Raw genomic sequence first — 72089 nt, forward strand, 5'->3', positions numbered from 1 at the left:
AGTTTACCCAGTGGTCTTCAGTGTGTTCTAATGAACACTTTTGCAGTCACGTGGATGTACCACTATATATATCTGTCTGCTATTTTGAGGTATCATTAGACTTTTTTTTTTCTTCACTGTAGTGAAGTCAGATTGAAAACTTAAGAGGGAAAAAAAATGACTGTTGGCAGCACAGATAGGAGAGAGATGTATTTCTCACTATAAGGCAGGTTCTGCTGATTTTATGAATTAAGAAAAGAGTGTGCTTACTAGTCTTGAAAAAGTACTAGTTGGCTCGAGTCAGAACCTTGACCCAGGACTGAAATTTAGCTGAAGTAAAAATTTATAGTGGCTCAGCTCACAGTGGAAAGCATATCTAGAAAAAAAGAAAAAGAAGAAGAAAAGTGCTCTTTGAAGCACATTGAAGCCCCTTGTGTAAAAGGAATAGAGACTGTTTTCTTGAAGTATGTGCGTTATCTAAGAAGAAAAGTACTTTTATGTAGAACATTCTTCTTTTGTCAGATTATCTGTTGGCATAATTTAGGTAACAAAAAAATGCAAAAATATTTGTTTCTTAGGCTTTGTTCCTTTACATGAGTAGACTGAAGGTTTCTGCAGGTTTTTTAAAAATCTGCCTGCAGACTGGTATTTTAGCCTGTTTCTTTGTTCAAAGTAGTTTTAGGAAGAATCCATCCTATCTTCCTAACTTTTCTCTCTCAATGTTATCCAACATCTAGATATTTTCTGTAAGTGGGAAGGCAAATTGCCTGAGGTACTTTCTTTGTCCTGCAAACAACCTAGATATCTGTAAGCACTGTAATATTGACCATGCCTTCTTAGCATATCAGACATGTCTATAGTGAACAATTCTCAAAAGTCAGAGAAACAAACTCCCAGGAAACCCTCAGAAGAATCTTCCAGATGTTCCAGCTTTTCTTGTGTCCCCTATCCAGAGACTCCTCTAGTCAGTTTATCATCCTTATCTTCTTCAATTCTCCCAAGCAACCCTCCATTAAACCGTTAACCCTAAAGAAAATGCCTAATAAACGTGGTGTATCTAAATTCCTGGTTCTCTTTTTATTATAAGGCTTTAAACAGATAGATTGGGACCTAGAAAAGCATACTGATAACCCAGATGCATACAGACAGGCTTTCCAAAATGTTATTCAAGTGTTTGGTCCTATGTGGCAACATGTTATGTCATTCCTAAGCCAAATCTTAAGTACTGCTGAGCAACAGGAAGCCACACAGGCAACAGAGAGTTTCAGAGACAAATAGCATGTTTAATATAGGCAGGCAAAGAACAAAACCAGTGCAAAAAAAAAAAAAATATGGGAAAGGAGACAGAAGCCCCATTTCCAATAAGAAGGAAGATGGTGCCCATTAAAAACCATAACTAAATACCTACTGATTTTATGGATGAGTGGAAACAAAAAGACTTTCTAATGTGCATGTTGAAAAGCTTCCAAGGACCTGGAATCAAACCTCTTAATTGATCCATACTGGTTATATTGAAATAAAAATCACATATAAATATTTCAAACTTTATGAAAAGGCTGAGAGAGGATTCTGTGGATTTTGTGAAACAATCATCTCTATCTCCTGATTTAAATAAAATATAGGTAATCTTAATAGGCAAGTTTATTACTCAAACGTTAACTCAGAAGATAACTACAAAAGCAGACTATGGTAAAAGATACCACTGTAGAAAAATTGTGGGTGGCATTCTTGGACCTTTAAAGCAGGGCCCACAATGAGGCATGGGAAAGGAGGAAAAAGCAAGAGATAAACAAAGGCATTAGTGATTGAATTACAGGTCCGCAAAATCCAGGACTTTTGAGCTGTACCTTCTAACTGTTGAAAGTTTGGCAAGCCAGGACTCTTCAGGAAGAACTGCAGAGAAAACAAAACGATGCCACTTCAACCCAGTCCAGCCAGTGGTGGTGTCCACTGGAAGGTGGAAGACCTGCAGAGACATAGTTTTTATTCCAGGGCCAGATTTTGGATGACCAGGTAAGACTTATGCATCCCAGGGCTCAATTCAGGCTTTAATTGTGTCTCACCAATGCACCACAAGTAGCAAATTCTCACTGTGTGACATCACAAAGAGTTATTTATCTCGGGTCCAAAAACTTGATGAAGGTGCACATAAAGTGTCGTTAGAACCGAAGTTTAAGAAGGAAATTAAAATAGCTCTCCACAGTGGAAACCCAAATTGTTTGTCCAGTGTGACGCTGGTGTTTGGTGTCCTCATGTACTGGGAAATGGAAGAATGTGATGACTGATCTTGGAAAAAGCCTTATTCAGCTTGGCTTTGGAATTTTGCTTGGGACCAAACAAGTGTTGATGTGAAAGCTTGGCCGACGACCTCTACCCATGACTAATCAGAGGCTGACGTGATTATTTATACTAGTTCAGGTTATATTCCAAAGCGTGTCCAGAAAAGTGCCCACTGAAACTTGTTGTCGCCCACCGTGTACTTTCCTCACCTGAAGAAAAGCCGCTATTTTTGGAAGTCCACTGCTTATACAAAAGATGAGGATGTTTCCTTGTTGTTCTTGTTTTTCAATCCGTATGTTTGTGAGCATATTTTGTGCATAAAGAACAAAGATCTGTCTATGTTGGACTGTGTTTCTTCATGTGAGTGGGCTGAAGGTTTGTGCAAGTTTACTAATACGTGTCTGTAGCCTATTTTTTGGTAAGCTGGATCTTTGTTCCTAGAAGTTATACCAAGGGCCCCCTCAGCTACCTAACTATTCTCTGCTGTTAGCAAGAGTACAACCCTACTACCTAACTAACTTCCGTTAGACAGAATTGATCTTTCTAGCTACTTCCTGCTAGGGAAGGGGGGTTGCACAATGAGACATAACAGCTGGAGCTCCACCTGAGGTCAGGATAAGGTTTCACAGAAACATGGTGTTTTCATAAGTGGTTTCATTTGCAGTACCATTTGGAGTTTGGTTTCCTCTATGTGAGAAGAAAAATTTGGGTTATCCAAATATATGTTATAAAATCAGATAAGCTGAGGAAATAAACAGCTTAAAAATTCTGAGGCTGCTGACATGCCCTGTATGACATGCAGCTGTAGTTATGCCAGAGAAGTTGTGGATGCATAGGGCTTGGTTTTGCTTAGCTTTCTTAGTCTTATCCCCACAAAGACAAACACCACTTGAGACTAGAAGATAATGTCCAATGTAAGATTTGAAAGAAATTTTTCTATTTTTTTTGTTCATTTCTGTAGAAATCAAATATAATAGGCCTGAGTTGACAGCAAAATAGTCTAAAATTTAATAGTTAAGATAATTATTGGCATAAACTGTGGGCCAAATTATTGTTCTTAAATCAGCTTTCTACGTTGCCATTGATGAAACTCTTCTTCTTGAGGAACCTCTGATAAGACCTCTTAAAGCCAAGCACAACCATGAGTTTTACTTCCAAATACTCATGTGTTGCAGGAAGTTACAGACCCCAAACAGAAGGACCTGCTGAAGCTGTGGCAGAATAATGTAAATTGTGAAGATTTCATGGACCTTTATTAGTTCCCCAAATTAATAATCTTATAATTTCCTATGCCTGTCCTTATTTAATCTCTTAATCCCTTCATCTTCATAAGCTGAGGACGTATGTCACCTCAGGACACTGTGACGATTGTGTTAACAGCACAAATTGTTTGTAAAGCATGTGTGTTTAACAATATGAAATCTGGGCACCTTCAAAAAGGAACAGGATAACAGTGACGTTCAGGGAACATTGGAGATAACCATTAGGTCTGACTGATTGGGAGCTGGGCAGAATAGACACATATTTCTCTTATTGCCAAAAACAGGTAAGAGAAATATCATTGAGTTATTTCCCTTGTAGGGAATATTAATAATCAACAGCCCTGGGAAAAGAATGCATTCCCAGGAGGAGGCCTATAAAATGACTGCTCTAGGGGTGTCTGCCTTATGCAGTTACAGGTAAGGGATGAAACACACCCTCGCCTCCTGCAGCACCTCCAGGATGGCTTGGATTAGGCCATTCCAGCCTGGTGAATTCCAGTAAGACTGGTTCTCTGCTCTAGAACCCTGTTCAGATGTTTATCAATGACACTGCATGCACAGCAGGACATGGAACTTCATTAGTAATTCTAGGTTCACCCTGACATTGTGATTTCACCCTGACCTTGTGCCTTGTGATCTTTTATTGCCCCGTGGAGCGTGTGACCTCTGTCTCCCATATCCTATGCATACACTCCTTTCCCTTTGAAAATTGCTAATAAGTCTTGCTGGTTTTGAGCCTTAGGGGGCATCACAGAACCTGCTGACATGTGATGTCTCCCCCAGACACACAGCTTTAAAATTTCTCTCTTTTTTTGTAACCTATCCTTTTATTTCTCAGACTGCCTGACACTTAGGGGAAATATAAAAGAACCGAGGTTGAAATATAAGGGGTTGGTTCCCCCAATACCTATGACTTGGTTAAACTTTTTGCTTCTTGAGATCCAAGCAAATGGGATTTCTGGGCATGTTAATAAATGACATTCTTTGATATTTGGGGTTTCATAAAGACTGTTTCAGGGTCTAAAAGGCCTTTGTTTTACAGCTTTTTTATAATGACTTCTAGCCCTTTTCTACCTTCTGGTTTGGGAAATAACGCTTCTGGCCAGAAAAAATAGTGCAATCCTTAAGGTAAATACAGATGCATACAGTGATTGTAGCCCAGCAACATTTCTCTCGACATCCCATGCTTCTTAGTTAATATTAGTTTCCACTTAGTGGAGAAAAAGAGTTTGTCCTGCAGCCATTCATATGGAGGCTTCTATATGGACCACAATATCTCTACCTAGTAATAAAGTGAGATTTTCAGGAATTATTAAATCGGTATGACTAAATAGAAGGTTGTTTCAACTATAACTAAGGGGCTGAGAAAATATTCTATGAAGGTCTTTTGCTGACACATCCATCATTGTCACATCAGGGGAGGAGAGAAAGCCAAGATTGAAAAGCAGAACAAAGACATCCACTCCAATTTCCAGAAGAAAGTCTACTTTCCTCCCTTCGACCTTCAGAGTCACCCAAGGATTTTGAAGAGTTTGGAACTCAAAGAGTATGGCAGCTGTTAGAGCTGGGGAATTGATCTCCAGGAACTATCAGTCTTGCTGGACCATTTGTGAGATTGGTCCTGGACTTAGTGGTGTATGGCTCATTAATCAGCACACCCTTCTGTGGTCACCACCACTGGTTGGAGAGTGTCGAGGTGGCTCTCTATTGTTTTCTGAGCATTTCTTGGGAAAGTGTCCTGTCTTGCCACACTGATAGCAGTTAGCAGGTGCCACTCAGGGACTTGGATTTTTATAAAACTGTATTGTGTTAGCTAGAGTCCCTGTTCTTCTCTTGTCTTTACTCTTCTTCTTTAATGACTCGTCATGTTTCCTATTGTAAAATCTGAAGTGCCCACATTCAGGAAGTTCTTCACAGTGTTATTGAGATGAGAACGCTAGCTTGAGTTAGGGAGGCAGCAAGGAATTGGTCCCTGGAAATCCACCAGTCTGCCGGTTCATTTCTCATTTACACGTAATAGATAAGCAGCCTTAAAAATATCTGTCTGCAGACACCAATAAGATAACTAACACAGAGTGTTGTATCTCGAGGTCCATATTGTCACAGACAGAAGAAGCTTCAGTCCATTCAGATAAAAATCTTGTGCAAAACTCTGGCTCACTGTGAGAAGAGAACCAGCCAATGCACAAAAATACCTTTGTCTTTTGTGTAATCAGTTGGCTCCCAGGAAGTAGTTTATTGTCCATTTTTTGGCATAAACACAGTGAGTGCTGGTGGGTTCTGGTTGGCACATTTGTTTCTTTTGGAACTGTGAGTCCAGCCTTTATAAATTACTGTTTAATTCCTGATTAAGCCTGGGCCAAATTCTTGAGCCAAACTTTTACATCACCTCCTGATAGGTCATGAGATGAGCTGAGCAGCAGATATAAATTATGACTACACCTCCTGATTATTTGTAGGCAAGTTTCTTGGGTTAAGCTTTCTAATTATTCTCAGGCCAAGACCCTGAGCCAAGCTGAATCGCATGATCTTCAAAGCAGTACACTGACTGAAAACATTTCTTTCTCTTGCTAGTTTGTAATAACCCTGAACCCCAACCTCATATTGGGAAACACATTTGAGTCCTTATTTTGTTTGACAGAGAGCTTTCTTCTCATGCTTTTTTTTTTTTTTTTAATCTCAACTTTGTTTCTCAGCTTCTTACTTTTTTTTAATTAAGGCAAAGATCTTTGGGTATAATTACAGACAAAGGGATACTATTACAACTTGGTGCATTGTTGAGACTACACATATGTTGCTGCATGGGCTGGGAAGGAAATAATTCATCAGAATGGTAAAACTAGAGTTTAAACTTTCAAATTCATTTAAAAAATATCTTGTTTGTTTTAAGACTTTTTTTTTTCATAAAGAGACTGGCAATGACATGTGATATAGAGGAGATCCTAGGTATGCTAAAAGTTTCAGCTTGAGGCTACATCTCAGTGTTTTCTGATTACCATTAGACTAATTCTGGTCTGTGACAACTCATCAGGCCATTGACACAAGGACTTCCCATTTTTATCTATAGAATTTACAATTTTTCTTTTCACAGCTATAATGTCTTTCATATTTTTTCTATGCAGTGTTGTGGGCAATTTTACAGCCTAGGTATGCAGGTTTCCTTAACACAGTCACTCCTTGTCTTAGTAATTTGTAGTGAAATTTAAAAAGGTTTGTTTTTGGGATTTCTGTGAAACAAAAGGAATTCAAGATTTCACTATAAATTTTTACCTATAAAGGACAATTTTGTCCCTCAATAATAGATAATCATGGCACTGTATGGGAGGGATTTGACTGCAAATAAATACTCTTTCCTTTATTTGGAATTTTTTACAAAAATATTATTTTCTTTCACATAAAAGTTACACCATGAGACAAGTTAATTTTTGACTGTTGGGAGGCATTTAGTGGAGACAACATATCTAACCCAAAATCTCTCTCTCTAACTTTTGAATAAAAAGAATTTTGTGTCAGAATATTCAACCTAGGATTTCTAACCTTACATCACCCACTAGTGAAATGAGATTTCTTTCCTACCTGGAGCCTGGTCAATCCATTGTCCAAAACTTACAGTTTTGAAATTCTTTTCCCATTTACATTCTGCCATCAGTGACTAGCCCCTATGTCCTATCTTTAAACAGGCAGCCTCCACTATTAATTGCTGGTAGAAAAACAGTGTTAAAGAGCAGATTTTAACCTCTTTGCTTTCCCCATCTAATGAAGGGCCATTCAGACATTCAGTTTCTACCGTTTTGAGCCAGCTGTTCTGCATGGCAATAGTTTTGCATTTAAAATGTTTGAAAGTCAATCTTTCTCATTCTCAGCGATTCTGATATTTCACTGGGAACATGGTTAGGAAAGCCAAAGTTAGTATGAAGATGCTTCCTCTATTAAAATGTCTAGCACAAATTTTATTACTACATATCTTTTGCAAGACCTCTGGGGTAACTTTCAAGCCTTTGGGGTTCAGTGGGTCTAGGATAAAAGCAGGGCAGAAAGCTACAGCCTTTCACAGGTGAGTGTAGCTAGTGCTTCTGACTAGCCCCTCCAGATTTATGTGTAAAGGCTATGCTTGCATTTCTAAGCAGCACCTATTACAGTTTTGGGGGCACAGATGAGACAAAGGAAAAAGATGAAAAAGGATACCCTAACACTTTCTATGTATCCTGGGTAACACCAAAAGGAGGAAGTCATCTGAATGATACCTTGTTTAGCATCTGTTTCTAAACAGCAACAAAGCATCTGTAGACTGCACTCCCCTTGAGTGCACTTGGAAGTCCTGGAACACCATTGACCCTGAGTTTCTAAATTTATAAACAATAATAATAATATCCAACAGGCAACAAGGTAGCCATGTGGCCATGTTCCTGATAGGAGGACAGGTCCTCTCAAAGAGGCATAATTTCAATAACATCTAACAACTACGTCTTTTTGCTATTCAAAGAAACCTTTAGATTTTGTAAACATTGTAAAATTACCCCTGCACCTTTGGGAACCATACGAGGTAAGTCTACAGTACACAATTTTCCAAAGTCAAAGAGACAAATCTCTAGAGAACCATCAAATGCAATTTCTGAGTGCCCTATCTGACTCCTTTAACCGGGGCTCAGAATAGTTGTATGAAAACACCTCTTATTGTGCAATCCCAGTAAACCTCCAACTTTACTGCTGCCCCTATAACAAATGCACAATGAATATTGTGCTACTAAGGTTTAAATGTCCTTCTCATGACAGTAAACTTGTACACATAAAGTTGGACTTAAGACAGTTCCCTGATGAACCTGATAGACATACACAGGTTTTCCAACATTTCAACCAACAGTTTCATCTTATGTGCAGAAATGGAGTGCAACTTTTAAGCCACATTTTAACTTCTGCTGAAAAACAGGCAGCACTGCACACAGTGAAGGAATTTGAAGATGAACAACGGACATCCTATAGTCAGTCAAAAAATAAACAGAAGTGAAAGATGAAAAAATGGGTTAAAAAAAGACAGAATTACTATTTCCAACAGAAAGAAAAACAGTGCTGTTTGAAATGAAGCCTTAGTAAACCTACAGGTGAATAGAAAAGGAATCACTTTCTACTGTGCATATTAGCAGGCTTCAAAAGAACCAGAACAAAACTTGTTAATTACTCTGAACTGTCCTTGTTGAAGTCAGAAACTAGAAAAAATCTCACAGGTTATTTGGAAAGGCTGAGAGAAGCTTTAGCAAAACATTCATCTCCATCTCCTAATTCAATCAAGGGATACACAAATTTAAAATACTAGTTTGTTTCTCAGCCATCCTCTAATATCAGAACAAAGCTACAGAAGCAGGCCATGGAATCAGATAGCACTGTGGAAAACTTTCCGGGGTGGCTTTTTTTGATCTTTTAAAACAAGAACTGGAAAGAGGAGACCTAGAAAGTAGAAGGGAGTCACAAGAGAATGAGAAAGGCATTATTGGCCACTTCAGAGGCCTACAAGGTCCAGAATCTCCAAGATGCACCTGCTGATTTCTACTAGTGTGACAAGCTAGGGCACTTTCAAATGAATTGCTCAGACAGAAAAAGAATATATCTCAACTTTGTCCAGCCTATGAGGGAGACCAGTGAAAGTAGGAGTGTTCCCAGAGACTTAGGTCACCTGGTCCAGTGCATATTTCCCAGATTGTTCAGCAGGAATAATGGTTCCCCAGTTCCACCAGCCATTCTGATCTACAGGATTCAAGTAATTCTGGAGGTAAAATGGAAATTAAACAACAACAACAAGAACATTTTTCTAAATTCTAGAGCCTGTTTCTCTCTTCTTCTCTCCAATCCAGGGCTCTCCTCCTCCAGTAGTGAAGAGAGTTAGCTAGCTTGCCTTCTATAGACAGAAAGAGAAGTGTCCCCAGAAACTTCTCGGCCCACTGATCAGTGCCTCATTTCCACATAAGATAAAAAGCAGCCTGTAAAAAAACATTCAAGCAGCAGGCACCAATAAATGAATTAGAACAGAAAGTTGTTTCTGAAGATCTGACTGCAGCTACACAGAGAGAAGAACCTCCAGCTCACTCAGAAACTTGCAGAAACTTCAAGCTTACTCAAATGGGAAAACAAGGCCTGAAATAGAAATGCATTTGTCCATTTTATAATCAGTGGACTTCCAGATATATTTCTTTTCCTTTGGTGAACATAAAGAGAGTGGGAGAGTGGGAGCAAGTGCCTTCCAGGGAACAATTTTCTTTTCTTCCTGGATTGTGAACGCTACCTCTATGAATCGTTAGTTCAGCCTCAGATCAGTTCTGGACAAAATCCTAGGCCACAGGTTCACTTCAGCTTCTGAAAGGTTGTTGGCTAAGCTGAGTAGCCCCTGTGAATATTCACTTTAGCCACTAATAAGAACTGGGCCGAGGTCTCAGGCTAAGCTTTCTGATTGGGCTGGGATCTAAGGCCCCAGGTCGAACGACGTCACACATTTTTAAAGACAGCCCATAGACTAAGTGCATTTCTTACCATTCAAAATACACAAAAACGCTAAATCCAACTTTCATATTGGTTAACCCATTTTGACCACATGATTGCTGGCATCGAGCTTTTTTATTTCACTTCTTAAACTTTCTCTTCAACCTTAGTGCTCTTTAATCTTTGAAAAATATGTCTGGGATCTTTATTTTTCTGAAACATAGAAAATAAACCCCCAGTATTACCTTAGATAAGTAGAGACTGTTATGTGTTTGTGTACTGGTGAGACGACAATAATAGCAAGATTGTGATGGGCTTCCTGGGAACACACTAACACACTGCTAAACTATCTGGCAATAATTCAAAAAAAAAAAAAAACTATTGGGTCTCAAAATCTAAAGCTCAGCTTTCTCAGACTTCGGTACAGTACCTGGGTCTGGTCTTATCAGAAGTTACCAATGTACAGGGTCATGAAACAATTCAGCCCATTTTTCTTAACAGTTAAGAATATTCTTGGGCATTATTTGATTTTTCAGATGGCGGCAGGTACCTTAGTACAGAGAAGTAGCTCATCTTAAATACCACCTCATAGAAGAAACTAAAGCAGATAAAACTCACTGGTTAACTTAAGAACCTAGTACTCAAAAAAATTTAACCAGTTAAACAAATCTTACTTAAGGCAGAAGCCCTCGGTTTTATCATAGTAAAGGCGTTTAATCTCCATATATCAGAAATAGAGAAAACAGACGTTGAAATTATGGATGAGGCTTGAGGTCCAGCTCAACATCCAGTGGTGTACCTAAGAAAGAAACTCAGCTTGGTTTCTAAAAATAAATGGGTAACCCACCTCTGAGCAGCTGCGTCAGTGACATTGTTGGTGCCAGAAACCATCAGGTTAACCATAAAAATAACATATCTGTTTCCACACCACCCAGTATACCAGTACTGTGTTTCCTTAAAAAAGTCTCTTGCGAACTGACAGTCACCTCCTGAAATATCAAGCTTTGCTGCTGAAGGATCTGCAGCCCATTTGAAAGCCTGTACTTGCCTGGACCCAGAAGCATTCTATCAGGGGAAATTTGAGCTGCTGAACGTGACTGCATACATATAGTGGTGTAAACCAGTGAAATAAATAATAAACACTTCTGTTGATATTCTCTGTAAAGTTAAATTAATGAAAACACTCTTAGAAGGCAATCAGCTTAATTAAAAATGGAGATTTATGCAATATGTATATTGAAGACATTCATGTTTGTCTCCTCATAAATCTTGTTTCCTTGAAAAAGTTTTTCTTTCAATCTACTAAATTACCTTTCTCCACTCTATCTGGACACATTTGGTGCATGCATAAAAGGTTCTTGGATAAAAGCTGATGATGAGGGACATCTTGAGGCTAACAGAAAAGGCACCACCCATCATCTTTTATGAGATATCTGCATTTCTTATGTAGCTCTTGGAATTAGAAGTGAATAATACCTCTGAAAATGAAAGCCTGACTCTTCCTTACAGCTCTGAGTTTCTTTGGAGACGTGGTCTCACTCTGTCACCAGGCTGGAGTGCAGTGGTACACCATCAAATCATTGCAACCTCTGCCTCCTAGGTTCAAATGATTCTCCTGCCTCGGCCCCAAATTAGATGAGACTAAAAGTGCCCACCAACATGCCCAGCTAATTTCTGTATTTTTAGTAGAGATGGGTTTTCACCACGTTGGCCATGATCTCTTGACTTCTTGTTCCCCAATCATGGGCCTCCTAAAGTGCTGTGACTACAGGTGTGTGTCACCATGCCCAGCATCAGTGAGGCTTTTTTATTAGGCCCTGGAAACTATTCATATCCCAGTTCTTAAAGGGCCTCAGCAAGAGGTCAATAATCCAATTGCAAATTTGGTAAAATAAAATTTTATAACTTCTGGAACTTCTGTTTTCTGTGTGGTTACATATGTGTTATGTACATATTTTAAAAATCTAATTAATTAACTTAGTGAAGAATAGGTACTTGGACTAAATATTTTGCTTCCAAAGAAATGAAGGCTGTTGCACTTTTCAGTTCATATGACTTTAACTTATGAAAAACAACAACCACCTAAGGCCGGAAGATGTATAAAAATAATCGCTCCTTTAACAATGCTGTAATAAATCATACTTTACCTGCACCCAGACTGTAATTTTATAAACTCACAATGTTTTACATTCCAGTTATTAATTTTATTATTATTATTGTTATACTTTAAGACTTAGGGTACATGTGCACAATGTGCACTTTAGTTACATATGTATACATGCACCATGCTGGAGTGCTGCACCCATTTACTCATCATTTAGCATTAGGTGTATCTCCTAATGCTATCGCACCCCCTCCCCCCACCCCACAATAGTCCCCAGAGTGTGATGTTCCCCTTCCTGTGTCCATGTGTTCTCATTGTTCAATACCCACCTATGAATGAGAATATGTGGTGTTTGGTTTTTTTGTTCTTGCCATAGTTTACTAAGAATGATGATTTCCGATTTCATCCAAGTCCCTACAAAGGACATGAACTCATCCTTTTTTATGGCTGCATAGTATTCCATGGTGTAGATGTGCCACATTTTCTTAATCCAGTCTATCATTGTTGGACATTTGGGTTGGTTCCAAGTCTTTGCTATTGTGAATACTGCCACAATAAATATACGTGTGCATGTGTCTTCATAGCAGCGTGATTTATAGTCCTTTGGGTATATACCCAGTAATGGGATGGCTGGGTCAAATGGTATTTCTAGTTCTACATCCCTGATGAATCACCGCATTGACTTCCACAAGGGTTGAACTAGTTTACAGTCCCACCAACAGTGTAAAAGTGTTCCTATTTCTCCACATCCTCTCCAGCACCTGTTGTTTCCTGACTTTTTCATGATTGCCATTCTAACTGGTGTGAGATGGTATCTCATTGTGGTTTTGATTTGTATTTCTCTGATGGCCAGTGATGATGAGCATTTTTTCATGTGTCTTTTGGCTGCATAAATGTCTTCTTTTGAGAAGTCTCTGTTCATGTCCTTTGCCCACTTTTTGATGGGGTTGTTTGTTTTCTTCTTGTAAATTTGTTTGAGTTCATTGTAGATTCCGGATATTAGCCCTTTGTCAGATGAGTAGGTTGCGAAAATTTACTCCCACTTTGTAGGTTACCTGTTCACTCCGATGGTAGTTTCTTTTGCTGAGCAGAAGTTCTTTAGTTTAATTAGATCCCATTTGTCAATTTTGGCTTTTGTTACCATTGCTTTTGGTGTTTTAGACATGAAGCCCTTGCCCATGCCTGTGTCCTGAATGGTAATGTCTAGGTTCTCTTCTAAGGTTTTTATGGCTTTTGGTCTAACGTTTAAGTCTGTAATCCATCTTGAATTAATTTTTGTATAAGGTGTAAGGAAGGGATCCAGTTTCAGCTTTCTATATATGGCTAGCCAGTTTTCCCAGCACGTTTGATTAAATAGGGAATCGTTTCCGCATTGCTTGTTTTTCTCAGGTTTGTCAAAGATCAGATAATTGTAGATATGCAGCATTATTTCTGAGGGCTCTCTTTTTTTCCTTTGATCTATGTCTCTGTTTTGGTACTAGTACCATGCTGTTTTGGTTACTGTAGCCTTGTAGTATAGTTTGAAATCAAGTAGCGTGGTGCCTCCAGCTTAGTTCTTTTGGCTTAGGATTGACTTGCCAATGTGGGCTCTTTTTTGGTTCCATATGAACTTTAAAGTAGTTTTTTCCAACTCTGTGAAGAAAGTCATTTGAAGCTTGATGGGGATGGCATTGAATCTGTAAAATACCTTGGGCAGTATGGCCATTTTCTTGATATTTACTCTTCCCACCCATGAGCATGGAATGTTCTTCCATTTGTTTGTATCCTCTTTTATTTCATTGAGCGGTGGTTTGTAGTTCTCCTCGAAGAGGTCCTTCATGTCCCTTGTAAGTTGGATTCCTAGGTATTTTATTCTCTTTGAAGCAATTGTGAATGGGAGTTCACTCATCATTTGTCTCTCTGTGTGTCTGTTTTTGGTGTGTAAGAATGCTTGTGATTTTTTTACATTGAGTTTGTATCCTGAGACTTTGCTGAAGTCGCTTATCAGTGTAAGGAGATTTTGGGCTGAGACAATGGGGTTTTCTAGATATACAATCATGTCATCTGCAAACAGGGACAATTTGACTTCTTCTTTTCCTAATCGAATACCCTTTATTTCCTTCTCCTGACTAATTGCCCTGGCCAGAACTTCCAACACTATCTTGAGTAGGAGTGGTGAGAGAGGGCATCCCTCTTTACTTCCAACTACGTGGTCAATTTTGGAATAGGTGTGGTGCAGTGCTGAAAATAACTGACTTTGTGTCAGTTTTCAAAGGGAATGCTTCCAGTTTTTGCCCATTCAGTATGATATTGGCTTTGGGTTTGTCATAGATAGTTCTTATTATTTTGAGATACGTCCTATCAATACCTAATTTATTGAGCGTTTTTAAAATGAAGTGTTGTTGAATTTTGTCAAAGGCCTTTTCTGCATCTGTAGAGATCATCATGTGGTTTTTGTCTTTGGTTCTGTTTATATGCTGGATTACATTTACTGACTTGTGTATATTGAACAAGCCTTGCATCCCAGGGATGAAGCCCACTTGATCATGGTGGATAAGCTTTTTGATGTGCTGCTGGATTCCATTTCCCAGTATTTTATTGAGGATTTTTGCATCAATGTTCATCAAGGATATTGGTCTAAAATTCTCTTTTTTGTTCTGTCTCTGCCAGACTTTGGTATCAGGATGATGCTGGCCTCATAAAATGTGTTAGGGAGAATTCCCTCTTTTCTCTTGATTGGAATAGTTTCAGAAGGAATGGTACCAGTTCTTCATGTACCTGTGGTAGAATTCGGCTATGAATCCATCTGGTCCTGGACTCTTTTTGATTGGGAAACTATTGATAATTGCCACAATTTCAGAGCCTGTTATTGGTGTTTTCAGAGATTCAACTTCTTCCTGTTTTAGTTTTCGGAGGGTGTATGTTTCAAGGAATTTATCTATTTCTTCCAGATTTTCTAGTTTCTTTGCGTAGAGGTGTTTGTAGTATTCTCTGATGGTCATTTGTATTTCTGTGGGATCGGTGGTGATATCCCCTTGATTATTTTTTATTGCGTCTATTTGATTCTTCTCTTTTTTCATCTTTATTAGTCTTGCTAGCGGTCTATCAATTTTGTTGATCCTTTCAAAAAACCAGCTCCTGGATTCATTAGTTTTTTGAAGGATTTTTTGTGTCTCTATTTCCCACAGTTCTGCTCTGATTTTAGTTATTTCTTGCCTTCTGCTAGCTTTTGAATGTGTTTGCTCTTGCTTTTCTAGTTCTTTTAATTGTGATGTTAGGGTGTCAATTTTGGATCTTTCCTGCTTTCTCTTGTGGGCAATTTAGTGCTATAAGTTTCCCTCTGCACACTGCTTTGAATGTGTCCCAGAGATTCTATAATGTTGTGTCTTTGTTCTCATCGGTTTCAAAGAACATCTTTATTTTTGCGTTCATTTTGTTATGTACCAAGTAGTCATTCTGGAGCAGGTTGTTTAGTTTTCATGTAGTTGAGTGGTTTTGAGTGAGTTTCTTAATCCTGAGTTCTAGTTTGATTGCACTGTGGTCTGAGAGACAGTTTGTTATAATTTCTTTTCTTTTACGTTTGCTGAGGAGAGCTTTACTTCCAACTATGTGGTCAATTTTGGAATAGGTGTGGTGCGGTGCTGAAAAAATGTACATTCTGTTGATTTGGTTTGGAGAATTCTGGAGATGTCTATTAGGTCTTCTTGGTGCAGATCTGAGATCAATTCCTGGGTATCATTTTCAACTTTCTGTCTTGTTGATCTGTCTAACGTTGACAGTGGGGTGTTAAAGTCTCGCATTATTATTGTGTGGGAGTCTAAGTCACTTTGTAGGTCACTCAGGAATTGCTTTATGAAACTGGGTGCTCCTGTATTGGGTGCATATATCTTTATGATAGTTAGCTCTTCTTGTTGAATTGATCCCTTTCCATTATTTAATGGCCTTCTTTGTCCCTTTTGATCTTTGTTGGTTTTATTTCTGTTTTATCAGAGACTAGGATTGCCACCCCTGCCTTTTTTTGTTTTCCATTTGCTTGGTAGATCTTCCTCCATCGTTTTATTTTGAGCCTATGTGTTTCCCTGCATATGAGATGGGTTTCCTGAATACAGCACCCTGATGTGTCTTGATTCTTTATCCAATTTGCCAGTCTGTGTCTTTTACTTAGAGCATTTATTCCATTTACGTTGAAGGTTAATATTGTTATGTGTGAATTTGATCCTGTCATTATGATGTTCCCTGGTTATTTTGCTCATTAGTTGATGCAGTTTCTTCTTAGCCTTGATGGTCTTTACAGTTTGGCATAATTTTGTAGTGGCTGGTACCGGTTGTTCCTTTCCTTGTTTAGTGTTTCCTTCAGGAGCTCTTTTAGGTCAGTCCTGGTGGTGACAAAATCTCTCAGCATTTGCTTGTATGTAAAGCATTTTATTTCTCCTTCACCTAGGAAGATTTAGTTTGGCTGGATATGAAATTCTGGGTTGAAAATTCTTTTGTTTAAGAATGTTGAATGTTGGCCCCCACTCTCTTCTGGCTTGTAGAGTTTCTTCCAACAGATCCACTGTTAGTCTGATGGGCTTCCCCTTGTGGGTAACCCGACCTTTCTCTCTGGCTTCCCTCAAGTTATTAATTGTTAAAAGGTATTATTATAATGTGTAATTGAGAATACTGTATATGAATTTAATCTCCAGGTGTGGTAGAAAAGTAAAAGTTGCTTGTAGTGAAAATAAATTCTAGAAAGACATGGAAATGTACATTTTGCCTAGAGGTAAAGGATTTTCTTTAATTAACGAAAATAAAGCTAACTGTTTACTCAAACTGTGAAAATAGCTTTAAAAAAATTAATCTTGCAAAAGAAAACTCTGTGCACCCAGGCACTAGATTGAAAAGGATGTTTTTTTTTTTTTTTCTGCCATTAAGCATTGAAGTGAAAACACAAGAAAAATTTCTTGAAACATTAATCTTCTCTTTAGCAAATTTGCAGAAGGTTGTTAAAACGTTGTAATAAGTTTGTGAAAATCTCACCTCTTTGTCAATCTTTCTCAGGTTAAATATAATTTTACATAAGTTTTCATTAAGCTTAGGGTTAATATTGGGAGATAACTACAAGGGGAAAATTTGTCATTCTGAAAGAGATTATTATGTAATGTTGAAGGCTGATAAAAATGTTTCTGCCCTTTCAAACATTTCTACCAACTGTATTTTGGCAAAAACAATGATTTATGGAAATCTGGAATTGGATATCATAACATTAAATGTCTTAATCCTCTAAAATATTTGGCAGGCTTCCCAGAATAAAATTTTAATCTCAATGATGTGTTTTCTGAAACCTGTGTTTTTGATGCCTCATAGAGCCCCTGGGGCATATAAAAAAGTTAAATAGTATTATAAAACATATTTAAACACATGTGATTTTGATGGGAATATTTTATTTTTTCAGAATATATTTTAGTGAGTAATACTAACACAGGTCTCAAAACCACATTGGGTTTTTCATGTTCTTAATATCTGAAAATGTGCTATCAATTTTAATTAAGGTGATTATGTTAAGCTGTTGTAAACCACAGAAGTAACCAAATGTCTTTGCCTATTCTGTTTCTAACCACACTAGACATTTTGTCATTTACAGACATTTAATCTTCATCAAGAATAATGGCTTAAAATTAGCTGTAGAGCTTTATCGGCTGTTGTCAACTGTAGGTTTTTTTATAACAGGAAAATTTACAGAACTTAGGAATAGCTAAAACGCTTATAAGTATCAAGTAGGACAAAAGTTAAAATAGACTAAACTGACAGAAGAATGAAGCAATCTCTTTACCTTTATTTTAGAACATTTCTAGTTCTTGTTTTGTTTTTTGAAGTCAAGTGCACTTTCTTTTAAACTAGTTACAGCTTTTAACACTGTCAATTGGTATACTCCAGTTAAAAAAACATGGAATACACTTTTTTTCTCTATGCCTAGGTCCTCTAAAATTCGGAAAATGTGTGTGATTTTTCTTAACTTACAGCAATATAATTGTTTTAATCAGTGCTACAAAAAATGTATTTTCATTTGCAACATAACCCAATAGAATAAGCTGGTTGATTTTCAAAGGCTTTGACTGGAAGAGCGTGCCTTCCTTAATGAATTACATCTGACTTTTAGAACCAATAAAAGCCCTCTAAGAAACCCAGCCTTATACTTTGTTTACACAGTCCCAATACAGGTCTTCTAGTCTGTGGTAAGAAAAAAAAAAACCACTTCCTATCAGGCCTAGGAACCACATGCAGTTGGAATCTCAAAAAACAGAGGAGTTCTTCCAAATAATATGTATCTAAGGGTCAAACCTATGGCTGGACTCAGCTTTATAATGTCCTATTTAATATTCCTTGTAGAATAGAGATTCATAAAAGCCCATGAGGAAATCCCATGTAAAGGTATTTCTCACAGCACTGTACAAAAATTGTGTGGCTAAGTGTAAGACATGTCTGTTTTGCCAATGACTAAAGTTTATCATGATTCATTCTTAACAAAAATTAGGACTAGAAAAAAGATATGTGTCTCAAAGCCTGTCACACCCCATCAGCAATTTCTCACTTTATAAGTTGTTTTTAAGATTTTCTTACAATTTTAATTAACCTTTCTTATTTATTTATTTTTTTCTGTCCACCAACTGGTGAGGTCCAGCTACAGTTCTTGGAAAACAGAAAGATATGAGTAATAGAGAAATCTAGAACAATATTCTAATTCTGGGAATGCGTTCCACAAATATTTTCAGATAATAGAAGAAAATATCGTTCCTGTAACAGAATTTTTGCTTTGAAGGATCAAATCAAGAAAGCTAAATAAACCCAAGTCTCATGTAACAAAATCTTAACAGGTATAAATATAGCCACAATTATATGGGCATGTTAGCAGCCTTGAAGTATTTCAGTTGTTCTTACTCTCCTTGTCTCGTTGTGATATGCTTTTTCTAATAATCAAAACTGGTTTTCTTTTTTTGCCTTAAGTCTATCACACCTTAAAATGTAATGCAAATTACACCATGCATTAACATATCTTTCTTCTACAAACGCTTAAACCAACCCTCAGTAGAATCCTACCTACTGTTTTCTACACAACACTCTTCTCCAGCAGAAAGCATCCGGAAAGACCAATACCCAAACTCCTAAGAGAAGTTAGAGTTTTCATTTCTGAGGGAAGACAAAGACAACTTAGCTAGCTTTCCATACAAAAACAGCAAGGCAATGGTTTCTAGAAGACCCCCAATCAACAGCTAAGGGCCTGATTCCAACATAATAATCAGGCCAAAAAAGTGTAGGCACCACTAAGGGATCTAACACAGAAGGTTGTGCCTGATAGTATGGCTGCAGCAACAGAAGTAGCAGAACTTTCAGTCCATTCAGATAAAATCTTGTACAAACCTCTCACTCATTCAGATGAGGGAACCAATGCCTGGCATAGGCATGCTGTTTTCTGTATACTCAGAGGGCTTTCCGAAAACCAAGTTTTTTTTTTTTTTTTTTTTTTTTTTTTGTGGGCATAAACCCAGTGAGATCTAGTGGGTAATGGCTGAATATTTCTTTTTGTATTTGACTGGTTGCTCAACCTATATGAATCATCATTTCAGTCCCTGATTATTCCTGAGCCAGCATCCCAGGACAAGCTTTTACTTTAGGTCCTGTGCCAAGCTAAGCAGTCTTTGCAAATTACCACTTCAGACTGCTCCCAGGCAAAGTGCCTGGGTTAAGCTGTCTAATAGGTCCTGGGCCTGTGCAAAGCTAAGTCACACATTCTCCAAGACAGCTTGCAAACTAAGTATATATCTTTATTTTTTAGGCCATAAAAACCTTAAATTCCAGTGGACAACTTATTCAAGCTTCTATCTCTGCTGGCAGAGAGCTTCTTTTGCCACTTATTTGAACTTTTGCTCCAAACAGCTTCCTTTGTCTACAATCCTTAATTTTCTTAAATGTAAAAGAAAAGACTCTTAGTGTTATCTGAAATGAAAGAAAGGCTGTTACATCCTGGTGCATTGTTAAAAGAACAATATTATTTGAATCTATGACATATTTTTGCAGCTTTCTTTTGATGTCAGGGTCTGTTTGAGTAATAAACTTTTCTCTTAAGATTAACTTTATCTTAACTCAATAGGGAGGTAGGAACATGTGTTTCACTAAAGCCTCTCTCAGGATTTTTAAAAAGCCTGTATAATTTTTATGTGTTTTTAACCTATTATGAATAGTTTAGAATAATTATGAAGTTTTGTACTGTTCACTAATAAGCCTTCCAGTAGACTCACTAATTTTTTTTCAGTCTGCTATAGGATCAATAAGATTCCAATCGAGTTATCAGCAGTCCATCGTTTCCTATTATGAATAAGAATTCTGTTATCAATTCAACTTTTTTTTCCTTTCCACCCTCCCTTTTTCAATATTTTGTAAAAGACATGTGGTTGATCCATGGATAACTCTGCTCTCTGTAAAGCTGCGTGCTTTATGGCAACAGTTAGGGTTTGGTTTAGGAGTAATGTGTCATCTATTCAGGTACGATTAAGCACTTGAGTTAGATTTTGAAATATCTCTGTATGTCCACTGGGGTCCTCAGGGGCATTTGCTTATGTTTTTCATTTTTTTATCTAAGTCCCTACAATGAGAAGAAAATTTCTACTATACTAGTATCACATCTATGGAGTATTTTCTGCAGGGGCAACAGTGAGGTTGGGTTTTCTTTAGTGGCACCAGAAGACAAGCTGATGAAAAGGCTCTTGGAGGTTCTAAATGAGGGTGGCATGTAGGGCATTTAGAAGATATATTTGAGTGATCCTCAGGGGCTTGTCTCTGACTTAATGAATTATCTCTCTGAAATTTGCCTGTTATGACTGCCAAGAGGGCAGAATCAGTTTTACCATGCTTAGAAAGATCTGGGTTTTGTCCCAAGTCAAAGCAAGGTTGAATAAAAAAAGAAACAATCAAACTCTTTTCTTTGCCATCTGAAGAAAAGATGTATCTGTTGAATAGTACTAAAATGAACACTTCCCTCAGAAAGCTAGGCATGTCTGTCCTGGAGTTCTTAGGGCTGTCATGCCCTTGAGCAACAAATACATAAATAAGCCACTTTCTTTTTTCAGAGTCTCACAGTCAATGAAATTTCTGTGTTTCAGACAGTAATCTAGAGAAGTGCACACTGCAGATAGTTTGTGAACTTTCTAAAGAAATATAGAAAAAAATCTTCCTATTACCTTTTTCCCCCTTTTGAAATAGCCCTGACTGAATAGAAAGATAGGATATTCCTTGTTTTTGCATTCCTCTTGTCTTTTCTGAGTCTGGTGATGGACATAGTTGTCCCCCATGGATGCAAGCTAAACCTTCAACCACAGTTCCAGAGGAACTAGAGACCAGGACAAGTAACGTTTACCTACACAGGCTTTAGCTCTCCACTGGTGATTCCTGGTTGATTTCTTAAGTCTACTCAACCCAGAAGATAACCAAAGTAACTTGGGAACCTAAAAAAAAGATGGTATAGTCATTGGATTCTAGCAAGACAGTTGTATAGAGTAAGAATTTTAATGCTATTTGTGGCTTGCCTTGCTATGGCTTAGAAAAAAATATTGAAATTGCAGGAAATAAGATCAATTGACTTTGAAACATAAAATTATCTGTTAGTTTAAATGTCAGTGCTGCTGGAGGAAGAAGGTGTGCCTCAAAACAAGTAAAGCTTGTATGGCTGGCTTTCATAAGACCGTACTTAGCTAAAGTGTGTCTCTCAAAGGCACCTTCTTTCTGATTATTGAAAGTGGAAATTTTCTGTTTTCTGATAGGGCACAGAGTCTTATTACTATTAGAGAGATATAGGAGAGAGAGGAGTTAAAAAACCAAGGGTTTTGTGCAAAGTACTGGCAAGGCTTCCCCACAGAGAAAAAGCTCATTTCACTAGGTTGCATTTTAAGATCTAAAATGTTCCATGAAAATGCTGAATCCCGGGTTTATATACTCAAAAGTGAGAAAAAGAAGGTTAACGATCATCACCTGTCCCCACAGTATGTTTCTCTTCAGGAAAAAGATGTGTCTCACAAAGAATCTCTTTAGATATATATGGTTGTGTGCATCTTTTTAAAGAGAAATAACCAGCCAAAAAAAGAGAAATTTTATTTGAATGTATGCCATTCCCTACAGTGACGTGAATATCTATCATTGGCGGACAAAAAGATCCTTATCAAATAAAAATGTTTAGATCACAAATTTGAATTCTTCCTATTTGAAAGAAAAAAATCACAAAATAGCAACTCTTTGAATTATATTTCTAATGACTGACTTTTACCAGTGAGCTTACATCTCCAGATCACAACATTGCATACAAAGATGAAACAGGAGGGATATTAGCAACACAATGCAAAATATAAATAAATAAAATGCCACAGAAGAGCCTGAAATTTTTGGTGGCAATACTCTGACAGACTGTCAGAAACGAGTTAGTTTTGAGGTCTTCACATAACACCGTGATATAGTCTTATCCAGAAATCTTCAATTAACTTAGATATCCTTTCAGTCCTATGTGACAGCTGGATCCTCTGTGAAAGAAAATAGTTGGAACAGAGGAAACATTTTCAACAGTGGAGGGTGAAAGGAGACTGCCAATGTGTCTCCCAACATCCCTTTCTCCTAAGCTTTGTAAGAATGGCAGGCAATCTATCGGATTTTACCTGGCACTTGCCCAGAGCTTTCCTTGCTCTTCAGAAATTAAAAAAAGAAGAAACAAAGAAACAAACACAGAGAACGAGGGGCAGATGTGAATGCAAATAGAAGACAAGCTGCAGATATGAATGTAAGTAGTTTGGAATTGCACTCCTACTCACCTTTTTTATTTAACGGATTCTCACTCTGTCACTTAAGCTGGAGTCCAGTTGCAAGATCTTGGGTAACTGCAAGCTCCGTCTCTGGGATTTATGCCATTCTCTTGCCTTAGCCTACCAAGTAGCTGTCACTACAGGTGCCCACCACCACATGCAGCTAATTTTTTGTATTTTTAATAGACTTCATGGGAGCTTCACCATGTTAGCCAGGATCATCTCGATCTCGATCTCCTTGTGATCTGCCTGCATTGGCCACCCACAGTGCTGTGATAACACTCATGAGCCACCATGCCCAGCTACTAGTGACCTTTTTAATTAAAGCCTTTCCCAGTCCATGAACCAAAAACAAACCTTGCTGTGCCCCCGTGAACCAAAATCTATCAGGTGACACACAGATTTTTTTAATCTCAAGAAAATTAAAAATTATGAATGCAAAAGGGGAGATGATAGCAAATGTGTAATATGTTAACTTCTGGTGGAGTAGAGTCAGTCGCCCACTCTGAGAAAGAATCTGATATTTTTATGGACTCAGAAGAAAGAAAATGTACTAACTACTTTTGAAGAAAGTACTACTTATCTTTCCTGGGTCCTTGTGCCTGGAACTATTAATAGCTGATGCAATGACTCAGCTTGGCTCAGGGACTTGGCCCTGAGCCACACAAGAGCTAAAGTGAAAGCATGGCCCAGGACCTTGGCATGAGACCAGAGGCTAAAATAATAATTTACAGAAATTTGGCTCAGAGCCTGAAGCATGTTTGGTAATATAAGGTGCCCTTTGTAACACACTGGAGTCCAATATGTACATGTTCTGAAAAAGAGACTATTTCCTGGAAGCAATCTGGTTACACAAAAGACACAACATTTTAATGCGTGGTCTTGTTTTTTTATCTGAGTAGCTGTGGGCATGTCTTAAGCACACACACAGAAAAGTTGGGCTTTAAAAAAAAAATTATTTGGTTGGGCCATGGGATTGTACAGGATTCTTAAAATTCTCTCTGCAGCCTGATAGTCCAGGCTGTTTCTCTGCCTGTGGAAATTTTCCCAATAATCCACCACAACTATATTGCTTTTCTTTGTCAATATTATTGAAGACCTAGAAAGTTTCTGAGGGTTGAAGGCACATTCTTTGAAGTTTCCTACGTGCAAGGCTTTTTGCCCCGTGAAACAACCAACATCTTTGTAAATATTGTAAAATTGTTCATGCCTTCTTAGCAGTCATATCAGAAAAGCCCACAAGAAACAACTCACAAACATCAGAGAAACATTCTCCCTGGAAACAATCAAAACAAAATTTTCTTACTCCAGGTTTTCTCATCTTCTTGATGTAGAGAATCTTTTAGTCGCATCATCATCAGCTTTTCCAGTTTTTACATCCAACCCTCCATGTTCCTTACTACCCCTATAGGAAATGCTCAATGAATGAGGTGCCAGTAAAGTGCAAGTTTCTTTTTCATTACAGTGCCTTAAATAAATAAAGACTTGGGGAAGTTTTATGATACATCAATACATATATAGAGACTCCCTAATATCTAGCCCTTTTTTGGGGGGTCTTAAATAGGAAGACGTTATGTTATTGCTAAGCCAAAATCTTACTGTTTCTGACAAATAGCCCTACAGTCAACAGAAAGATGCTGGGCCAAAACACATTTCTTCTATAGCATGTCAAAGAGAGAAAAGCAGTCAAAGAGAGAAAGAGTGAAGAAAAGACAAGATCCTAATCTCCAGTAGAAAGAGAGACACAGCCCTTTGAAAAACCTAATTTAAGCCATAGTGATTCCATAGATAAGAAAAAGAAAAAAAGAAAAGTAGAAGAAAAAAGAAAGCAGGACATTTGCCCTTTAGATATCCTAGATCTAAACCTTTCCCAAACCAGGGCTGAGATGACGTCTTTGGGTCTTTGCATTTTCTGGCATTTATTCTTTTTTGGATGACACTGCATTCTTCAGTGCCTGCAGAAGAGAAAGCTTGTGGTATGCCTGATTCACCTAAAGATCTGCAGGGAATTGTCACCTGTACGAGCACCTGACCTGCTTACCTCATCACAGATAACATGCAAAACTGTGTGCAGTGGCTGGACTCAACCAACACTCACTCATGCATCTGCCTCCATTCTGTGCCTGGCACATCCATAGCAAACTGAAACCTAAGCCCATAGTTTGAGTTGAGTGCAGGCTGTAAGATGGGTGTGTAAAATTAGACAAGCAGGCTCAAGGGAAACTTGCACAAAGGTGACATCATCCACAGAGACTGTTGGCTGGTGAAGCGACACCCTAGAGATCTTGTGACAAAGATGACATTCATCACCAGTGGCCGGTGGATTATTCAATTATGCCTATGTAATGGAGCCTCGATAAAAATCAGCAAGACAGTATTCATAGAGCTTTTGGGTAACTGAACACATACAGTGTTCTAGAAATTTGTGTGCTCATAAAAAGAGACACTGATACTTTTAAAGGCCATACAGAGTGTAGGTGTCTTTGTTTTGAAAGAAGTTTCTGCCTTTAATAATGTGTCCAGAATTTTAACTTATTAACAAGAGCACACTCTAAGGTAACCTAAATCTTCACATTACAAACATTAGAACCTGGATATTTCCACAAAAATGATTCCATAATTCACTAATAAGGTGCAACAAGTTTTACTTTAGAGAGATAAAGTTTTCTTTTGTTAACTGGGTAAGAACTAGGCATTTATAAAGGAAAATAAAATCAAGTGTTATCTCACCACAAATTCTAGTCATATGTTCAGTTTAGGAGAATGATCATCAGTGAATTTTGTGCCAGAAATATTTATTCTAAAAGAAAAGTCTTTTAATTTATAATTGTGTGTCTCTGAAGTGCTTGTGCCACTGTAAAGTCAAGGGCACCATCTCATACAGTTCTGTGTCCTTCTGGGAGGGAAGCTAAGGCTGCCTTATAACCCAGTAGAGGTATTGTAGCATACAAAAATAAGAAAAATCAACATTATTACAGGATTCTCTGTCATAAACATCCAATAAAACACAACTCTGGTCTTATATATAGTAGTAGCCATAGATACACATTAGGGCTTCCAAGAAGAATCTAGTACCCAACAGTCTGCTTTTATATTTGAGTTTATGTGAGCATAAAATAACCACATTTGGGCAAACAAGCTGTTTTATTATTTCTTTTAAAACTACAGTGCTTAAAAATGATGTAATAATTTCAATACCTGGCTTGGACATTTCCGGTTTTGTTTCCAAGCCTTAGCTATGGGTGAAACTGTTTTGGGCTGTGAAGATGGATTAGGGCATCTTGCAACTCATGATGCATTTGGTTCAGCTTAGTTCTCGCGTCCTAAGCAGACAGACTGACAATTAAAACTCATCAGTTTTATTTTCAACATACTTTAACATGGATTCTATCCCTTGGGCTGAGCTCCAGATCTTCCTCAGTACCTCACACTCTCTCTCATTGGCCTGTTCCAACTCCAACTTAATATTACAGCGAACAAGGGCCTTAGATTCTTCCAGTACAATTTGATTATATGAGGCAAGCTCCTTAATTTGAATCACAACCTCTTGGGTGAAAGTTCCACTCAAAAATACCTGAGAGACCAGGCCTTTGGCACATGACTCCCGTGCTGTCAGCTTTCGCCCAGCAAATAACATTTCATTGGCAGATGCTTTACCCATCATTTTTTGAAATGTAATAGTTGAACAGCCATCTGGACTCTGTCCAAAGGTCATATAAGGGGTTTGGAACCAAGCCTTTTCATTAGCCCACACGAGATCACAAAGAGGCAGGATGGATGCACCTAGTCCAATGGCAGGGCCATTGACTGATACAACAATAGGCTTTTTAAATTGAATAAAAGTATTCACAAATTACTTGATGGTGTCCACCATTTCAAGGCTTGCTCTGTTTCTGTCATTCCTTAAGTGTGTCACAAAGTACCCAAAATCAAGACTGCAACAAAAGACACTTCCAGCTGTACTGAACAGCACGAGCTTGCTGTCATCCACAGCAGCACTATTCAGAGCTTTAAGCATTTCTTTAATTGCTTCTGTATTCAGTGCATTTTTTTTCTGTCGATCTAGTTGATAGCACTATCTGGGTGAATCCATCCTCTTTCTTCACTACAATGTCTCTGTATGTGCTGGCACTTTCTGTTAACCTTACGGTAAAGTACGTCTTCTTGATAAAAGGCTGGTCTCTGCTGTCATCAGTAATATTTCTTTGCGCACCTTTCACCTTTGAAACTGAGGTATGCACCTCTGTTGTTCCATTGGCTGCTAATGAGTCTATTAATACCACTATACCTTTTTGGATGACTGAAACTGTGGCCATGGAAGCAGTAACTGAGCCAGACATCTGTGACATTGGTGGGTGTATCTGAGTCTTGTTCTCTGTTCCAGTTTGTTCTGCACCAGGACGTGATAAATTGTCCTGGAGGAATTTCCCTTCTGTCACCTTGAAGACCACCGTGTCCTACTGATCTGCTGCAACAGGGTCCAGTTTCCCATGTTTCTGAAAGCCACTCACAGTTTTCTTGTTGTTAAAGGGGCTGTCAGGTGCAAGGATCTTGATAGTTGAATTTATTATCTCCATATTCTGTGTGTTGGAGAGAATTGAAGCTGCCTTCCTCCTAACGATCTTGCTGGCAGCAAATAACTTGCTATTTTTGGATCTGTGGTGTCTATCAGTCACTAGCGTTTTAGGAGAGTTCTTAGAATAGCTCGCTTTTGTAGATCTGGAAGTTCTTCTTCTGGCATTGTTTGAAAAAATTCTACTGGTTCTAGTCCATGTCAGTTTCTTCCGTTTTTCAGTCTGTCGTCTATTAAAATCATGTATACATTTTTCACAGTCCGTGAGGTGCTGCTCTGGTTCCCAAGTGTCATCCTGTTTGTCGTAAGCTTTCCACTGAATCAAACACTCTGTATTCCCATTTTTATCTTGTCTTTTGTCAACAATACTTTCAACCTCAAACTCCTGGGAAGCCATGAGGAAAGAGACAGGATTGGAGCAGTTGCTGTGCCAACATTGTTTCAGTTGTGTCTCTACATAGCCACTCCTTTCTGCCTCCAGTTCTTCACCAGCTTCTGCGTATGGATGAACCTCTTCTATTTCATCACCACTGGTGTATTGAAAATTGTGTGAAATAGCAGCTATGCTATGGTGCATGAGAGCTTGCTCAGTAGCCTCAGGTGAGAGTAGCTAAATCCACAGCCACAACCTTCTGGTGTAGAACAGAAAGCTTTCTTCCTTCCTGTTACTCCTTTGTGTTTGTTTGTTTAATTGTGGTTGCTATGACGATTGTATGGAACATTCTAATGTTCTAACATTTTTAATGTTACACTAGCGTTCCTTCAGTAACATACAAAACCTTTACTCCTGTATAATTTACCTCCACTATTTCACTTACTGAGTCCTCAAAATTATACCTTTATTCATTTTATGTCAAAAACACAAATTAGAAGTGCTTTTTTAAATTAAATATATTTGTGTTTTAAGGTACGTGGAGAACAACTTGTGGAGGTGCATGTTGTTAATTTTTTTTTTTTCTTTTTGATATGGAGTCTCACCCTGTCACCCAGGCTGGAGCTCAGTGGTGCTATCTTGGCTCATTGAAAGCTCCATCTCCCGGATTCATGCCATTCTCCTGTGTCAGCCTCCCAAGTAGCTGAGACTACAGGCGCCTGCCACCTTGCCTGTCGAATTTTTTGTACTTTTAGGAGAGACTGGGTTTCACCGTGTTAGCCAGGATTGTCTCGATCTCCTGACCTCGTGATCCACACACCTCAACCTCCCAAAGTGCTGGGATTACAGGCGTGAGCCACCGTGCCCGGCCAAATGTTGCATCTTATATATTTGTACATATATTTATCTTTACCTTAACCTTTGTTTGTTCATACTGCTTTTGAGTGTCTGTCCATTCTACCCTGAAGTACTCCATGAGACATTTCTTAAAGGGTAGTCTACTTGAAAAGGGTGCCAGCTTTTATGTGGGAATGTCATAATGTGTCCCTCACGTTTGATGGACAATTTGGTGGATCATAAGGTTTAGGTTTGACAGTTTTTTCTGACATCACTTGGAACATATTAGTCTACTGCTTTCTATCGTCTTAGTTTTCAGATAAGTAATCTACTGCTTTTCAGTGGTTGTTAAGATAAGCAATCCACTGTCTATTTTTAGGGTCCCTTTTACATGACTAGCTACTTCCCCTACTTCCTTTGAAAATCCTCAAGATTCTCTTTGTGTTTGTTTTAGACAGTTTAATTATCAGGTAACTTTGCGTTTGTTTCTTTGAGTTTTTGTTACTTGGAGTCTGTTGAGCTTCTTGGGTGCTTACTTATTGTCTTAAATTGTTGCATTCTTTATGACTATTTTGCTAAATAGTCTCCATGATCTTTTGTCTCTTCCTCCGATCTTTCAAAATGCATATGTGTGGCTGCTTGATGGTGTCCCTCAGGTTTCTAGGCTGTATCAATTTACCTTGCCCCTTTTCAGACTCTGTTCATGACCACTATATGGGTGAATGCCCCCAAGGGTATGTATCACAGTGTGGGGACAGTTTGTCAGTTGGTCTCGCAAGGCTGATGCATCCCATAGCTCAATTCCCAGACTTCAATCATTGTGGTCTCATTAGTGCACTACAATCTAGAAATCTCTAAATGTGAGGTATCACACAGAGTTCTTTGTCTCATGGCCAAGAAAATTAAGGAGGGTGGATGCAAAAAGGTTGAATCAAAACTTTTACAAGTGAAAGTAAAAAACTCTTCACAATGGGGGTGGAATGTGAGTGGTTTACCTATTATGAGACTGTGCTTTACAGTTTCTAAAGGCAGAGAAGTAAAGGAATGTGCTTAGTGTTTTTGGAGTAAGCATTATTCGGCTTGGCCCTGAAACTTGGTCTTGGATTCACCTGGAGCTGAAGTGATGATTTGTAGAAGCTACAAGTCTCAGCCTTGGAACTTTGCCCTGGACCAAGAAAGGAGCTGAAGTGACAGCTTGGCCCGAGACCTTGGGCTGGGACCAATCAAAGGATGAAGCAATGTCTCATGGTCACAATAATTAAGGAGGCTGGACGATGCAAAGTTCAAGTAGGAGCTAAAGTAACACAACAGCCATCTGGACTCTGTCCAGATGTCATATAAGGGATTTGAAACCAAGCCTTTTCATTAGCTCAGAAGAAATCACAAAGAGGCAGTGTGGATGCACCTATTCCAAAGGATGGGCTGCTGACTGATATAAAAATAGGCTTTTAAAATTGATTGAAATTATTCACAGTGTTCTTGATGGTGTTCACCACTTCAAGGCTTGTTCTGTTTCTGTCCTTCCTTAAATACTTCAGAAAGTACTCAAAATCGAGACCACAGCAAAGGACACTTCCACCTGCACTGAACAGCACAAGCTTGCTCCCACCCACAGCAGCCCTATTCTGAGCATTAACCATTTCTTTAATTACTTCTATATTCAGTGCATTTTTGTATGTTGATCTAGTTTATAGCAACATCTGGGTGAATCCATCCTCTTTCTTCACTACAATATATCTGTATGTGCTGGCATTTTCTGTTAGCCCTCTGGTGAAGTACATCTTCTTGATAAAAGGCTGGTCTCTGCCATTGTCAGTAACATTTCTTTGTCCACCTTTCACTCTTGCAACTAATATAAGCATGTCTGTTTCTCCATTGGCTGCTAATAGCCCCATTAATAACACTGTAGCTTTTTTGGTAGCTGAGTCTGCAGCCATGGAAGCAGTAACTGAGCCAGACTTCTGAGAAAACAGTGGGTGAATCTGGGTCTTGTTCTCTATTCCACACTGTCCTGCCCTGGGATCTGATAAAGCCCTGATGAGATTCCCTTCCTCCTCCTTGAAGACCACTGTATCCTGCTGATCTGCTGCAATAGGGTCCAGATTCTTGAGTTCCTGAATGCCACTCACTGTGTTCTTTTGTGACTAGGGCTGTGAGGGGCAAGTGTCTTTCTTGATAGTTGAATATAGTAGCTCCATATTCTTTGCGTCAGACAGACGTGACCCTGGATTACTGCTAACATTCTGGCTGGCAGCACATAACTGGCTGCTTTTGAATTTGTGGTGTTGGCCAGACGCTAGAGTTTTAGGAGCATTCTTAGAAAAGTTGGGCTTGGTAGATATAGAAGTTCATCTTCTGGTATTGTTTGAAAAAGTTCTAGTTGTTCTGGTCCATGCCACTTTTTTATTTTTTCTGTTTTTTAGTCTGTCATCTGTTAAAGTCATATATACATTTTTCCCCAGTGCTGCTCTGGTTCCCAAGTGTCATACTGTTTCTTCCTAACCTTTCCAACACCAAATTTTATTTATTTTTCTTTTTTTAGACAAAGTCTTGAGCTATCACTCAGGCAGGGGTACAGTGGCACAGTTGCACAATCTTGGCTCACTGCAACCTCCGCGTCCTGGGTTCATGTGATTCTCCCGCCTCAGCCTCCAGAGTAGATGAGATTACAGGGGCCTGCCACCACACCTGGCTAACTTTATGATTTTTAGTAGGAACAGGTTTTCATTGTATTAGCCAGGATGGTCTCAATCTCCTGAACTCGTGATCTGCCCGCCCCAGCCTTGCAAAGTGCTGGGATTACAGGGTCACACCTGTAATCCACTTCTTTCTGCCTCCAGTTCTTCACCAGGTTCTGCATATGGATGAGCCTATTCTATTTCATCGCCACTGGTGTAGTGAAAATTGTTTGAAATAGCAGCTATACCATGTGCTTTAGGCTCACCACACTTACACCCTGGTGGGACAGCTTGGGCTTTGTCTCATGGTACATGGTAGCTGGCTTGGTAGCCTCAAGTGAGAGTAACTAAATCCACATCTCCTACTTTCTGGTGTGGTACAGAAAGCTTTACACCTGCCTGTTATTCTTTTTCTTTTTTAATTGTCATTGATACTGTGATTACATTGAATACTCTAAAGTTATTCCACTTTTAAGATTATACTAGCTTACTTTCAATAACACACAAATCCCTTAACGCTGTAGAGCTTCACCCCCATGATTTTCTTATTGAGTTCTCAAAATCATACCTTTATGCATTGTATGTCAAAAACACAAGTTAGTTATAGTATTTTTATTAAGTATATTTTTGTTTTAAATTACATGGGAAAAAAATTGTGGAGGTGTGCGCTCTTATTTTTTATGTTTTATCATATCTTCTACATTTATCTTTACCGTAATATATATTCATTCATACCGCTCTTTATTGTCTGTTCATTTTACTCTGAAGTATCCTATAAGGCATTTTTTAAAAAGATAGTCTACTGGTGAAATGTCCCAGCTTTTATCTGGAAATGTCATGATTTCTCCCTCACTTATAAGGGACAATGTTTTGAACATCAGATTTCTGTTCAAAAGTTTCTTCTTACATCATTTGGAATATGTTAATCTATTGCTTTCTGTCCGCTGAGTTTTCAGGTAAGATTGCTGATTAATTTTGAGGGTTCTTGGAACGTTACTAGCCACTTCTTTTGTTGCTTCCAAGAGTTTCTCTATCTTTCTTTCAAAGGGTTTAATTATCATATAATTTGAGTTTGTTTCTTGGAGTTTCTCTTACTTGGAGTTTGTTGCGTTTGACATTCTTTACCATTATTGTTTCTAAATAGTCTTCCTGATTCTTTTTGTCACCCTTTGAAATTCCAGTATGCATAATATGGCTGCTTGATAGTGTTCCACAGCATTTTAGGCTTTGTTCTCATTACTTTACTTTTTTTTCTATCATTTCCTAACTTAATAATATTAACACCCTTTCTTTGGTTTGCTGATAGTGTGTTCTTCCCCCAGCTCAAGTCTGCTTTTAAATATCTGTAGTGATTTTTTTTTTTTACTTTTATCTCTAGACTCTTTTAGGTTTTAAAATAATTTTACTTTTTTAATTAAATTTGTTCACAACTTTTTGTGCTTCTTTTGTTTCTTCTATTAGCTGACTCTGAAACTTAATTCTGAATATTATGTTTTAGTAAGACCACCATTTGGGCTGTCTAAAAAAACTTTCAGATCATAATTTCTTTTTAATTGTTAAAATGAGCCATATTTCTCGATTTCACTGTACAGTTTATCTCTAGAATTCTTTAGGTTTTAAAATAATTTTACTCTTTAGATTAATAATTTTTGTTCATAATTGTTTGTGCTTCTTTGTTTATTCTATTAGCTTATTAAGTATCTAAATTTTAAATATTACATTTTGGTAAGGCTGCCATTTGGGCTGTCAAAAAAGCTTATTTTTTCGTAGTTTTTTTTGTAGTTGTTCTTAAAATGAGACATACTTCCCTATTTCACTCTGTAGTTTGTGATTTTGCCGGGGGTGAAAAAGAGCATTGAAATTTTAAAGTGCTGTAACTTTGAAAATAAGATTTTCTACTTCTATGGTTTGGTAGCGTTTTGTTTATTCATTACATAGGCTCTTTCCCTCCTGTAAATCAGCTGTAGTGAGCTTATTCTGGGGTCTTTTTTGAGGCACATTGTTTTGGGGCATGTATCGTTAAAACCACATTTCATTTTATATATATATATATTTGTGTGTGTATATATAATTAATATATATGATTTATATATACTATATCAGATATATTATATATCATATATAGTATATCAGATATAGTATATATAATATATTATATATTACATATGATATGTATATATGATATATAATATACAATATATGATATATATCATATATACTATACATAATACATATATTATATATAGTATATATAATATATGTATTATATATCATATGATATATATGATATATAGTATATATTAATTATATAATATAATATAATTATATATGATATTATATATAATATTATGTTACATAATATATAATACTATATATAAGTCTATATTATATATAATGTATAATTTAATATGTTATATATTATATATAATATGTAATATATTATATTATATAATATATATTATTTTATATATGATTAATTATATATGATTAATTTTGAAAGTTTTAGTCTACAAATGTCTTCAGAGAAAAAGAAGAACAATCAGGAAAAAAATATTTTTGCTTTTTAAATCTACTGAAAGTTGGTTGCACAGAGGGACAAAGAGCCTGCATAATGTTTAGGGAATAAAACAATGACTATTCACCTCTGTCGGGACCTCCATAAGCAGAAGCAGCAATCGGCAAGTGAGTCCTCCTGAGATTTGGAGGACAGAGTCCCTTCTGTTTACCATGGCTCTTGTAAGCTGCTCCAGAAATATTTGGAAGGCCGCATCCCACAGAGGTGGTTAATAAAGAATAAGTAGCTGCTGCTGATCTGGGCTAGAAAATTGATGAAATTTAATTTTTATTTACTTTGCAAATCTTTTTTTGGAAGCTGGAAAACTTCATGTAGACTCGGAATTCTATAGTAATTGCATCATACTAATCCTTCCACTGCACCTATTGTATACTTGAACAGACAGATATACGGTGATCCGTTGTACATTGCATAACTTTCCCAGAATTTACTATCATTTTACTTTGGCCTATTTGTCTTTACACCTAAAGCATGCCTCCCATAGAAGTCACAAATGTGACTCCTTCGTTTAAATGTACACTTGCAACAATGTGTGACTTTTTAAGCAAGAGCTCACATTTACAGTTCTTACAAGTAAAATGTTACATACTCTGACGTTGACTTACATGTTTTTCATACACTCTTTCTTCTGCTTGATCCCGAATTTATTTTTTGCTCGTTTAAAAAATTTGGCTAATATTTTAAAACCTTCTGTTGTATTTTTTATATTACAATTAGGTGTATTTGGGATTTCAATTATTATTGAAATCTTAAAATAGCCTACTATGAACAATACTAACTTGTGCGAATAATTTAGTGTTTAATGTCGACAATGTAAAAATACGCTGCTCTTGTAGTTGTCCATCCTTCTCAATTTATATTATTGTTTGTGATTATATCTGTCCACACAGACTGTTCATTAACAGTTAAGTTTGCCAGGGTTGAAATAGTAATAGCATTTTTCTTGTAGAGAAGCTTTAGTCACAATTTCCTTTAGCTCTTCTTTACCCAGACATGTTTGCTTGAATTTCATTTTACCAGTTATATATATCAGGTTTGATAGCATTTTTCTGTTAAACTTCGATATCCCACCACCTTCTGACTTCATGGTTTCAGCTGAACAATCATTTGTTACTTTAATCAAGACCTTCTTGTACTTAGCAAATTGCTATTCCTTATCTGCTTTTACAATTTTCTTTGTATTGGCTCTTGATTGCCTATAATGTTTTCTGATGTGGCTATCATTGACTATATTGTGGTTAAAGATTTTTGTCCTCTTTCATCTTTAGATTGAGATTTTTAAGTTCAGGAAATGTTCAGCCATTTTTGCCTTACAAATTTTTGGCTTCTGTTATTCTTCATTTATCAGATGTCCATATTGCATGTACCAGTACACCTCATGGTGTTCTATTTACTCTTGATTTTTTTTTTTTTTACTTTCTTTTTAAATTTTAATCCTCAGACTGTGTTTTCAGTTTTTATTCCTTCAGATTGAACGAATATTTACCTGCTCAAATGTGCTGTTAAACCCCTTTATTATAGACTTTATTTCGGTAGTTATCCCATTTTTTTAAGGGTTCTTTTGTAATTTGTCTCACTGACGCTCTCATGTGATTCTTTGATCATTTGTCTATCATTTCTCTTTAGACCTACTTAAGACTGCTGTTTTTAGTTCTTTGTCTATAAAATTTGGGACACACTTAATTCCTGCATTTAGTTTACATTGTTTATAACTTTCTGTTTGTTTTTGTGTTTCTGCTTTTCAGAAAACTATATTTGAAATGTCATAATGTGCTAACACTGAAAGTTACCTCTGCATTTGAAATGTCATAATGTGCTAACTCTGAATGTTTTTTGTTATTTCTGAAATGCAATGGGTTAGTTATTAAAAGCTTAGCTTGCATTCCATTGGCACTTTGAATAAGAGCAATATGAAAACTATCACTTTTAAATACAGGGTATGTATTAACATTCTCCTTTAACTCTCAGGGGGATTGTTTATCTCTCTCTCCTAACATTCACTTTCTTCTCACTCTGAAGCTACAGAGAAACTTGAGGGTTAAAGTATATTGTTTTACATTTCTTTTAGAATGTTACTGTTGTAAAAATATGCATGATTTTTCTAAGTGCTTCAGTATGTTAAACTGCTTTTGAATACTCAGATTTTTACAAATACTAATCTAACTTTTGTTCCTGTTTATGCTTAACCTAGTGTAAAAAAACCGTATTTTTGTACACAGCAACTTAAATATTTGTGACAAATTCCTGGAATTTCCAATCAGTAGTGACTTCTGAGTTAGGCAAAGGAGAAATAAATGTTTATTTTATCAAATTTTCATATGTCCTCTAGAAAGACTGGGGAAAAAAAATACAATTTAGCACATAAGGGCTTCTTTCCTTTTTCCAGGAGCAGGAATCAAGTCCTCATTTTGACAGTGTGGACTTCAGTTCTGAAGGTTTCATTTGTGCCTAGGAGGTGATATAACAATCCTTAAAGAAAAAAAAATTTACGATTTTATAATTGTCTTTCTGGATTAAATGTTTACTTGGTTGATATAAACTATTGATTTTCAGGGTCCAGAGTGTCTTTGATGGTTTGAAACTTTTTTTTTTTCTTGGAATGTTTTGAAACTGCCATCCCTGCAGTTTTGCTTTTATTTTTGTCTATGAATCACTGAGTGTTTTCTAATTTCAGAGTTTATGGTTATTTATGAGGTTTATGTTTTGTCTCTTGTTTAAAATACTTAAAGTGAATGTTACACTTCTAATTTTGAATCCCAGAGGTTAGGTTTTTGTTTTAGTGGTTATGTTAGAAAGTTTTTTTTTTAAGTCAAATTATCAATTTTGTAGAAAATGTATGAATTAAGATTCTCTGTTATAAAGCACACTTTGATTTTTGTAAAACAAATATACAGTAAGTGGCTTACAAAGTGACTTTCAAATAAATATCTAAAGACAATAATAAGAAAATAATGTAAGCATGCAGCAAGATCAATAAGTACAATGATTCCTGGTGGAAGCTGGTATGAATTGTTTTTAAAAATCCAGCTACCTGTGGCTGCAGCAGACTGTAGAAGGGGAAAAATTATAGAGGATAAGCTCATAGATGTAACAGACAGTCCACGTGATTGTCTGGGGTTTTTATAGGTCTGCAGATTTTACTTTAGATTTCACTCTAACCCTGGTTCATGACTGAAAGTGGTATTGGTAAGGTTCTTACTAGCATCTATTGCTGAGAGGTTAGAAATGCTGCTAAATATACTAAAATCTTGAGTGTCAGACACCTTTGAGAAGTTAACAGTGTTGAAACATCTGTTGATAAAATTATTTTTAGTGGCTCACAATTGTAACTCTTTGATATTATATTTTGAAGATTTCTTAACTCCAACTTTGGCTTCCATAAAGCAGAGGGATTTGAAAAAGTGTATATAATTTCCATTGATTCAACTTAGGGTAAACATTAATAAAGTAAGGTCAGTTCAGTTAATCAATGATTAGAAATTAAACAATATATTTTCTATTTCTCTGTTTTTCCTTCCAATTACTTTTTCAACATTTTTGTAATACATGAATGTCAAAAAATAACACCTTTGTCAGCCTCTGTTTTGGAGGTACCAAGGGAGAAAAGTCAATGAATGGCATTTGGGATAGAGCTGATCCTTAGTACATTTGAAAGGCATCAATAATACATGTGCATACAGGTGCATTGGCACACTATATTATGGATACACATTGTGCTTCAGAAAACACAATGTGTATGCATAATATAGTCATGAATGATCCCAGTCATAATATAGTCAAGAATGATCCTAGGATATTACAATAAGTGAGCCAAATGAAAGCGAATTTTCAAGGATTATAGCTGGGGTTAGAGGATTTTCAATTTCGCTAAAGTTAGTTAGTAGAACCAATGCTCAATTATCACCCACATTTAAAAAATAATTTGATAGAAGTTTGCATAGTGGGCATCTTTGATCAGAATTATTTGTTCTCTGCCTCGTTCGAACATAATAAAATAATGCATTCACAAGCAATGCATATTAGACAGTAAGAGAAAACAAAAATCAACAAATGAGGAAACTGATGTAACAGGAAAAATTTCTAAAAATGTTAAGATAGATCCAAAAGGAGGTGAATTTCTACAATGGAAAATCTTTTTCATTTGAATCAAAAATTTGTTTCAGAACGTGAGCAACTAGCAGCAAACTGGTAATTATCCACATTTACACTGCTTCCTTAGTTCCCACTTAGCACCTGAGCTGTAGGCTCTGTTGTTGATGCTAGGGCCTTCTCCACTTGGCAGAACTCCTACCCATATAGGGCTTGCTTTTCCTACAAGATTAATAAAATGTCATTGAATACCTAAAAGGAAAAGGCAAGATTAACTTTTTTTTGCTTAATATACTAAAGGAGAGCTCTGCTGTTAAGACACATTCTTGGAAAAATGCAGAGAGTGTGAAATTGAGGCATTGGAGACAGTAAGTGGTGTACAGAAGCTGGCACTATTTGTAGAAGCAAAGTTCTTCAGGTAAAGCTTGTAGTGAAAGAGAAATATTTATTGAAACCTGTGACTGACCTGATTTTTCAAAGTGCTTGCAGTATTTTATTATTATTACTGTTACTATTACTATTACTACCTGTAACAGTTTTTTCACTGAGGGAGCTAGGCTTTATAGATTACTTAAATTTAAACATGATGTTCATGGGTACATTTTACAATGATTACAGAACCAGTATTTACTAAAAATTTCTGAAAGTTTAAATTGTCATTTTCTAAGAAGACATAATACACATTTGTTTTTAAAGAAATGAAGTGTATTTACTAATTGGTAGCCATTTGTTAAATAATTCCTCTGATATATGTTCTAGAGGCTTGGAATTAAGTAAGTAGAAAAATAAGTACTTTAAAATTTCTTTTTTTTTTTTTTTTTTTTTTTTTACATAGATGTGTATGGACCACTGAAGCACATATACACGTGTATATATGACAGGATTTTTTTGTATGGAATTAGTTTACAATGTCACCATTGAACAAGCTGACTTATTAAAAGAAGCTTTACAGTTTTAGTATTTATTAAAAGAATGCTTTTTGATTGTATCCTAGGGATAGGGATCAGCTCAAGACCTGAAGGAAGAAGATGGGTGACTTCTCGATTTCCAACTGAGGTACCGGGTTCATCTCACTGGGGAGTGTCATCAAGTGGGTGCAGGACAGTGGATGCAGTGTACCGAGTATGACTCAAAGCAAGGTGAGACATCACCTCACCCAGGAAGCAAAAGGGGTCAGGGAATTCCCTTTCCTAGTCGAAGAAAAGTGTGACAGATGGCACCTGAAAGATCAAGTCACTCCCACCCTAACACTGCACTTTTCCAACGGTCTTAGCAAATGGCACACCAGAATATTATAGCCTGTGAATTGGTTGCAGGGTCCTATGCCCACAGAGCCTCACTCATTGCTAGCATGGCAGCCTGAGATCAAACTGCAAGGTGGAAGTGAGGCTGAGGGAGGGGCGCCCACCATTGCTGAGGCTTGAGCAGGTAAAGGAAGGGGCTGGGAAGGTCAAACTGCGTGGAGCCCCCCGCAGCTCAAGGAAGCCTGCCTGCTTCTGTAGATTCCACCTGTGAGGGCAGGGTATAGCCAAACAAAAGGCAGCAGAAACCTCTACAGACTTAAATGTCCCTGTCTGACAGCATGGAGGAGAGTAGTGTTTCTCCCAGCACACAGCTGGATATCTGAGATCGGACAGTCAGCCTCCCCAGGTTGGTCCTTGATCCCCAAGTAGCCTAACTGGGAGGCGCCCATCAGTAGGGTCAGAATGACACCTCACATGGCCGGGTAATTCCCTGAGACAAAACTTCCAGAGGAACGATCAGGCAGCAACATTTGCTGTTCACCAATATCTGCTGTTCTGCAGCCTCTGCTGCTGATACCCAGGGAAACAGGGTCTGGAGTGGACCTCCAGCAAACTCCAACAGACCTGCAACTGAGGGTCCTGACTGTTAGAAGGAAAACTAACAAACAGAAAGAATATCCACACCAAAACCCCATCTGTACATCACCATCATCAAAGACCAAAGATAGTTAAAACCACAAAGATGGGGACAAAATAGAGCAGAAAAAATGGAAGCTCTAAAAATCAGAGCACCTCTCCTCCTCCAAAGGAACACAACTCCTCACGAGCAATGGAACAAAGCTGGATGTAGAATGGCTTGGACGAGTTGCAGGAAGAAGGCTTCAGACGATCAAACTACTCTGAGCTAAAGGAGGAAGTTCAAACCCATGACAAAGAAGTTAAAAACCTTGGAAATAATTAGAGGAATGGGTATCCAGAATAACCAACGGAGAGAAGTCCTTAAAGGACGTGATGCAGCTGAAAACCAAAGCACAAGATCTACTTGAGGAAGGCACAAGCCTCAGTAGCTGATTCAATCAACTGGAAGAAAGGGTATTAGTGATGGAAAATCAAACAAATGAAATGAAGTGAGAAGAGAAGTTTAGAGATAAAAGAATAAAAAGAAGTGAACAAAGGCTCCAAGAAATATGAGACGATGTGAAAAGACCAAATCTATGTCTGATTGGTGTACCTGAAAGTCACAGAGAGAATGGAACAAAGATGGAAAACTCTCTGCAGAATATTATCCAGGAGAACTTCCCCAATCTAACAAAGCATTCCAACATTCAAATTCAGGAAACACAGAGAACACCACAAAGATACTCCTCGAGAAGGGCAACTCCAAGACACATAATTTTCAGATTTGCCAAAGTTGAAATGAGGGGAAAACAATGTTAAGGGCAGCCAGAGAGAAAGGTCGGTTTACCCACAAAGGGAAGCCCATCAGGCTAACAGCTGATCTCTCAGCAGAAAGCGTACAAGCCAGAAGAGAGTGGGTGCCAATATTAAACATTCTTAAAGAAAATAATTTTCAACCTAGAATTTTATATCCAGCCAAACTAAGCTTCATAAGTGAAAGAGAAACAAAATCCTTTATGGACAAGCAAACGCTGGGAGATTTTGTCATCATCAGGCCTGCCCTAAAAGAGCTCCTGAAGGAAGTGCTAAACATGGAAAGGAACAACTGGTACCAGCCACTGTCACTACATGCCAAATTTGAAGACCAGCAAGGCTAGGAGGAAACTTCATCAACTAATGAGCAAAATAATCAGCTAACATCATAATGACAAGACCAAATTCACACATAACAATATTAACCTTAATTGTAAATGGGCTGAATGTTCCAATTAAAAGACACAGACTGACAACTTGGATAAAGAGTCAAGACCATCACTGTGCTGTATTCAGGAAACCCATCTCACGTGCAGAGACACACATAGGCTCAAAATAAAGGGATGGAGGAAGAGCTACCAAGCAAATGGAAAACAAAAAAAGACAGGGGTTGCAATCCGAGTCCTGATAAAACAGACTTTAAACCAACAAAGATCAAAAGAGACACGGAAGGCCATTACATAATGGTAAAGCGATCCATTCAACAAGAAGAGCTAACTATCCTAAATATATAGGCACCCAATACAGTAGCACCCAGATTCATAAAGCACGTCCTAAGTGACCTACAAAGATACTTATAATCACACACAATAATGGGAGACTGTAACACCACACTGTCAACATTAGACAGATCAATGAGGCAAAAAGTTCACAAGGATATCCAGGAATTGAACTCAGCTCTGCACCTAGCGGACCTAATAGACATCTACAGAATTCTTCATCCCAAATCAACAGAATATACATTCTTTTCAGCACCACGTATCACACCTATTCCAAAATTTACCACATAGATGGAACAAAAGCATGCCTCAGCACATGTAAAGGAACAGAAATTATAGCAAACTGTCTCTCAGAGCACAGTGCAATCAAACTAGAGCTCAGGATTAGGAAACTCACGCAAAACCGCTACACTACATGGAAACTGAGCAACCTGTTCCTAAATGACTACTGGGTACACAGCAAAATGAAGGAAGAAATAAAGATGTTCTTTGAAACCAACGAGATCACGGACAGAACATACCAGAATATCTGGGACACATTCAAAGCAGTGTGAAGAGCTAAATTTATGGCACTAAATTCCCACAACAGAAAGCAGGAAATACCTAATTCGCATCCTAATATCACAATTAAAAGAACTAGAGAAGCAATACCAAACACATTCAAAAGCTAGCAGAAGGCAAGAAATAACTATGATCAGAGCAGAACTGAAGGAGATAGAGACACTAAAAGCCCTTCAAAAAATCAGTTCATCCAGGAGCTGGTTTTTTTTTGAAATCATCAACAAAACTGGCAGACCACTAGCAAGACTAATACAGAAGAAAATATAGAAGAATCAAATAGATGCAACAAAAAATGTAAAGGGAATACGATCACCAATCCCACAGAAATACAAACTACCATCCGAGAGTACTATAAACACCTCTACGCAAATAAACTTGAAAATCTAGAAGAAATGGATAAATTCCTGAACACATACAACCTCCCAAGTCTAAACCAGGAAGAAGTTGAATCTCTTAATAGACCAATAACAGGCTCTGAAATTGAGGAAATAATTGATAGCTATACAACCAAAAAAATTCCAGGACCAGATGGATTCACAGCTGAATTCTACCAGAGGTACAAGGAAGAGTTGGTATCATTCCTTCTGAAACTATTCCAATCAATAGAAAAAGAGGGAATCCCCTCTAAGTCATTTTAGGAGGCCAGCATCATCCTGACACTGAAGCCTGGCAGAGACACAACAAAAAAAGCAAAATTTAGACCAATATCAGTGATGAACATCGATGCAAAAATCCTCAAGAAAATACAGACAAACAGAATCCAGCAGCACATCAAAAAGCTTATCCACCATGATCAAGTGGGCTTTATCCCTGGGATGCAAGTCTGGTTCAAAATACGCAAATCAATAAATGTAATGCAGCGTATAAACAGAAGAAACGACAGAAACCACATGATTATCTCAATAGATGAAGGAAAGGCCTTTGACAACATTCAACAATCCTGCATGCTAAAAATTCTCAATAAATTAGGTATTGATGGGACGTATCTCAAAATACTAAGAGCTATCTATGACAGACCCACAGCTGATATCATACAGAATGGGCAAAAACTGGAAGCATTCCCTTTGAAAACTGGCACAACACAGTGATGTCCTCTGTCACCACTCCTATTCAACATAGTGTTGGAAGTTCTGGCCAGGGCAATCAGGCAGGAGAAGGATATAAAGGGTATTGAATTAAGAAAAGAGGAAGTCAAATTGTCCCTGTTTGCAGATGATAAGATTGTATATTATCTGTCCCCATCATCTCAGCCCAAAATCGCCTTAAGCTGAAAGGCTACTTCAACAAAGTCTCAGGATACAAAATCAATGTGCAAAAATCACAGGCATACTTAGACACCAATAACAGACAAACACAGAGCCAACTCATGAGTGAAATCACATTCACAATCGCTTCAAAGAGAAAAAAATAGATTCGCCAAAGTTGAAATGAAGGAAAAAATGTTAAGGGCAGCCAGACAGAAGGGTTGGGTTACCCACAAAGGGAAGCCCATCAGACAAAAGTGGATCTCTTGGCAGAAACTCTACAAGCCAGAAGAGAGTGGGGGCCAATATTCAACATTCTTAAAGAAAAGTATTTTCCATCCAGAATTTCATATCCAGCCAAACTAAGCTTCATAAGTGAAGGAGAAATAAAATACTTTACAGAGAAGCAAATACTCAGAGACTTTGTCGCCACCAGGCCTGCTCTAAAAGAGCTCCTGAAGGAAGCACTAAAAATGGAAATGAACAACAGGTACCAGCCACTGCAAAAACATGCCAAATTGTAAAGAACGTCGAGCATAGGAATAAACTGCATCAATAAAGAGCAAAATAACCAGCTAACATCATAAAGACAGGATCAAATTCACACATAACAATATTAACTTTAAATGTAAATGAGCTAAATGCTCCAATTAAAGGACACACACTGGCAAGTTGGATAAAGGGTCAAGACCCATCAGTGTCCTGTATTCAGGAAATGCATCATACGTGCAGAGACACACATAGGCTCAAAATAAAAGGATAGAGTAAGACCTACCAAATGAATGGAAAACAAAAAAAGGCAGGGGTTGCAATCCGAGTCCTGATAAAACAGACTTTAAACCAACAAAGATCAAAAGAGACAAAGAAGGCCATGACATCATGGTAAAGGGATCAATTCTAAAAGAAGAGCCAACTATCCTAAATATGTATGCACCCAATATAGGAGCACCCAGATTCATAAAGCAAGTCCTGAGTGACCTACGAAGAGACTTAGACTCCCACACTATAACAATGAGATACTTTAACACTGCACTGTCAACATTAGACAGATCAATGAGACAGAAAGTTAACAAGGATACCCAGGAATTGAACTCAGCTCTGCACCAAGAGGAACTAATAGACATCTACAGAACTCTCCACCCCAAATCAACAGAATATACAGTTTTTTCAGCACCACACCACACCTCTTCCAAAATTGACCATATAGTTGCAAGAAAAGCACTCCTCAGCAAATGTAAAAGACCAGAAATTATAACAAACTCTCTGTCAGATCACAATGCAGTCAAACTAGAACTCAGAATGAAGAAACTCACTCAACTACATGGAAACTGAACAACCTGCTCCTGATTGACTACTGGGTACATAACTAAATAAAGGCAGAGATAAAAATGTTCTTTGAAACCAAGGAGAACAAAGACACAACATACCAGAATCTCTGGGACACATTTGCAGCAGTGTGTAGAGGGAAGTTTACAGCACTAAATGCCCACAAGAGAAAGCAGGAAAGATGCAAAATTGACACCCTAACATCACAATTAAAAGAACTAGAAAAGCAAGAGCAAACACATTCAAAAGCTAGCAGAAGGCAAGAAATAACTAACATCACAGCAGAACTGAAGGAAATAGAGACAAAAAAAAAAAAAAAAAGAAAAAAACCCTTCAAGAGATTAATGAATCCAGGAGCTGGATTTCTGAAAAGATTAACAAAATTGGTAGACCACTAGCAAGAAAAATAAAGAAGAAAAGAGAGAAGAATCAAATAGACACAATAAAAAATGTTAAAGGGCATATCACCACAGATTGCACAGAAATACAAACTACCATCAGAGAATACTGTAAACACCTCTGTGCAAAGAAACTAGAAAATCTAGAAGAAATGGAGAAATTGCTCAACACATACACCCTCCCAAGACTAAACAGGGAAGAAGTTGCAACTCTGAATAGATCAATAACAGGCTCTGAAATTGTGGCAATAATCAATAGATTACCAACCAAAAAGAGTACAGGGCCAGATAGATTCACAGCTGAATTCCACGAGAGGTACAAGGAGGAACTGATAACATTCCTTCTGAAACTATTCCAATCAATAGAAAACGAGGGAGTCCTCCCTAACTCATTTTATGAGGCCAGCATCATCCTGACACCAAAGCCGGGCAGAGACACAAACAAAAAAGAGAATTTTAGACCAATATCCTTGATGAACATTGATGGAAAAATCCTCAGAAAAATATGGGCAAACCGAATCCGGCACCACATCAACAAGCTTATCCACCATGATCAAGTGGGCTTCATCCATGGGATGCAAGGCTGGTACAACATAAGCAAATCAATAAATGCAAACCAGTATATAAACGGCACCAATGACAAAAACCACATGATTATCTCAATAGATGCAGAAAAGGCCTTTGACGAAATTCAACAATTCTCCATGCTACAATCTGTCAATAAATTAGGTATTGATGGGACGTATCTCAAAATAATAAGAGCTATCTGTGACAAACCCACAGCCAATATCATACTGAATGGGCAAAAACTGTAAGCATTCCCTTTGAAAACTGGCACAAGAGAGAGATGCCCTCTCTCACCACTCCTATTCAACATAGTTTTGGAAGTTCTGGTCAGGGCAATTAGGCAGGAGGAGGAAATAAAGGGTATTCAATTAGGAAAAGAGGAAGTCAAATTGTCCCTGTTTTCTGGATACTGTGTATCCAGAAAACCTCATTGTCTCAGACAAAATCTCCTGAAGCTGATAAGCAACTTCAGCAAAGTCTCAGGATACAAAATCAATGAACAAAAATCACAAGCATTCTTATACACCAATAAGAGACAAACACAGAGCCAAATAATGAGTGAATTCCCATTCACAATTGCTTCAAAGAGAGTAAAATACCTAGGAATCCAACTTACAAGGGATGTGAAGGAGCTCTTAAAGGAGAACTACAAACAACTGCTCAAGGAAATAAAAGAGGATACAAACAAATGGAAGATCTTTCCATGTTCATGGGTTGGAAGAATCAATATCGTGACTATGGCCATGCTGTCCAAGGTAATTTACAGACTCAGTGCCATCCCCATCAAGCTACCAATGACTTTCTTCACAGAATTGGAAAAAACTACTTTAAAGTTCATATGGAACCAAAAAAGAGCCTGAATCACCAAGTCAATCCTAAGCCAAAAGAACAAAGCTGGAGACATCATGCTAATGCTACCTAACTTCAAACTATACTACAAGGCTACAGTAACCAAAAGAGCATGGTACTGGTACCAAAACAGAGATATAGATCAATGGAACAGAACAGAGCCCTCAGAAATAACTCCACATATCTACAACTATCTGATCTTTGACAAACCTGAGAAAAACAAGCAATGGGGAAAGGATTCCCTATTTAATAAATGGTGATGGGAAAACTGGCTAGCCATATGTAGAAAGCTGAAACTGGATCCTTTCATTACACCTTACACAAAAATTAATTCAAGATGGATGAAAGACTTACATGTTAGACCTAAAATCATAAAAACCCTAGAAAAAACCTAGGCAACACCATTCAGGACATAGTCATGAACAAGGACTTCATGTCTAAAACACCAAAAGCAAAGGCAACAAAAGCCAAAATTGACAATTGGGATCTAATTTAATTAAAGAGTTTCTGTACAGCAAAACAAACTACCATCAGAATAAACAGGCAACCTACAAAATGGGAGAAAATTTTCACAACCTATTCATCTGACAAAGGGCTAATATCCAGAATCTACAAAGAACTCAAACAAATTTAGAAGAAAAAAACAAATAACCCCATCAAAAATTGTGCAAACGACATGAACAGACACTTCTCAAAAGAAGACATTTATACAACGAAAACGTACATGAAAACATGCTCACCATCACCGACCATCAGAGAAATTCAAATCAAAACCACAATGAGATACCATCTCACACCAGTTAGAATGGCAATCATTAAAAAGTTAGGAAACAGCAGTTGCTGGAGAGGATGTGGAGAAATAGGACCACTTTTACACTGTTGGTGGGACTGGAAACTAGTTCAACCATTGCGGAAGTCAGTGTGGGGATTCCTCAGGGATCTAGAACTAGAAATACCATTTGATCCAGCCATCCCATTACTGAGTATATAACCAAAGGACAGTAAATTATGCTGCTATAAAGGCACATGCACGCGTATGTTTATTGCGGCATTATTCACAATAGCAAAGACTTCGAGCCAACCAAAATGTCCAACAACGATAGACTGGATTAAGAAAATGTGGCACATATACACCATGGTATATCTTGCGGGCAGAAAAATTGATGAGTTCATGTGCTTTGTAGGACATGGACGAAACTGGAAATCATCATTCTCAGTAAACTAACACGACAAACAACCAAACACCACATGTTCTCACTCATAGGTGGGAATTGAACAATGAGAACACATGGACACAGGAAGGGGATCATCACACTCTGGGGACTGCTGTGGGGCGGGGGGAGGTTGGAGGTGGGAGAGATAGCATTAGGACATATACCTAATGCTAAGTGATGAGTTAATGGGTGCAGCACATCAACATGGCACATGGATACATATGTAACAAACCTTCACATTGTGCACATGTACCTAAAACTTAAAGTGTAATAATAAAAAAAAAAATAAAATAAGAGAATAAAATACCTAGGAATCCAACTTACAAGGGACGTGGAGTACATCTCCTAGGGGAACTGCAAACCACTGCTCAATGAAATAAAAGAGGATACACACAAATGGAAGAACATTCCATGCTCATGTGTAGGAAGAATCAATGTCATGAAAATGGCCATACAGCCCAAGGTAATTTGCAGATTCAACGCCATTCCCATCAAGCTACCAATGACTTTCCTCACAGAATTGGAAAAAAAGAAACTATTTTAAAGTTCACATGGATCCGAAAAAGAGCCTTCATTGCCAAGACAATCCTAGGCCAAAAGAACAAAGCTGGAGGCATCACGCTCCTGACTTCAAACTATACTACAAGGCTACAGTAACCAAAACAGCATGGTACTGGTACCAAAACAGAGATGTAGATCAATGGAACAGAACAGAGCCCCAGAAATAATGCTGCGTGTCTACAGCCATCTGATCTGTGACAAACCTGACAAAAACAAGAAATGGGGAAATGATTCCTTATCTAACAAATGGTGCTGGGATAATTGGCTAGCCACATGTAGAAAGCTGTAACTGGATCAATTCCTTACACCTCATACAAAAATTAATTCAAGATGGATTAAAGACTTAAATATTAGACCTTAAGCCATAAAAACCCTGGAGGAAAACCTGGACTATACCATTCAGGATATAGGCATGGGCAAGTGTTTCGTGGCTACAACACCAAAAGCAATGGCAACAAAAGCCAAAATTGACAAATGGGATCTAACTAAACTAAAGAGCCTCTGCACAGCAAAAGAAACTGCCATCAGAGTGGACAGGCAACCTACAGAATGGGAGAAAATTTTCACAATCTACTCATCTGACAAAGGACTAACATCCAGAATCTACAAATAGCTCCAAAAAATTTACAAGAAAATAAAAAACCATCAAAAAGTGGGTGAAGGATATGAACAGACACTTCTCGAAAGAAGACATTTATGCAGCCAAAAGACACAAGAAAAAATGCTCACCATCACTGGCCATCAGAGAAATGCAAATCAAAACCACAATGAGATAGCATCTCACACCAGTTAGAATGGTTATCATTAAAAAGTCAGGAAAAAACAGGTGCTGGAGAGGATATGGAGAAATGGGAACACTTTTACACTGTTGGTGGGACTGTAATCTAGTTCAACCATTGTGGAAGTCAGTGTGGGGATTCCTCGGGGATCTAGAACTAGAAATACCATTTGACCCAGCAATCCCATTACTGGGTATATACCCAAAGGATTATGAATCATGCTGCTATAAAGACATATGCACACGTATATTTATTGTGGCACTATTCACAGTAGCAAAGACTTGGATCCAAGCTGAATGTCCAGCAATGATAGACTGGATTAAGAAAATGTGGCCCATATACATCATAGAATACTATGCAGCCATAAAAGATTATGAGTTCCTGTCGTTTGTAGGGACATGGTTGAAATTGGAAATCATCATTCTCAGTAAACTATCGCAAGGACAAAAAACCAAACTCTGCATGTTCTCACTCATAAGTGGGAATTGAACAATGAGAACACATGAACACAGGATGGGGAACATCAGACACTGGAGCCTGTTTTGGGGTAGGGGGCGTGGGGAGGGATAGCATTTGGAGACATACCTAATGTTAAATGACGAGTTAATGGGTGCAACACACCAAAATGGCACGTGTATACATATGTAACTGACCTGCACGTTGTGCACATGTACCCTATAACTTAAAGTGTAATAAAAGAAAATGCTTTTTGAGAATACTTACAAACTGTTTAATTGCCATCCCTTTATATATTTTTATATATGCACTTATATATGTGTGTGTGTGTGTACCTATATGTATATATAAATATGAAAGGGAGGTTATAAGTACTTATGCACGTGATCCCAGTAGGCTGCCTGCAAGCTGAGCCAAAAGGAGAGCAAGTCTGAGTCCCAAACCTGAAGAACTTGGAGTCCACTGTCCGAGAGAAAATGTATCCAGCATAGAAGCAAGACATGTGCTTTGGAAGCTAGGCCCATCTCACTTTTTGACATGTTTCTGTCTGTTTGATGTTTGCTAGAAGCTGATGAGATTGTGCCCACCAGATTAACGTAGATCTTCCCATTGACTCAAATGTTAATTTTTGGGGGGGGGAAACACCCAAGAAACACATCCAGGATGAATAATCCGTATCCCTCAATCCAATTAATTAGACACTCAGCATAAACCATCACAAATCCACCCCTTGTTAACTTGAATCGAAATGCATCTTCTGCTATAATACATAATCTTCAAATGCAGAACAAAAATGAGGTAATACCTACACCTAACATAATTCAATTATCCTCTTACAACCAGGAATGCAACAACACCCAATGAAAACACTATTTCATGAAGTTTGCAATATGCAAATGTTGATAAGAACTCAATAAATCTTATGTAGCATGATAAAGGAAATTAAAAAACATATTCTCAGTACATGTGTATACATGCACAACTCTTTTTTTTTTTTAGCAAAAGAAGGAGGAAACACTTAAGACAACGTCTTCATTTCTGCAGCTGGTCATGTGTTTATAGCAGGTATGGATGACTAACTTCTTCTACTAGCCATTCTGTGTTCCTTTTGCCTTCAGCAAGCTCCTCAGCAGGTTGCGGTTTTTATTGTTTTGTTGTTGTTTTTGTTGCCTCTTTTTGTTGTTGTTACCCTGGTGAGTGACCAAAACCTTAATACCTGAAGGGTCTGATCCAACTGTACCCCTGTCAGGATTGGGCTGTTGTAGTTTTCACTGACATTAATCACACTTCATGGTAATTCTAAAACACATGTTAATGCATCTTCTGTATGTTATACCACACTCTTTCTTCCCTCCATCGTGGAGGAGTAGGCTGGTTTCATCTTGATAGTTCAGGTCAATCAACCCAGTCAACACTTTTACTGCCTTTTTAGAATGTTGGCATAAAGGGAGGAGGAGGCCCAAGTGTCCAGGTGGCAATCTTGACTTCCACTTTAATGTAATCATTATTGTTTCATCTGGTGGCAGCACTTTTCCTCGGGGAGTTAAGACCTCTAGGCCAGCAGAACATAATATCATAAAAAACAGGAAACAAAAATGTTGCTAGTGAAACACCAGTAGTGATAGTGAGTGGCAAAATTTCTACTTCCATCACTTGATTCCTGGACCAGTGAAATTTGGCTATGGAAGTAACAATACCATATATTGGATGCTGATTCAGAGAATACGTGGTCTTCTGGAGAACTTTGCAATAGCCCAGCAAAGTATTGTTACATAGTTGACATTGCAATTGTAACTTCAAAAGGCCACTTCAGAATCCTATTAATTTAGTTGCTTCAGGATAATGAGAAACATGGTAAGACCAATAGATGTAATGAGCAGGAGCTCATGGTCACATTTCTTTAGCTGTAAAGTTAGTGCACTGGTCAGAGGCAATGTTGTGTTGAATACCATAATGGTGAATAAGGCATTTTGCGAGACCACGAATGGTAGTCTTATCAGAAGCATTGTGTGAAGAGTGGGGAAACCCATATCCACAGTAACTGGCTATTCCAGTGAGGACAAACTTCTGCCATTTCCTTGATGAAAGAGGTCCGATATAATTAATGTGTCACCATGTAGCTGGCTGATCACCCCAAGAATCTGGGCCATACTGAGGGCTCAGTTTTGGTCTCTGCTGCTGGCAAATTGGGCACTCAGCAGTGGCCATAGCCAGGTCAGCCTTTGTGAGTGGAAGTCCGTGTTGCTGAGCACATGTGTAACCTCAATTTCTACCACCATGGCCACTTTGTTCATGGACCCATCAGGCAATGACAGGGGTGGCTGGGGAAAGAGTGAGAGTGGTGTCCCCAGAACCAGTGTTTTTATCCACTTGATTATTAAACTCTCTATCCACTAAGGCCACTTGTTGGCTAGAACTCACATGGAATACAAATATTTTGATGGCTTTTGACCACTCACAAAGGTCCGTCCACATACCTCTTCCCCAAACGTCTGTCTTTGTCATCAATGTTCTAATCATGCATCTACCAGGTGCCTGACACCCAGCCAAACCATTGGCCATGGACCATGAATCAGTATATAGTTGGAAATCTGGACATTTGGGCATTGACACAGGCTGAAGAAAAGAAGGTGGCATGGCTGCAGTGGAGACTGTGAGGATTTGAGCCACTTCCTCATAACTTAGTTGTGCCTTAGAACCTGCTCAGCCTGGGCACGTGTATACCACATCCATTTCATGATGAAATGTTGCTGCACACAACCCACTTTAAGACTCGATGGGCCAGAAAACACCAAGTTCATGACAGGCAGTGTAGTTCACATGGTGACTTGATGACCAACGTTCAAATATTCCACCAAAGTCCAGCAGTGGGCCAAGAGCTGTCACTCCAAAGAATACTAGTTATCTGCAGAAAATGGCAGGGCCTTGCTTCAAAATCCTAGAGGTGTATTCTCTGATTCACCTGTGGGAACACTGCAAACTACTGTCACGTCATTGGCATTGTAATTGTAACTTCAAAAAGCCATTTCACCGTTCTATTTATCCAGCTGCTTCAGGATAATGGGAAACATGGTAAGACAAGTAGATTTAATGAGCAGGACACGGCTGCCACAGTTCTTTAGCTGTGGGCTCCAAACAACATTCCTATCTGCCACTGAAATTTCAAGCACCATTGAATCTCCTGGTTCATATGGCCCAAAGGGTAGAGGTGTTTGCAATGCAGCCTGAAGTAGTTGCAGAGTCTTTTCCTGTTTTGGATGCCCCTGAAAGCTGGCAGCCCTTTGGGTCACTAATAAGTGGGCTGGGGGACATATTCAGATGAAAAGTGTGATGCGTCAAAAATCTGAAAAGGCCTAGTAGGTACTATGCCTCTTTCTTGGTTATAAGAGGGGCCTCACACAACAAATTGTTCCTCACCCTGTAAAAGATATTGTGACAAGCTTCCCAAGACTGGACCTCTAGGAACATTATGGAGGTAGAAGGTCTCTGAATTTTAGTCATATTTATTTCACATCCTCTGGTACATAACTGTCTCACCAATAATTCAAGTGTGCTTGCTACTTCTTGCTCACTCATCAAATCAGCCTAATCTTATCAATGAGATGGACCATTGTGATATTTTACAGAAGTGGAAAGCAATCAAGGTCTCTCTATGACAGGAAGCCAGAGAGTTAATATACGTCTGAGCAAGGATAATAAATGGGTATTGCTGGCCTTGCCAGCTGAAGACAAATTGCCTCAGGTGGTCTTTATAGACAGGAATAAAGAAAAGGGCACTGGCCAAGTGAATGGCTGTATACCATGTAACAGGAGATGTATTAATTTGCTCAAACAATAAACCACATCTAGTATATCAGCTGCAAGTTGATTCACAACTGTGTTAAGTTGTGATACTCCAATATCATCATCCAAGGTCCACCTGTCTTTTGCACAGGCCAAATGGGAGAGTTGAATTAGGATGTGTTGGTAATTACCAATCCAGCATCTTTGAAATTTTTGATGGTGGCACCCATCTCCATAATCTTTTCAGGGTTTTGATATCATTTCTTATTTACTATTTTTCTCAGTAGGGGAAGCTCTAGTGGCTTCCATTTGACCTTTTGTATTGTTGTAGCCCTCACCTTGCAAGTCATGGAAATGTGGGATTCTGCCAGCTGCTAGGTATATCCATGACAGTTATGCAATTTAGCACTGGAAAAGTGACCAAAGGATGACTGCAGGGACTCACTGGGCACTCTGTAAATCTGACCTAATAAGCTAAAGCTCTATTAATTACCTGATCTCCCTGAGCTCCTACTTTAACTGTAGGACCACAATAACATTTTGGGTCCCCTGGAACCCACATCAGCACAGAGCTAGTGGCCAGTAGTTTCTGCAAAGTCTGATTATTTCCCTTTCCCTAATAGACAATTACCTCGGCAAAGCCTGGAGGTCTTGGGGAAAGATGGTGTAAAGATTCACTGCATAAATAGTCAGTTATGTCGTGGGTTTCTTGGTCAAGGGAACCCAGCCTCCCCTTCATTCAATGGATTCTCAGTCTTTAAACTGTCTGTAGCCTGGTAATTGATGGAGGGGCTGCATTTCTCTGTTTTCATCATCCAGAATAGTGTTTTGTCCTTTTGACCCAACGATTTCTGTATGTATAACGTAAGTATGAATGCAGTAAGCTTTCCGTCAATTTGACTTCCATGAACACCGTGACTAATTAACCAGTGAAAAGGCCCTACAGGAGTCACATTATTTGAATGCCACTATCCCTTAGCTGTGCTCACACTACCTTTGACGGTTGAGTGGTGCCACTTGACCCCGGTCACATCGGGGTCCAATTATTGTTAGTATTTAAATTTGGTAGTTGAGTGACTGTGGTTTCCAGAGAACAGCAATTACAGGTCAATTGTGCCCACCAGATTAAGGGTGGATCTACCTTCTCCAGCCCACTGACCCTAGTGTTTATCTCTCTTAGGCAACACTCCCAAAGACACATGCCAAACTAATACTCTGTATCCCTCAATCCAGTTAAATTGATACTCAGTGTTAGCCATCCCAGGCTCGTGGCAGTAAATTTGCTGGTCCCCAGTGAGGCTCCATCTTCAAGCCGGTTACAGCCTGAAGTCTAGGTCCTAGGCCGATGGACAAGAATAGGAACCACCGGTTCTGTTTTGAAACGCACACATTGTGGCCAAATAATCCAATCAGCAAGCACTTTCTTTCCTTTGAAGCACATAATATTCCTGGACTCAGCTAGATTTGAGGTCTATTCAAACCACCAGCTGTGGAGAGGAGCTACCTACCCAAGGGCCATCTCTCTCCTGAGAGCTTAAGAGATGTCAGGACTATCAGCAGTGGGCTGGAGCTACCCACCACAGTCTCTGCTGAAAGCTGGGTAGATAACAGGATGACCAGCTAGAGTGAGGAGCTACCCAATCGAGGGTCTTCTCTTTGCTGAAGGCTTAGCCAACCTTGGAACCACCAGGTGTGAAGTAGACCTACCCAATCCAGGGTCTTCCCTCTGTGGACAGCTTAATATCTCACAGTATGATCAGCTGGATGGTGAAGCTACCAAGTCCAGGGTTTCTCTCCTGCTGACAGCTGGAAACTAATTCTTGACAGCTTGCCTGTAGAGGTAAGCCGCCCACTCTAATGCCATCTCTCTGCTGAGAGCTGGACACTCATCTGAACATCCAGCCTGTGGAGAAGAGCTACCCAATCAGGATCCCTTTTGAGTTCTGTTCCTCAGTAAATCTTATCTATAAATTTCTCACTCTCCACGTGTCCATCTACCTCATTCCTCCTGGATAAAGAAGAATTATTTGAGAATCACTGAATGGTGGCGCTGAAAGAACTGTAACACAAACAGGGAAAAAAATGTCTCTTACTTATCACATTGTGAAAGACAAAAATGAGAGGACAGCTGTTGCTCTTCAGGGTGCACAGACCTAGGGTATCTCAAAACCAGGGCTGTGACCCCAACTTTAGGGCTTTGCTGTTTCTGGCATCCTGAAACTTCTGGGGACCACTACATTCCACAGTATCAGCTGTGGAAGCTGCTTGCAGTATGCCTGGTCCAGCTGCTGCATCTCAGTGAGGTGGCATTTCTCTTGGCACCTAAAATTTCCTGCTTTGCAACAGCTGGCAGACCTGGCCGTGTATAGCAGCTGGACCCCACGCTTGCTCAAACACCATTGCCACTCTACCTCACATTTGCCCTTGGCAGGTGTTAAGTCCTGGGCCGTAACACAAGCTGAGTGTAGCCTGTCAGGCAGAGTGGGTAGAGCAAGCTTAGCAGGCCTGGGAAAACTCAGGCAAAGGCACCACTGGCCACAGAGGTTCTCAATTGGCAAGGTGACCCTCCCAAAATCCCATGACGAAAGGAGCATAGCTAGCTGTGTATAAATGCCTTTCTTCTATTGGATCTTGAAATACTTAAAATTCCGTCTCCTACAATTTGGAATGTTTAAACCTTATTTGAAAATCATTACATTTCAAAATCTTTTAGAAATTAAAGTTGAAAGATTGGTATTTCCACTGAACCACCCTATCCCTCTTACTTACACAGACATCTAGTCTCTGAGAATATAGTTCTGTAATTCATGGCATTGGGCTTCAGGTTAGCACCTTCCACTTATTATAAAGCTATCTAATAGAACAGAATTTCTGATTTTGACATTTTGTACTCATATAACTTCTTTATGTGAGGAGCTTTTGCTGTGCATTGTAGGATGATGAGCAGCATTTTGGGCCTCTTCCATTCAGTGAAATTGTAAACTCCTCTTTTTTTTTTTTTTTTCCCATGGAAGAAATACCCCAATATGGCTGGGTCTTGTGGAAGCAAAATTGATGACTATCTTTCTCGTATAAATTTATACCCATGAAAAAACTGATGGTAGTGAGTTAGTGCAGTCATAAGAATGTTTTACATTGTTGTTTGGAATGTAAATCAGTACAGACAATGTGGAAAACTGTGTGGTGATTCACACTTTTAGTCTTTCAGAATAACAATATCACTGGACTCAGCAATTTCACTACTGGGTATAGAGCCCCGGCAAAATAAGTCATTCTATTACAAGGATGCATGCATATATATGTGTATTACAGCACTGTTCACAAAATCAATGTCATGGAATTAACCCAAATACCCATGAGTGACGGACTGGATAAAGAAAGTGGGAAAACCATAGCTTCAGGACAAATAGCTAATTTATGAAGAGCTAAATACCTAGGTGATGGGATAATGGGTTCAGTGAACAACGGTGACACACGTTTACCTGTGAAATAAATCTGTATGTCCTGCGTATGTGTCATGAAACTTAATATAAATTTAAATTAAATTAAAATTAGAAGGCTTTCATTTTTGTAGCAGTTATAGTAACTTTGAAAAGTGTGCCACATCTTGTTTAAGATATTTTATAAAATAGCTACAAGTCGGTGTTTTCAGAAACTGACAAAAGTAAATAAGTACTATATTTCAATTATTAGCTGATTGAATCTTTTTCTTTCATTTTGAGGATGCAATCTTACACAGTCTCTTCAGCTGGAGTGCAGTGGTGCAATCTTGGCATGCTGCAACCCCCTGCCTCCCAGCTTCAAGGCATTAATCTGCCTTAGCCTTTTGATTAGCTGAGATTACACATGTGCACCAACAAAGCTGATGGGGCTTCGCATGTTGGCCACACTTGTCCCAAACTCCTGACATCAAGTAATCTGCCTGCCTCATCATCTGAAAGTCCTGGGATTATAGGTGTGAGTGAGGATGTCTGGCTGTTGAATGAATTTCTAATTGAGAAACATATCCATCTTGCAAAACTTTATTTTCTGTATCGTACTTTTATGAGTTTCTTCCTATGTCTCATAAGTCAAGAAAAATAATATAATTTTAATGCATGCTCTTTTCATTAGAAATGAATGCATATCCATTTATATGTAATTAAAAGAGTAATTCTATTTAGAATGTCATTTTTCTGTTGCATAAAACTCTCAGGTTTTAGAAATGTCTTTAACAGTATAACTTTTGAAGCTAATTACATTTCTTGATATAAATGGTTGTTTTTTAAGGATCTTTTTTTGGTAAGAAAATTCAAAATTGTTTCAAGATACATTAAATGAGATATTTAATGATATCAAATAAACTTAAAGGTATTTTCTTTGAGACAACAGGTTTTTCTCAATTTAGGTTTTCTACAAATAATATTATGATTACTTTCTCGTGCTAAAATTAATTTATGTTTTCATCTTCCCTGCATCAATAGTTCCCCTGCAATGTATAAGAAGTAAGAACTGCCAGCAGAACGGGCAGTTCCAAGATGTAGGACACCCACTACCGTGAATCCTAGTTTGAGCTACTTGTCGTGCCAGCTATTGACTGTGTAAAAAATTCTAAAAAAGAGAGTAGGCTCTTTTACTGCAATATATGACACAGATAAAGCAATAACTAGTGAGTAGTTTAAATTATAAATCTGCTTTTATTCATTAATATTCATTTAGCTTGGTTTCAAATGCTATTTTTTTCTTCTTTTTTTTTTTTTGAGACGGAGTCTTGCTCTGTCACCCAGCCTGGAGTGCTGGAGCGCAGTGGCGCGATCTCGGCTCACTGCAAGCTCCACCTCCCGGGTTCACGCCATTCTCCTGCCTCAGCCTCACCGAGTAGCTGGGATTACAGGCGCCCGCCACCATGCCAGGCTAATTTTTTATATTTTTAGTAGAGATGGGGTTTCACCGTGGTCTCAATCTCCTGACCTCATGATCTGCCCACCTCGGCCTCCCAAAGTGCTGGGATGACAAGCGTGAGCCACCGCACCCAGCCTATTTTTTTTCATTTAGAAAAAGAAGTAACTCAGTTCTTTGTTTTGTTTTTGGTCAACAAGCCCAACATTTTGTAGTCATCAGATATGTAAGTTGAAGAAGTTTAGTGAGAGAATACAATTGTTTTGAAGAAGACGCCTTTCTGTAATGGTTTCCTATAGATGGTTTTGGTAACTTAACACGAGTTGTTTTTATCATATGTGAAAAAATATGGAAATGTTACATTAACAAGGGGCCAAACTTAATGCTATAAAATGTTATATTTAAAATGTATGCACTGAAGTTGCTTAATGTTATTGTAGTTAAATTCTAAAAGAGGAATGGTTTTGAAAATCATGATATTAGAAGCAAACATTTGAGTGCACTTTATTACTTCTAAAGGACCAAATAAGTTCCACAAAAAGGTTAGCGATGTTTAAACTTACACAGAACTGAAACACAAAGTGGGAGGTAATGTAAGCAAATTAACATATATTGACACAAAACTTAGTGTATTTCAAGATTAAACTAAGTCTTAAGTATGTAATTAGCAAACGTATTCAGCATAGGCTTTTAATTAGTAAATATGAGATTACACATACATATATTTCCATGTGAGTATTTTTTTAGCACATCATAGGAGTTTCCAGCTAGCTCACTGTGTAAAAGATCAGATCTTTATTTGCACTGTGAGATCTATGTAGAGGGAAAAATTTGCTTTTAAAAAACGGTTTTTTGTTAATTTATTTAATGTTTGTATTGACATAGTAAATATATATTTGCAAATGAGATTTTTATAAACAAACACTTCTGTTGTTAAGCACTTTAGCTAACTGTTTTACATAGTTAACATATATATATTTTCACTATATAGGATGACATGTACTAGCAATTATTAACTGATATCCAATTTTATATTCCTTTTGCAGAGATTATCTCTGTGCCTGCGGTAATCCATATAGATAGCTATTTATTTATTTTTTTACACAAATGAATATATACAATAGACTATATTGTTAACTTTGCTTTGTACTTTGTCTCACATCTGTCAGTATATGAAGATCCATTTAATTTTGTTTGTAGCTACCTAACTTTCAGTTCAACCTGCTCTAATTTATGCAGTCCACCTCTGAGATGGATTGATGTGTAAGTGGTATTCAGTTTTACACTAAATAAAGAAGAATTTACACTTCCACCATAATTTTAAACACACCATCTCATTGACTTCATCTCACAACAAAATTCTGAGTGTAGGCAAAGTGATTATCACTATTTGCTGAGGAAAGAAGCAGATATTTGCGTGAAGGTTATAGCTTTATGAGTCAGAACAATAACTTAAAGGAAGTGCTCAATTAAATCTGGGAAAACTCTTATTTTTTTTGTAAACTTTTAACGGCAATGAATTGAATACAATCATTTTAAAGGCTAAAATACACTAGCTGGCTAGTGTATTAGGTCATCAGTCTTTTTTGCAGAAGGGAGGACTGAGCCTTGCAACCAGAACTTTTCTGGGTCTAAGCTCAGGACCGTCTTAATGCTCATTGTACAGCCTCGTAGATTTGGAGCCAGAGGAAGTTGCCTTCTGAAGCCACAGCTTTTCTAAACATCAACCCAGAGCTAACCAAATCCACAGTGGCTTGTGTTTGAGAGTGGGAGTTGTTTTGAGATAGTCTCTGGAAGGTCCAAAGGAAGGGAAGTTAGTGACAGCTTACACCACAGACACACTTTGTTAAAACTTAGTGGTAAAAGTGGAAATAATTAAATGTTGGTGGTCAAACATTCTGTGTTCCAGCCACAAGTTGAGACTGAGTTGGCACATTCTCCCACACCAGCAGCAGAAAGCAACCTGCAGACTGTGACTTCAGTCTCTGGCGCTAGGGTTGTGTGAGATCTGGAATGACAGCAGCATTTAAAATCAGCAGAATTCCAATTTGCTTGTCCTATTGAATCATGGAAAGGCTGTTGAGATTGATGGTTGTGGCAGTTCCTTTTTCAAAGAGGGAGGCTGAGGCCCATGAGTGGTGAGCCTGGTTCATGTGGCCTGGGGTGACTGGGCTAAATGTAATGTCCACTTCTGTACTTTACAGTCTTTGTTGTAGCACATATGGGCTGTGTTCCTCCCTCCAGGCCTGTGTCCATTAGTGACGACCAGAATCAGGTTCCCAGGGCATGAGGGTCTCCTTTGTCTGGGAGCAGAGACCAGGTTGGCTCCAGGCAGGTGCCTAGTGTGGACTGAATTATAGGGGACCTATGAGAAGAGGGGGTGCAGTACCCCAAATCACACACTCTCCTTGTTGAAACAGCTAGATTGTGAGAAAATCCACACTACAATCATGGGGTCGCTTTCCATTAACTGCTAGAGCTGAGACCGGGCAGAGTTTGCCACAGCCACTGTCTCCCCTGGAGCTTGCCTATCCTCTCCACATGATTGTCCTCAGCCTTCCTCTTTCTCCTCCAACACTTATGCCTCCTCCACATTTTAACCTAGGGGAAATGCAAGTCAAAACTACAGTAAGATACCTCTTCACACCCATTATAATTGCAAAAAAAAAAAGCTAACATTTGTTGAAATGGAAGTGGGAATATGTGAAAGAAAAATTCTGCAGCTGCTTTGGAAAATAATTTGGTTGTTCTGCAAAGGCTAAATATAAAATTACCATAGAACCCCCAAAATCAACTCCAAACTACATACACAAAAAGTGCAAAAGAGGCATTCAAACAAAAACATGTATACATATGTTCATAGCAGCATTCACAATAACTAAAATCTGCAAACACACCAAATAAATGTCCACCAACAGAAAATAAGAAACAAATATAGTATGTCCATACAATGGCATACTATTCAGCTGTGAAAAGGATTACAACTCTAACGCTGCAATATGAAGAAACTTAAATTTTGGCTCAAGAAGCTGAATGCAAAAGTCACATAGTGTGTGATTTTATTTATATAAATATTTAGAATAGGTAAGTCCACAGAGACAAAATGCAGATTATTGGTTACTGGTGTCAGAAAGAGGACAGACTGGGTAGGAGCTTCTTAATAAGTAGGGTATTTCCTTTTGGAATGATGAAAGTAATTTGGAACTAAGATGCGGTAGTTGCACACACATATGCACATACTAAGGATCACTAAGGAATTCATTAAGATACAGTTAGTTGTATATTATGTGAAGGAATTTGACCTCACTAAAAAGACAAAATTTCTTCCTCAGCATTCTCTCAGCAATGTGAGCTCTCTTTCCACAGAGTTCTTGTAGCATGGTGTACTGGTCCCTTCACAGTCCAGAACTGCCTGCGGCCAGGGCAGCCACACACTAGACATGAACTCCTGCCACCCTGTCCAGCAACTCCTCGACCTGTTACCAGTGGAAGTTAACTGAGTTACTGGCATCAAATCTATCATGGTCTGCAGTAACGTCAACTCTTGCCTCCTCAGAAGAAAGAATTTGACTGAGGGGAATAAAGTAGTAGAGGAGACAGAAAGGTTTCACAGAAAAAGTGGATGTTTATTTAAAATGTTTTAGAGTAAGAAAAAATGAAGAGTGCATTTGGAAGAGATCCAAGTGGTTGATTTGAATATATGCCATATATATGACTTGCAAATATTTTCTCCCATGCTGTTGGTTTTCTTTCCAGTATACTGACAGTGTCCTTTAATGCACAAAAGGGTTTACTTTTGATGAAGCTCAACTGATCTATTTTTTCTTACATTTTGTGTTCATTCAGTGGTATATCCAAGAAATCATTTACAAATCCATAGCCAATAAGCACATGAAAAGATGTTCAAAACCACTAACCACTTAATACGTGAATATCTAAACCACAATGAGGTTACTGCTTTATCCCCATTGGAATTTTTCATTTTTTTTTGAAGAAAAGTTTGAGAGTATGTGGATAAATTGGAACCTTGTACATTGTGAAATTGTGGTGATGGTTGCACAATTTGAGCACAGTTAATGCTTCCAAATTATACACTCAAAAATGTTTGAAGTGGTACATTTGTTTATGTATGTTTTTCCACTTGCAACGAAAGCTTCCTCAGAAATTGTCCTAAATTAGTTGCACATGTGATGAAAGAAGACGCTCCTCTCCTATCATGAGTAGAAGCCTATTTATTTATTCATGCCAGTATACACACTCCTGGCTCTTCCACACACTCAGCATAATCTCATCAAGCAGAATGAGTCCCTTCTCAACTGGCCCATTTGTGCTTCTTTCCATCATTGCATTCTCCTTTCCAACTCACTACCTGCCCACTAAAAACAACTGTAACTTTCAAGTCTGCTTACTGTCTCTAGAAACATTTCTTCTCTGTATTGTAATAGAAATGAAATCATACAATATGTCATCTCTTCAGAGTGGCTCTTATCACTTAGCTTTATTTATGCCCGATTCATCCATGGCTTTGCATGACTTCATAAATCACCCCTTTTCTTTTGATGAATGGTATTTCATTTTATGAATTTACCTGGCTTGGTTAATATTGAAGGGCATCCTGATTCCTTAAAATATTTGGCCACTGTCAAGAGAGCAGTTATACACAAATGCATATGGTTGTTGGTTAGATGTGAGTTTCCAAATCAGTTGTCTAGATACCTAAGTGTGCAGTTGTTAGCCTATATGATGAGACCATGTTTACCTTTGGAAAAAACTGCCAAACTGTGGTAGAAGAAAACAACCATATTTTAAAGTTGCTGTACAATTATGCGTTCCTTCAGCTCAACAATGGATGAGATTTTCTGTTGCAGTTTTGATTATATTTAAAAAGAAATTTAGACATAGTATAGCTGTTTAGCCCTCTCACTTTTATTTTAATTTGCCTTCCCCGAATGACAGGTATTGTTGAGCATGATTTTGTTGTTATTGTTTGTTCATTAATCTATGATTGCTGCCAAAAATCATATAGGTGTTGTGCCACAGAAAACCAATTTTAAGAAACGTACTCCCAGCTCTACTTAGTAAAAAATAATAAAATTATTCTAGTGCACATAGTCATTTATCTGCTATTTTTTCTAATCTTATGGTGACTACAATAAATTAGTGAACTGTAGCTAATAAGACAATGTGGTGTATGAGCGTGATTTTTCCCTGTGTAAAAGTCCCTTCAATCAAGTGATTTCTTTATGGATTTCAAGGGAGCAACACGAATGTCCAGAGTACAAACTAGTTTCTGTTGGAATTGAAAAAAGCTCTGATTTCAGCTTCACTACATATCTTGCAATGCTGAATCACTGATAAAAATTAGAACTATGAAGGTTTTGGCTCTTAAATCTGCTTCTCCAATGGTAGGCCAAAATTTGAAATCACATGTGTTTGGTCTGTTAGTTTATCATCTTTCACAAAACATTACACTGCATCAGACTCAAATTTGAAGACTGAAATTAATTTAATAATGGTTCACTAACGGTTGTTTCTTTTTGTGTTTAGATACCACAAGTACTTATTTCAGCATTACACGTTTTAAATAAAAGCCAGAAAGAATGACAGATGAAATTAACCCCTTGAATTTGTAATGACTTGCTATTTGTCTTTTACTTACTACTGTTACTGTGTTTTCTGTCTTGAGAATACCAAAATAATAATGCATTGTACCAAGCATTCTAAAATAACTGCCTAAAAATGTAATTGAATCCTTTTTGTTTTGTTTTGTTTTGTTCTGTTTTGCTTTTTTGTTAGTATGTTTGTTTTGAGATGGAGTCTTGGTCTGTTCAAATGGCTGTGGTGCAATGACATGATCTCGGCTTTGGTAACCTCAGTTTCCCGGGTTCATGCAATTCTCCTGTCTTAGTTTCCTGAGGGTCAGGGTTTATGGATGCAGCCACCACTACCAGCTATTTTTTTACATTTTTAGTAGAGAGCTTGTTTCACCATGTTGACCAGGATGATCTCAAACACCTGACCTAAGGACATCCTCCTGGCTCAGCCTCCCAAACTGCTGGGATTACCGGTGTGAGCCACCATGCCTGGCCATGCCAATTCTTTTAGTTCTTTATGGAATCAAATGTAAGTTGAAAATCATCTTTCCTTATACTTGTCAGTGCCTCAAGTTTGTTAGGAAAAATATAGAACTTCCAACCAAAGGATACTTATCGGCATCCAGAATTTTAAGAAAAGTTGTGAAATAAAATATCCAGCTTCTGGCTCTTTCCTGGTGAGCATGTTCAATGGCTGGGGAATCCTTGGAATCTGGGGGAAGGGTAGAGCTGGCATATGTGGGGATGATCTTTGGAGCCACTGCCACTCTGGCAGCCACTGCTGCTCCTCAGGAAATGGCTCGGAGCCTCAGCCTTCAGAAGAAGTAACAGAGGCTCAGCAAGGAGTATTTTGTGTGCCAGGTTTTCCATCTCCATATCTTTTTTGGTGATGTATCTATTCAGGCCTCTACTTATTAATTGGGTCATCTTATTTCTTTGTATGTTTTGCATAAAAGTCACTTTTCAGATGTGTTTCCTAAATTTTTCTCAGCGTGTAGCTTTTTTTTTTTTTTTTTTTTTTTGGTTCTCTTAACCAGAACATAGTTTTGTTTTGTTTTGTTTTGTTCTTTTGCTTTTTTTGAGATGGAGTCACCCCTTGTCACCCAGTCTGGTATGCAAAGGTGTGATTTCGGCCCACTGCAACTTTTGTCTATTATGTTGAAGGGATTATTTTGCCTCAGTTTCCTGAGTAGCTTGGATTACATGTGCCTGCCAACAAGGGCACATTTTTCTTTTCTCTTTCTTTTTTTTTTTTTTTTTTGTATTTTTAATAGAGACAGCATGGCAGTCAGTTACTATGGTATGAAACGAAGGGGGTTGAATTTAGAAATAGAAACAAAGACAAAAAAGATCTGTTTTAAAAGAGAGGACAAGAGTCTCATTTCTTCTAGTCAGCAAAGGCACTGAGCTTCTACAGGCCTTGATATTTATTAGGCAGAACCTACAAGGAGGAAAGGTAATTGTTGGTCAGCTTCTTGATTTATCACTGCCTCACATAATTGCTTTCTTTATACTACAGGCTTCAGATGTTCCTATATATTACCACAAGAAATACTGTGCTTGGGGCATGGCCATCCTCAGCATTCCTTCTGGCACCAGACGTGGTGTGTCAGGTTGCCAACATGCTGCTTTCATGAGAACAGTTCTCTCTCTGTTCATAGACCCTCCAGTCATTACTGAGTTGGTCACAACCCTCATTCTTTTGGCCTGCAACGTCTTCTCCTTTTTGTTTTTGCATTAATTGAGTAAAGATAATTGCAGGCTGTGCAGCTCTCAACTGTTGTTTGGTGGTCCAGCTGCTTTTACAGACAATGAACATAAAACAGAGACATAATAACATTACTCTGATAATCACAAAAAAGACATTGAGGTGATGTTTGGAGGAGGTCCAAAGGTTAAGGCTCTCTAAACCTTGCAGGAATTCTGCCCAAGTTCTCAGAGGTGGCTGAAATACTTGAGTACGCTTATTCAAGTTAAGAATTTTACTTTATAAATCAAGTTTCCATAGATATTCCCTTTGGTTTTATTCCAAATTGATTACATAAATATGAGTATGCTTAAAATGACAATGCAATTGCTGCCGCAACTACAAGTTTCTTCTTGGTTTCCTAGCCACACAACTGTAGTCTTTAACATTGCTACTTCCGTGTGTATCTCAGTGTTAAGTTTATTTTTAAGCATCCATGTGTGGTCGGCTGTACACATCCAATTTTCTACATATTGAGCTGTTTGAATGGAGCTGCACATTGCTACTAAGGACACCACAACAGAAGTTATTAATTCACCTAAGGAGAATTACAAAAATTTTCATATCTAAAGCTCTACAAGCACAAGGAATAAGCTGAGTAAGAAAAAAGTTTACAAAATGGAAATCAGAGGTGGCCACTCAAGGCTCAGACAGATTTACAGAAATCCATAATCCAGGATTGTGAACTAGAATTACTATGGTGGTTATGCTGTATGTTTGTACGGTGCTATGATCAAGGGAATAAAACAGTTGGCAGGAATCACAAGTCAATTGGGCATCGTTTACCTGGAGTTGGTCCTTTTTGCTGCTAGAAAAACCTGTTTAAAAACACAAATTGTAATTGAGTGGTAATGTTTTCTACAAAGGTAAGATTAAAACTGTGTTCAGCACAATTACTATAATTAGACAGTGTTCTGACACAAATGCTGCCATTCATATAGTAGAGTGCTGCCTTCCCTATCGACTCCTGAATTGGACCTCTCTTTCCTTGGTAATGCCATTGAGGCAAAGGTGGGCTAAAGCCTGTTTCATGCCAAGTGAACCTTGCTGCAGATTGGGATTGAATCCCAGTGCAATATAGTGAAGAGATGCTGACCAGTGTCAGCGAAGTTTATGCCACGAGGTCGGAGTCTCATCTCTCCTGTCTAAATGTCCACAGGGACCCAGAAAATAATGTCTCCCATTAGCATGTACTGTTGTCTAGTTGGAGGCCAAGACACTGGGTTCAAAGAGGGGGGTAAGAATTATCAAAGGGAGCCCATTCTATATAATTAATACAATTTGGGGGATGGGGCTGGGAGTGATTAGTAGCTACACCAGTAATGTTAACAGAGCTAAGGCCTAATAGGTACATCTTTTTTTCCATGGTAACTCAGCCATACTTGGGATTAATTTGCAAGGCCACTGCAGTTGAGTGATGTACCCTGGTGATGCATAAAGGAAGTCCCTCCAATGGAGCCGCATAATTGATAATCATTGTTCTGAGAGTCTAATTACTCTTTGTCAGGGTGTGTTAGGGGTCCTGGTGCACATGCTTCCTGATCATGATAGATGTCAGGGGGAATGTCACTCCAAATTACAGTTGATAATACTGGGGGATTGGGAATATATGCCCAATATGTGTTTGTCTCTGCACAAGGAAAACCTACTGCATAGGATGTTACACGTAGCGTGGCCATAAAAGTGAGATCAGGGGTGTTTGCCTGACCCTGGTGCTCTAGCAATTTCAACTGACTCATGGCTTGTAATGAAAGAGTTGGATCCATAGTTGGGATCCATGGCTCTCTCCAGTCTCCCTTTACATGGTCACAAACACATTGAGGGCACCCACATAGATTATCCACCTCCTGTAAAAACACAAGCATGCCCTCATCCTTACATCAGTAAATCTACTGAGCCTTTCCATTGTCCTTAGGGGGATTTTCATAATATTTTTGGGTATACTTTCCTTTTTCCCTATAACATTTACCAGTGTCCTTCTGCTGTAGTCTTACTATCTGTGCCAGGAGTCAAAAAATTTAAAGTAAATAAGTAAAAAAAAAAATTAAAGTAAAAGTAAATGTATTTTGTTTGAGGGGGTAACTGGTCTCTTGTTTCCCCTTTCTGTCTTTTTCAGCACACATTGTAATGTTTGATCTGCCCGCTCTATAATTCCTTGTCCTTGGGGGTTGTAAGGAATTCCTGTTTTATGAGTGATTGACCATAGCTGTAAAAAATTTATAAAACGTGACTAACATAAGTGTGTCCATTGTCAGTTTTTAATTGTTTAGGGACCCCACATATGAGCAAATGATGACAGACAATGTCATTATACATAACCAGCTGTCTCACCTGGTTTGCATGTAGCATGACGCATATGAGAATAAGTGTCTGTAGTCACACGAACAAAGGAGAACTTGCCAATGGCAGCTTTGTGAGTAATATCCATCTGTCAGATTTCATTTGAAGCTAAGTCTCATGGGTTACAGCCTTCTATGGGTGTGACTCCAGTGACATGCTGACAAGGAGGACAGCCTTGCATGGGCTGCAGCCTGGCTGTTAGGCAAATGAAACATACGAGTAAAGGCAGAGTTTTGATGCAGTAATACATGAGAAGGTTGAGCTTGTTGAAGTGCAGAACCAATCAATTTATTGGCTCTATTATTACCTATAAATAGTGGTGTAAGGAGTTGTGTGGGAGAGCAAATATGAGAAATATAAAAAGCAGCACAAGAGCAAACAGCTTGTTGAAGTCTTAGAAACAAGTTAAACAGCTCTGGTTCTAGGGTATTTTTAATAGTGGCAGTCCCAATATGACCGGCTACATTTACAACATAGGCTGAATCACAGAGAGTGTTAATAAGAGATGAAGCTGTGAGCTCTAAAGCCTGAATAACTGCCATTAGTTCTGAGCGTTGAGCTGAAACTCTGGGGTTTTTTATTGTTTGAGCATGGTTAGTACCATAAGTAGTTTTGCAACCTTTGTAAGAGCCATCAGTAAGTAGATCTGGCTGTCTGAAGTGAGCTTGTGACGAGTAATCACGGGGAAGATGAAAAGTTGAACTTTTAAAATTGCAAAATTTTGTCTGATGGACAATGTGTATGTATTATTCCTACACAATCTGAAAGAGCAATTTGCCACACAGTCAACATTTACCATGCTGCAGCCTTTTGTTGGGAATCCAATATTTCTCCTCATGCTTTTAGACTGACTCTAAAAGGAGAACAGTAATTTTGTCTGAATCATATCTCTTAAGCGATTTTGATCTATTCCTACCCCTCGTTATACATTGAGTAGTTAAAGAAAGATAAACTTGTAGAGACTTTACTCTCTGATTGAATTTCAAAAAAAAGCGATTCTATTACAATTACATATTTTTCTATGATCTGGCCTAAAAGTCCTGTTGGAGAATGGGGGGTAGAAAGGATAAAGGGAACCAAGGGCTTTTGTGGCTGTAGCTGGGAGGCATGTGATTGCTGACGAATCTGCTCCACAAGCTGTAACTCAGCTTCTGCTTCCTTAGTAAGTTGCTGGAGCAGCTAGTTTGTCTCCTAAGCCCATTGCCCCTAATGAAGAATTTCCATGGAGTGTTTGAGTTGATGAGTAGCAATACCTAGGATTGGGCACAGCCGATTTATATCTCCTAAAATTTGTTGGAAATCACTGAAGGTTTGTAATCTGTCCATATGGAGGACTACTTTCTGAGGTCGAACATTTGTTTCAGTAACAATAGTGCCTAAGTATTGGTATGGGGATGTTGTTTCTCCATTTCCTTGAACTATTTTGAGATCTCCCCCTGTTTTGCTTCTCTCAACAATTGGGGTAATAACTCTTCCGTTGGAGCAGCCAAAAGGATTTCATCCATATAATGAATGAGTTAGGCACTAGGAAATATATCATGAGGCTTCTTGAAGGACTGTCCTACAAAACGCTGAAATAGCGTAGGACCGGTGAGCATGCTTTGGGGTAAAAGTTTGCTTATCCTTCTCATGTAAGGGTATAGTAAGGAAATAATCTTTAAGATCTACTACTATGGGAGGTCAATCACTTGGAATGGCTGCCAGGAATGGCAGACCTTACTGTAATGCACCCATTGATTTAATCTGTGCATTAGTAGCTCTCAAATCTTGCAGCAATTTGCTGGCAAAACGGTCTGTTTTTAGATACTAAAATTTTGTTGAAGCTTTACCCTTGTGTTCATACATATGTATATGTATATGTGTGTATATATATCCATATGTGTGTATATATACATATAAACATACACACACGTATGTGTGTATATATATGTATGTAATATGCACATATGTAATACGCATATATGTAATACCCAGGGTTTATGGATGTATATATATACACTCTGGTATGTGTATATAGATGGTATGTGTGTATGTACATATACACGTATACACATACCCACACATATGTCTGTGTATATATATACACACATGTATGCACACATATATATAAGTGAGTGTGTATATATATGTATATATGCATGCTCTGGCTATAAATGTGTGTATATATGTACACACACGCACACAGTTTACACAAATTTATGTATACACATATATGTGTGTATGTGTGTATATATGTTTGTGTATACATATAATTCCTAATTCCTTATAGATATATAAAACTTTTTATATATATATACATATATATGTATATATATGTATTTAAAATTCCTTGTTTGTCTCCTAAGTACATTCAACCCAAAAACTTCCAGGTATGTGGGAAGCCAAAGAGAGATTATGCAGTAGTTAGATTGCAGCAAGAGTCTTTAACAGAGTTTGAGTCTTTATATTATCGCTGGCTTCCCTTACTCTGGTCCTAGCAAAACATTGACATCCTCATAAATAAGATGAATTGACTTTGAAACTTAACATTGTCTTCTTATTTATATATCAATGTAGCAGGACGAAGAACAGTTGCCTCAAAAATAATTAAAAAAAAGATTCCATTCCTTTCCTTCTTTTATAAAAACTTCAGCAATGAGGTTGGAAATTGTCTCTCAAGGGCAGCATCTTTTTGACTGTCGATAGTGGAGATTCTCTGCTTACAGATGGGACACAGAGTCTTAAAATTATTAGTGGGACATGGGAGGAAGAGAATTTTAGAATCTAGACATTTTGGGTGAAGGGCTGACAAGGCTCTATGCAGAGAAAAATCGTATCTTACTAGGTGACACTGTAGGATCTGAAAAATTAGATAAAAACTCTGATTCCAAACACTTTTCTGTCAAAAGTTAGAGAAGGGGGGTGAAGCCAAGATGGCTGAATAGGAACAGCTCCAGTCTACAGCTGCCAGCGTGAGCCACAGAGAAGAGAGGGAATTTCTGCATTTCCAACTGAGGTACCAGATTCATCTCACTGGGGCGTGTCAGACATTGGGTGCAGGGCAATGGGTGCAGTGCACCGAGCATGAGCCAAAGCATAGTGAGGCATTGCCTCACCCAGGGAGCACAAGGGGTCAGGGAATTCCCTTTCCTATTCAAAGAAAAGGGTGACAGATGGCACCTGGAAAATCAGGTCACTCCCACACTAATACTGCACTTTTCCAATGGTCTTAGCAAATGGCACACCAGGAGATTATATCTCACACCTGGCTTGGAGGGCCTACATGCATGGAGCCTCACTCATTGCTAGCACAGCAGTCTGAGATCAAACTGCAAGGCAACAGAGAGGCTGGGGGAGGGGTGCCCATCATTGCTGAGGCTTGAGTAAGTAAACAAAGTGGCCGGGAAGCTCGAAATGGGTGGGGCCCACTGCAGCTCAAGGAGGCCTGCCTGCCTCTGTAGACTCCACCTCTGGTGGCAGGGCATAGCCAAACAAAAGGCAGCAGAAACCAATGCAGACTTAAATGTCCATGTCTGACAGCTTTGAAGAGAATGATTGTTCTCCCAGCACACAGCTTGAGATCTGAGAATGGACAGACAGCCCCCTCAAGTGGGTCCCTGAACCCCACATAGCCTAACTGTGGGTCCCTGAACCACACATAGCCTAACTGGGAGGCACACCCCAGTAGGTGCAGACTGACACCTCACATGGCTGGGTACTCTTCTGAGTCAAAACTTTCAGAGGAACGATCAGGCAGCAACATTTACTGTTCACCAATATCTGCTGTTCTGCAGCCTCCACTGCTGATACCCAGGGAAATGGTCTGGAGTGGACCTCCAGCAAACTCCAACAGACCTGCAGCTGAGGATCCTGATGGTTAGAAGGAAAACTAACAAACAGAAAGGACATCCACACCAAAACCTCAACTGTATGTCACCATCATCAAAGACCAAAAGTAGATAAAATCACAAAGATTGGGAAAAAAAACAGCAGAAGAACTGGAAACTCTAAAAATCAGAGCACCACTCCTCCTCCAAAGGAACGCAGCTCCTCATCAGCAATGGAACAAAGATGGATGGAGAATGACTTTGACGACTTGAGAGAAGAAGGCTTCAGATGATCAAACTACTCCGAGCTAAAGGAGGAAGTTCGAACCTATGGCAAAGAAGTTAAAAACCTTGAAAAAAATAGATAAATGGCTAACTAGAATAACCAATGCAGAGAAGTCCTTAAAGGACCTGATGGAGCTGAAAACCATGGCATGAGAACTACGTGGTAAATGCCCAAGCCTCAGTAGCCAATTTGATCAACTGGAAGAAAGGGTATCAGTGATGGAAGATCACATGAATGAAATTAAGCGAGAAGAGAAGTTTCGAGAAAAAAGAATAAAAAGAAATGAACA

General features: G+C 38.3%; 1 protein-coding gene and 1 pseudogene across 1 annotated transcript; both read right to left on the reverse strand.

The window, feature by feature from the left end:
* Window positions 1-26235: 26235 nt before the first annotated feature.
* Window positions 26236-27241, reverse strand: LOC129053448 (testis-specific chromodomain protein Y 1-like; annotated as a pseudogene).
* Window positions 27242-27349: 108 nt separating this feature from the next.
* LOC129053449 (testis-specific chromodomain protein Y 2-like) lies at window positions 27350-28140 on the reverse strand. The gene has a single exon (XM_054545501.2). It carries the CDS (start codon window positions 28040-28042, stop codon window positions 27350-27352), a length of 693 nt encoding a protein of 230 aa, XP_054401476.1. The 5' UTR covers window positions 28043-28140.
* Window positions 28141-72089: the final 43949 nt, after the last annotated feature.

Source organism: Pongo abelii, chromosome Y (assembly GCF_028885655.2).
Source record: "Pongo abelii isolate AG06213 chromosome Y, NHGRI_mPonAbe1-v2.0_pri, whole genome shotgun sequence".
NCBI lineage: Eukaryota > Metazoa > Chordata > Mammalia > Primates > Hominidae > Pongo > Pongo abelii.

What these genes read in the sequence shown, in the direction of transcription:
- LOC129053449 (XM_054545501.2), bottom strand. Translation starts at nt 28,042, where the DNA reads ATGCACCATAGCATAGCTGCTATTTCACACAATTTTCAATACACCAGT.